This window comes from Sesamum indicum, linkage group LG1 (assembly GCF_026168435.1).
Source record: "Sesamum indicum cultivar Baizhima isolate 11 linkage group LG1, ASM2616843v1, whole genome shotgun sequence".
NCBI lineage: Eukaryota > Viridiplantae > Streptophyta > Magnoliopsida > Lamiales > Pedaliaceae > Sesamum > Sesamum indicum.
Genome location: NC_142657.1, coordinates 5,456,516 through 5,528,023, shown reverse-complemented (window position 1 = coordinate 5,528,023; position 71,508 = coordinate 5,456,516). Strand labels below are relative to the sequence as shown.

Sequence of the window (71,508 nt, the reverse complement as noted above, 5' to 3'; positions counted from 1 at the left end):
ACCTCGGCAGCTTATGAGTACTTCAGGCCGAAACTCGCGAGGCAGCCTTGGAAAGTGCTTATATGGAAGGCTTTTATCCCGCCGAAGTACTCATTTATCTTGTGGCTTGGCTTGCGCGGTAGACTAGCAACAAGGGACAGACTTGGGTTCCTCCAAGAGGAGGATTTGTGCTCATTATGCATCAACACCAAGGAATCGGCCAAGCACCTTTTCTTTGAGTGCCCATTCAGCAACTTCGTTTGGTCACGCATCCGACACTGGCTTGGCATTAACCGGACTATGTCAATCCTTCAAAGCGCGGTCAAGTGGCCCAAGAAAGAGAAAATAGGTTCCTCCGTGCAGAACAAAGCGTGACACCTCGCTTTGGCATGCACGGTCTACACACTTTGGAGGCACCGCAACGAAGTGATCTTTGAGGGCTCAACGGCCTGTCCCGAGCGGCTTATTAGTTTAGTCAAGGTTACATTGTATAGGGTCCTTTGGACGCTTTTCCCGCACGGTTTGATTGTTTCTTAATCTTTAGCGTGGGCTTTTGTATCTCTTCGGGTATGCCCGGAGTACATTGTAAATATTCTTGAGTGAATGAAACTTATATTTCACCCAAAAAGAAAAGACCACTTCATATACGCAATTTGTTACAAGAATCAAAACTACTAGCTTCATCATCATTTTTGTTACTTCTGCCCAGAAATCTATTTCTTCACACGGTGATGAAGTTGACAAGGGTGCAACTGTAATGGAAGACGAATGAGGATAGAAGACCATATATACCCCAAAGATCAATCCTAGTAACTCAACTTAATAAATCAAAGATTTCGCAAAAGGGTTGTTCAGAATATATTTTAAAAGATTGATGGTAAAAAAAAAAAACAAATTAGTATCTTAAGCAAAGCAGAATTCTTTTACCCTACCGAAATGAGTACTTGTGCCTTCGCACATTCTTCCCAGTTTAACCCAACTATTTCCCCGCTACGAAACAAAAGCATTTCAAAGGCTAAATATAAAATTCAACCCGTTGTCGACAAGTCAAAAAGAAGCAACTTACTCTCGAGACGTAAACCTTGGAAGTTATGATCAATCTTAACCAACCACCAATTCGCCAAACACACCTTGAATTTCCCAGAAGAAAGTTCAACAATGAAGGATATGAAACATATAAATTAATAGGTAAATATCAGTGCTACATTAAGCAAACTTACTGTTGGTTGAAAGTGCGATTTTGGTGCTTTGCCCTTGTCCTTCTAATGAACTGGATTTGAAGAAGATGCCATGGCTTAATTCCAATCGATTGAACTCTCTTGACCTTTCGAGGTTGTTCAGACGCCATCGGGGGGTGTGGGCTGTAATTTTTCGATTCTTAACGAAAATCAATCTTTAGTGCACCACTTATTTTTGTTGCATCAAGTATTATGATGAGTATCTCGATTAACTGAATTGAATTGAGAATTCCATTAATATATTAACTGAATTTAATTGAACTGAATCGAGATTTCAATTTATTGAAGTTTTGATACAAAGTGAATATTGAATTAAAATAGTCGGTTCAATTCAATAAAAATCAAATTCATTTTTATTTGATATAACTTTAAAAATATAAATATAAAATTGAAAAAATTCAGTAGTTTTTAAATTAAGCTAATTATATTTAAAAGTGAATAGAATTAAATTTATTATACTAATTATATTTATAGAATAATTTATACATATAAATAAAACTATAACTTTAATATATTTATGTATTTATTTTAAAAATAAATTTATTATATATTTTAAAATTTAAAAAATTATTTATTATATGTTCGCAAAAACTTTCACCCAGCTAATTTATTAAGTATGAGGGATTAGGTTAACTGACAAAATATATAATGATCCAATATATTAATTTTTATGTATAATGATAATTTGTTTTTAAGATTTTTATAAAAATATTTTATTCAGCTTCTGAAATTAATAAAGACCCTCAACGAAACTAAGCAAAATATAAGTACACCACCCAAAACAAAGAACGAATAGAGAGCCATTAATCAACAAAGACTCAACCCACTTTTTTTATGACTGATAGGACTAATTTATCATATAGTGGGGCAACTTAAAGGTCTTTTTTATGGGAGAAAGTAATATGGACAGACCGTAGCTTAGAGATGTGAGCTTATAAAGGATATATACATCATATAAATTACAAGTGGTGTAAAGGATCTCTTAGGTTAGAAGACTCTCTTGAAAATGGGTTAAGAACAAACAAGTGGTGTAAAAGATTCTCTATCTCAAAAGTAGTCAAGTAACAATAAAACTTGGACAAGCATAGTCGGAGGTAATATTCTATTTCCTACATTGTGGTATTAGAGCCATACTCTAGCCATTTTTGTCTAATAGTATTGTACTTAAAGTATACCTATATAACTATTCTAATAATTTTTGTTCAACAAGTTTTCTTAATGAACTTAGTTATTTAGCCATGATATTCATACATCATGCAGTATATGATAATTTTGTCAATGATTTGTTTGAGCCTTGAAGTAGAAGTATAGTATAATTTATTCTTCAAATTTGGTTCATGTGGAATTTACGAAACAAGAAGGGATATATGTTTAGAGGGTGCATATCAATTTATTTCTCTATGATATTGAAAATGAGCACATTAACCTCCTATGAAAAAAATATAACAATTTACCCCCTTATATTTTTAAAATGAAGCAATTACCTCCTTATACAGGGAGGTAAATTGCTTCATTTCAAAAAATATAGGGAAGTAAATTATTGTATTGTAAAAAATAGAGGGAGATAAATCACTATTTATTTTTTTATAAATGGGTAATTTTCTCATTCGCGATATCACAAGGGGATTGCTTACATTTTTCCTATGTTCAATATATAAAGAAAATACTATTTTTTCCATAACATTTGTTATCTCGATGTTATAGAAAATCTCTAAAAAATTATTTTGTTTATTATCATTACAATGAAGAATAACCATAGCATCTTGTTGTAATATTTTAGCATTTTAATTTTGAGAGACTCTATTCTAATATAACATATGTTGCAATTAAGCTATTGAAATAATCATCTATACCCAATGGAAAAATGATTTTTTCCACAATTTAATTGCCATAAGATGATGAACACTATAATATATGAAAGATTTCCTATATCCACATATAGAGAGTCTTTTATTATATTATAGGACTATCCGTTAGTCTTATGATAAAGATTAAGTTAATTATATGCATGATGCAACCCTTACCCATAGGGAGGACATGAATTTAGTTTTAATCTCCTCATGATAATAAAATGTATTTTTATTATTGTAGTTTTTTCAAGTACTTTTATGAATTTTGGTTCTCAAATCCCTATGCTAACTAGTGACAACTTTTTCGATTGGAAAGATCAAGTTCTTTGACTTTAGGGTGTATGGACTTTGATATGGCGTCCCGTGTGGATGAACAGCCAATTCCTACAAACTCAAGTACTCTTACTGAGAAAGCTTCTTATGAGCAGTGGGAACGGTCTAACGATTTATGTTTATATTTTAAGGTATATACACTGATCAACGTTGTTCTGTTTAAATCCAAATGAATAAACAATGTTATGGAACTTTTAATATACCACTAGCTAGAAGCCTATTTAAGTCCATAAATAGATTTCTTTGACTTGCAACTAAATCACAGTCATGTGAGAAATCCTCAACTTGGCTCATATATACTTTCTCTTCAAGATCCCCATTCAAGAAAGTTGTTTTCACATCCATTTGGTGTAACTCCAAATCAAAATGAGCCACCAATACAATCATAATTCGAAAAGAGTCTTTTGAAACTAGAGAGAAGGTTTCATGGTAATCAATACCCTCTTTCAGAGTATAACCATAAGCGACAAGTCGGGCCTTATACCTTTTAATTCTACTAGATGGATCTCTTTTGGTCTTATAGACCCATGTACAACCAACAATTTTTAGCTTCTTCGGGTAGTTTGGTTGGTTCCTGAACTTGATTTTTGTTCATAGATGCTATTTCCTCTTCCATAGCATCATGCTAAAGATTAAAATTTTCACTATTCATGGCTTGTGAAAACAATGTTGGATTATTCTCAGGTCTAATATCAAAACTGGATTCTTGAAGATAAACAACATAATCGCTAGAAATTGCAGATTTCTTAACTCTTGAAGATCTACGAACCTCTACATTCTCGTCTTGATTTGATCATTTGAAGTAGAAGATTTTCTATCTTTAGTGGGTGGTTGTTCTAGAACTTCTTGAGTTCTTTGGTTACACTATTCCCCCATTATAGATGGTGGATAACCTGAATAAACAGTCAATTCCTAAGGTGTCTTAGATAATACTTGATCTTCTTCAAACACTTCCTTACGAGTTACATTATTCCCACTAGTCTCAAGATCCTCAAGAAATTTTGCATTTCTAGCTTCAACAGTTCTGTGTATGAGAACGACAGAAAAATTTATATCCTTTAGAGTTTTCTACATAGCTAATGAAATATCCGTTGATTGTCCTTGGATCTAACATACACAAGAAATAAAATTACCTTTCTTCTCAATCCATTTCTTATACTTTGCGTAATCTTTCTTTTTGTGTCCCATTTTCGTAAAGAAGAAACAAATGATCATATTGCCAAAAGATTCATTTGACATATTACCTACTTTCTTCTCATAAGACCAAACTCGACCTTTTTTCCTTTATCCTTATTTTGGGTCACAATATTCATAACTTCTATATCCTCATTTTTCAATCTCTCTTCTTCTTGAACACACATGGTAAACAATTTATTGTGTGACCATTTTTCCTTCTGTCCATTATAAGTGATCTTAAAAAAATCATACTCTCTATAGGCAGAGAGTTGAGTATGAGATGCACAAGAAATGGCTCAGAAATGTCAACTTCTAAAGGCTTCTACTGTGCTGCAATGTCCCTCATCTACATGATATGTTCACGCACACTCCTAGAGTCTTGTTTTTCATATCAGACAGTCGTTTTGTTAGAGTGCTTGCGAAAGCCTGATTAGAACACACATATTGGTCTTCAATTGTCTTTAGGAAGTCCTTTACTTTAGTGTATTTTGGGATTGAACCTCGAATACCTTTTGCTGATATGCTTTTTAATGAGTAACAAAGAGTTTAATTATTTAGAAGAATAATTAATAAATTAATCACTAATACCAAATGGGGAATTAACCCATTGAGCAAAAAAGAATATATTCACCTAGAACGAATTGTTCACCATTATTAATTAGTTGGCCAATTTTACCACCAAATTCAAATCCTATTGGGTATTTATGATTCGTATAGGTACAATCCGTGCAGTAAAATTGATTTCAAAACTGAGGAGTCTGAAATTTGCACATGTATTTTGATACCCACAGAAGCTTTGCATGCATATTACAAATTACCGTACTTTTAAACATGTGGAACAAAATAAACGTCGAATCATCTTTATTCGAGATGATTTCTTTTGTTTAATGTCATCTCAAATATCGAATATTACAAGTCGATTTTCGTAAGATTTTGGCATATACAAGAATATTACGGGTTATAGTTGCCTTAACTTGTGAAGTATTTTTTGCATTATTCTGTGATACGATCCTTTCTAGCCAGCATCTACAGATGGAATTCATCGATTTTTTCTCGCTTGTCATCTTACATGTATATTTTTCCTTCATCAAATATTAGAAACTCGTATTTTTCATTATATTTTTACCCTTATAAACAAGAAAAACTGTAAATTAGTTATTGTAATTGTTGAATACAACCTTGGTTGTCACTTATTTCACAATCAACTTGTGAAGGGGCCCCCGACTCCAAAATCTTCCAAGGGCCCCCGCGCTTTGTGTGATTCAAGAGGTAAACGTCCTTCTTTCTCCTTATCTCATGATCTTGTATCTGGGAGTTCTTCAAAGAAACCTCTCACAGGCTCTATGGGGGGCCCTCCTTTCCGTATTTCCACAGTGGAATATTTGAGGAAATGGGTCTTATCTTCTGGGGACAAGCAGCTCTTGTCACCTCTTTCAAAGGAGGAGCTGGAAGGGATGGGAGCTCTCTACTGTTAGAATAGGTGACCTGAAAGCCAATTAGATTGGCATGTTTGTAAACTATTCTGACAATAACTCGATTTTGTGTAATATTATTCACTGAATAAAATGAGCATTCGCTATTGACATTCCATTTTTGTGCTCATTACATTTATGTTTGAGTTTCTGTCAAACATCAACATAAAATCCACAGACCACCTTGAACAACCGCGTAATGGTTAAACTGCGCATTGGATGGCGGTCATGAAAGCAACTGTATAGGGTTGGGTCTGAAATGTTCCAAGTCGAGGACCACGTGAATGGGCGTCGAAGTGTCCTATGGAGACTTGCACTAAGAGTTGCATTAATTTGATGAGTGTCATGTTTCATCGGTGACAGACGTGGGACGTCTATGAGATCTTAATGGGTCGATTGACTAGGTGTCGAATCGACTAGACTAACTCGCAGGGATCGTCATATGGAAGCTTTGGAGGCCTAGTCGATATGATTTGAGTCCCCAGCTCTGATAGTATATATAGGAGTAGTCCTCAGACTTGAAGAATCACGGCAGTCACGTGCATGCGATGACTGTATCTTAGATTTGTGCGAGAGGTGATCGTGTCTCAAACATGATCATCATAAGCTTTGTCTAGTGCATTCAAAGTATGTCGTGAGGACGGTGAGATCCAAGAAAAGGATCCGTCCCCTATCAGAATATGCCAGAGGTATCTCCTATGTACTTGGAGATGAATCTACACTCTACAAAGTTGTGGCCACCGTCATTGGTCGAATAGGAAGAAGAGGTTCCTATATTGAGCAATTTTGTCGCAACGCGATCTCAAGTATTAAGCATAGACGTTGAGTCCAAGATGAGAGCCAACCGCCAATTTCATGCCCTAGATTAAGGCTAAGAGACGGTAGACAGAAGGACTGACTCGTATAGACTCGGGAGCTTAAAACTTCACATGAATTTTCGCCTAGTCTCTAGTGCCAAGAACTGTTGCTAGACGGCCACCCATGATGACGGACTTTCTTGATCAAGGGTTGATCAAGAATTATTAATTAAATTGAATTTAATTAATAATAGCCCAAGTCTGGTTGAAAGATGAACCTAAAGAGTCACACACAAATCACCAAGAAGGGACGAGGAATTAATTGAGAATTAATTTCGTAAGTAATTGGATTACTTGTATATGAGAGGGATCCATTGGATGGATAAGCCTAATGATAAATTGATTGAATTAATTTATATTGGGTTTGCCCTTATTATTTAATAGGTTGGACTTATTATTTTATGAAGACTTATTGGGTTCACATATTTAATTGGATTAAATATATGATGGACTTAATTTAGTGGACTTTAATTAAAATGCTATGTTAGACATCCTTTATTTGGAATAACGGATTATTACCTTATGGATCGTTAAATGAACCTAGACATGTTATAATACATCCATTCAAGATATAAATATATATGTGTATTAGTTATTTGGAATAACTAATGAATGCATATAATAAAATAATTTCCTCTCCTCCCAATCATCCCACTCGGTCGAACCCCCCTCTTGGGCACACTTGGTGTATCTACTCCTCAATTATTTTCTAGCAAATTGAATTGAGGAATCCCAAGTTCCGGTGTGATGCCGATGTGACTTTAGAGGATCTTGACGTTGAGGCCTTGGGTGAACAAATAAACAAAGGAAGTTCGAAATAAATCAAGAAAAGGTTATTCTTGATTTCGATATTTATTCCTCTCATTTTTTCAATATACCAATAGCCTAGTTAATTTTTATTGTCTTTTAATTTTATTAACTACAATGAATGCCCGGGAACTCAAAGGTTACAACCCTTGGAATCATGGTTTCATTGCAATTTCATTTTATTTTATGCAATTTATTTTAATAGCTTCCGCTTGCGCGTTCTCCGGTCAATCCAGTCGAACCTCACGGTGCCTTTCAAGTGGTATCAGACTCTCGATTGATGTAGGGGCTATAGTATTGTGTGAATAAGCATGACAATATGTTCTTAATTGCTTTTGAAGCATGAAATATTTTTGCTTATTCTTGGTTTATATGAGAAAATTAATTTGTTTAATTTTTACAATTTTGGATGATTTAAGTATTTTATGAAAATTAAATTTTTTTATAAAATACTTGTTTTAATTAGATTTAACGTGTGGAAATTGAAAAAAAAAAGGAAAGAAAACTGGTATTGTAGCAGTGCACTGCTGAGTGCCTGTAGGCTAGAGCCTGCGCCCAGGCCCAGTCATTGCGCGCGCCCGCTGCCTGCAAGCAACGCAACCGAGCGTGCGTACATACTGGCAAGGGGCCAGTACGCACGCGTGGTCAGCTGTGAGACCGTTGCGCTACTGCTGCTGCCGACGGCCAACAGCTGGGCCGTTTTTAGCCATCTTTTCGAAAAATTAGATTTTCCAATTTTTGCACATTTTTTGGAAAATATTAATTATGGCTGATTTAATTTTAGAGAAAATTGGATTTTTTTCAAGAACTAAATTGCTTTAATTGCGTACATTGGATGCACGAGGTTTAATCATCCATCTGAGTTGCAAATTTTAAACTTATTGTTTTCTACATATAATTGTTTATCGTGATACTGGATATCGCGATACTTTTGGGATGTTCAATTTATTGTGCCGTATGATTAATTGTCATTATGTGCTAGAATGAATGTGAATGGATGATCATGGTGCCCTAGACCGCATGTCTTTTAATTTTTATTGGGTGGGCCCGTGTGCCCATGTGATTTTATTTTTTTCTCCCTCCTCGTTTTTAGACTTAGAATAATAACGCTTGCTATCTCCCTCCCCCGACTTATGATCGGGGTTTCTTATTCAATTGCAAATGAGAATAGTATAGGACTTTTTTGGTGAGATTTTTCATTTTGAGCAAGCCCATGGAGAAGAAGGCCCACGAAGGAGGATACCCATGGAGAAGGCGGCCTATGGAGATGTCACAATGCCATCTATATGTTAATGGGTAATATTAATTTGTAATAACAAGGGCTACCTTAGACAAACCTTGGACTCACTGCGGGCTCAGTGGGTTGCATAGATTTGGCTCCTGATCATCCAATAGAGGTATGCTAGGTTTCGTTGCATACAATGCGTTTATTTAAATGCTTTAAATATTTAATATTTATACATGCACTGTTTATATGTGATGAGGTCTCGGTCAAACAACTCATAATTAACTCTCATTTGGTTGGACCAAGTTGAAGTGTTAGGGGCCAAAAATCAATTTCGATCAAAATGGTTTGATCTGTCCAAGGTTTTCATCCACAATAATATGGTGTGGAAGCTGTCACTACCTAAGTGTGGTCTCACAAGTTATGGCACATTTGTACTAGAGGCAAGATGCAGAATTATTGTAAAGAAAGGAACACGCTCAATATTTTCCTGTCTCACGAGTCGTGGGGAGCAACAATTGAGGTGTGTTTTGATTGATGGGTTGAGCCCAACACTAAACAAATATTAAGCCCATAAATGGACTTGGATCGAAATGGCATTTCGATCTGTCCAAACTTTCCATAGCAATATCATGAGGAACATACCGCTATCCAATTGTGGTCTGACAAGTCATGGCACATTTGGAATAGTAGGCAAACTCCATTATTATTATGAATAAAGTAATACGCTCGTTGTTTTTCTGTCTCATGAGTGGTGGGGGCCGAAAATTGAGGTATGATTTGGTTGATGGTTGGGCTTAACACGGAGTAGCGTAATTTGCTTGAAGTCTTCGGGATCATATGAAGAGGTGAGGCAAAAGATCTTGAAAATCTCATGGGATGAGAATGATATTTGATACCTCCCATGAGGCTTTTGCTATGTGAATCGTAAAAGCGGAGCATTTCGGATCCCAATCCCACTAGGAAAGGTTATTTCCGAAAACCCATTTGAGAGTTTTCCCATATACATATAATAAATAATATTTTGTATATTAAAAAATTAGATTAAAATAACATTTTATTCGAATAGCTCGGTAGTGGTCTTAATAATTAAACTTTTTATTCATAAACACAAAAACATAATATCATCATTAATGTTAAATTCATGAATTGTTTACATGATTATATAAAAATAATTACTACTAAATTAACTGCTATAGAAAAAATACGGCCATAAAATTTCTTTTAAAAAGGAAAGTGTAAAAGTCAAATAAATTTATATTTAATTTTTAGATATAAAGATGAGATGGATAAATTAACTTGCTAATATTATATGTAAGTTAATATTTATTATTTTTAATTTGAAAGTTTATTACATTCAAGGTTATTTGTATTAGTCATATACAAATAATTATAATTCAAAATATTAATTTATTATTTATATTAAAATTAAAATTTCTACGACTTTTGTTTACAAATTACATGTATGATCAAAGTTTATTAACATATTAAAGAAAATTCATTGCAACACTTGTAGTGTCCAATTTTAGGAAGATATTGGATTGTGATACCTATTCAACTTTGATGTGGATCACCAGTTATTATTTTTCATTATAGAGAAGAATCAATAAATTCTCATAGTCTAAAAGTTACACCAAGCTCAAAACAATATGTCAAAACGGCAAAACACAAAACTATTTCTGGAGCAAAGTCTAACACTACCTCTGTGCACTTAGTTAGGATCTATAGAATTAGAACAATATCCAAAGTTTGTCTCCTCGCCGCTACTATGTGCATAGAGGTTTTCTACTTCAAAAATGAGCTCATTACGTTGGAACCGCATACCTCAACATGTGGTAAGGAACAAGGCGTCTTGTGCCCCCATTGCTTTTTGAGCCTCACACAACCAATTCGGTCCCCGTAGCCTACTGCGGAATAGTCGCCCCATGGAGGTAAGTGAGAGCTCACACCAGCTTTGCGAAAGTGTAGGTAAATGTGTATGTGAAGCATTCTCCTATTCTCTGAAATAGCAAACACAACTACTGTCTACTGTAATTCCTCTGTGACGTAAATTCACCACTGTTGGCAGTGCTCCTTGGGTGCATCTCCATGGGAAGATCCTCACTTTGGAAGGCACTCTACATTTCCATAGGATTGTCCAATCCTTCCTTCCCATCGACAAAGAAGCTACGACCGCTTGGCTAATAGCCAAGTCATATATTTTATAAACCGTGAACTGACCCTTTCTCTCAAAGTGCTAAACTATCTCATTGAGGGAATCTCGTTCAGGACTATTAAATAGGATGCACTATGCATCGTTTCAAACGATCATTTCTACTTGAATTAAACTTGATTTCAAAGAGAAAAACCAAGCTGGGACTATAGAGCTTCATTAACATTGTAGGTTTACATAATTATATTCTATCAATTTTATCCTAACATGATCACTAATATCTAAGTCTAGTCCTTTAACCACAATTTTAGCAGCTTTGCCATGGCTAAGTTTCAGGACTGTTTGTCTCAACCTTCTACTCCTTTTCACTATCTATAAACCATTTGTAGGTATGTGCTTTACAGCTGGTATCCAATGCCCAATAAGTATAGTAGTAACCATTTTAAGGCCCAATAACAAATTATACTTTGATTATAAAGGACTTTGGGACGCTCCCTCTTCTATTGCCCCTTTTCACGATAATTAATGCAAACATCTTTTGAAATCCAGGACTGCTGAACTGCCTTCCTTTTCCCTTTGCCCATGCCTAGCTGGGCAACAGGAGCGCTCTGACCCCCTGCAATAGTTGATTATGTCTTACCCTTCTTCCTCCTCTAGCGTTGGCCCATTTGACTTTTGTTTCTGAGGTCGAAACCTCCCCTACCAATACCGACAGTGCAAACTTTTTAATCGTTCCCTCGTACTAGACCAACATATTTATCAACCCATGAAGGTCTTTGTCAAGCCCATTCATGTTACATAAACGGGTCAAAGGAGGGAGGAAGACACAGAAGGATCACGTCAATATACATCTCTTTTTCAAGATCAGCCTTGAGGTCCTTGAGCTTCTCCACAAGGAATAACAACTTAACCCCATGCTCCTGTACATAATACCCTTCAATCATCTTGGCACCAAAAAATACTTTTGTCACGGTATATTTAATATGACGGTCGAAAAACGTATAAACCTGGCTCATGCAGATCATTATCGATTGGACATCATCATGCCTATCGTACTATTTCTGGATGTTATTGACGCTAGTACAATACTGCGAACCTTTCGGTTATCCTCATGCCATTTCTCGAACGTCAAATGCTCTTCGCATGTGGACCCTTCCGACAATGCCCAAGGAAGAGACCGATCCAGAGCATAGGTCTGGTTCTTAAAATCTATTAGATTATTTATTAGATTATTGTAATATTATATATCAAGTTCAAGACTTGGTCTTCAGTCATTAACACATCTCACTATTTCTTCAAAAAGCCCACCACTTTCAAGTATGATTTTCGAAAAATCATTTTCTAGTGGGTTTGGAATCCACAAACGCAATTCTCCATGCCTGCTTTTAGGATTCACACGGAAAAAGGCTTTGTGGAAGATAACCTCTACAATTCTCATCCAATGAGATCCCCAAGTTATTTTGCCTCACCTCTTCACGTGATCCCCAGGACTCCCGCTGACCTAACTATTACAAAATAGTAACCCATTATCATTTTAATGGGCCTTCCACTTTGTTCTTCTTCCGTCGTGAGTTCCGTCCAACGGGCCTAGGCCTTCCTCTCCTTAGAAGCTTACATTTATTCAAAATAAATGAACCTCATAATACTAATTACACTCATTACAACTGAAATTGAAAACCCCAATCAAAAGTTTAGGGGAGTACAAAAGGAAGGGAAAGCAAGCTTTATGATCATCCCCATTGTTTATCCCCAATTAAAACAAAGAGGCACGCATGTCTCACCCAACATAATATTGAACCATGCATTCGGCTAATGGGCTTTGTGATCAACCCCATTGTTTATCCAATAAACATTAATTAACACATTTATATCAAATATAAACATGTTATACAAATAAATACAATTCATGTATTTAATAATAGATATCCAATATCAAATACCAAAAATATAATTAAATGCAGAAAATAACATACTAATAATACAATTAAAAAATGGATCACCATACATCCAATGTACAATTTTTTTCTTTGTTTGATAACCATTTCCAAATTAATTTAAGGCACAATTCAATTTTAGAAAAATTCAATCTAACTAAAATTAAAATTAGCCAAAATCAATAATTTCACAAAAATTAAAGAAAATAGAAAAATTCAATTTTTTGGAAAAAAACGGCACAAAACGGCCAAGCTGTTTGAAATAGCAGCAGCCAGCCACACATGTGCGCGCGCTGGGCCTCTTGCCTGCGCGTTGGCATGCAAGTCAGGCAATGGCATGTGCGCGCCCTGCTGGCCAATGACCGACCGACAGGGCAGCAACGGCCGTATAGTTCTTTTTTTAAATTTTTCTTTTAATTTCTGCAATTAAAAACTGAAATAAAATCATGCATTTACAGAAAATTCAATTTTCAAAAAATACATAGATTTCCATAATTTAATAGAAAAATTAATACATATTTTATAAACACATAATCATGCTTCAAAGCCATTAAACATGCTCTCCAAAAGCAAATAAGACACGTTGTTCATGCTCAATATATAATAACATGTAAATCCTAAAACTACAACATGGAGCCATGCTCTGATACCACTGAAAGAATCGGTATAGCCGAAAATGCGGCGGAAGCACGATGTTTAAAATGGTTCAAAGGGGTGTTCCCTTTGAAATTCCTGGACTTTTGGTGTTTGTCAAAATTATAATAATAATAAATGTACAAACATGATAGATAAGTGGCTTGAGGATGAAACAAAAAAACATAGAAAGAAAATATGAAACTTTACCCTTTTCTTTCTATAGTTGAGCAGGAACGTGCATTGTTCCCTTAATGTTCGCCCATTCACTTTAGGATCCAAAATAGAACCCCTCTAATTTGTCCACACCACACTAAGGAAGATATATAGTTCTTTTTCTATTGCGAGATAGAACAAAGAACAAGAAGAAAAACTACTCCAAACTAACAATATTGTTTAGTGTTTTTGGAATATTTTATGTTGTAACTTGAATCAAATTCAATGTAGAACAAAAAGGAGAACATTTTCTGAGAGAAAAAGAGAGCAAATTTCGTGGCTTAGGTGCTAGTTATACATGATATGTTGTAGTTTTGTACATTACATAAAATTGAATTCAAAATTCAATAGTTACCAATTTTGCCTCCAAGGCAACCTATATACATACATGCATATAACCTCCATTCATGATGAAATAACCACTCTATTATGTTCATCATGGTGAGGAGTTTCAACTCCTTCTTAACTTGCTCCAATCTCCCTCAAATGGACTTGGACTTCAAGTATGGATCGGGCTTGATTTAATCAAATTAAATTAAGCCCAACCAAAGTCCATTGGACAATAATTAATTAAATTAATTATATCCCAACTAAGTTTAAAGATTTATTTAATCTAATTAAATAAATCTAAACTCAAACTCTAATTAACTGATCCAATCAATTAATTACGTTAAACCAAATAAATTAATTCAATCAATTTAAAGGTGTTGAGTCCAAAGTTAATTAATCCAATTAATTATTTCTTGAGCCATCCGTCAAAGGGATCGGGCGTATTGTATAGAATTGTGGCAAGATCAAGGAAGGAAGGTTCTTCTCCCACAAGGGGGTAGCCTTGAGCCTGAAACTGCCCTTTGCAGGCTGAGAAGCCATGCTCGAGTAGGGTCCTGTTATCTTGGCCACCCCCTGCTGATACTCTACAGACCTCTCATACTCCTTCAGGTGTCTTTCCCAATAGGCCTCCAAGTAATTCTTGCCCTCCTTAGAATGAGGAAAATCCATCACTGCTTTCTCCACATCCCTCTTTAGTGCGCTCTAGTGGATGGCTGCTTCCTTCTGCAACTTCCTCACCTCCCTCTCCCCTTGCTGGCAGCAGCTCGTCATCTCTTTCTTGGCCTCACTTAGTTTGGCATTTTCACTTCCTAGTCATTCCACCTTATCCTCCAATTTTTGCTTTTCGGTGTCGTTTGAGGGATAGGAGGAACCACTTGAGGCCTAGAAGAAAGTCCCTCATAAATAGAGGTCGCCTACAAAATCCAAAACTCGTCAGGAGAATTGACACAAGAAAGGAAGAAAAATATAAAAAGGAGGGTACCTTGAAGATGCAAATGAAAGGCACCGCGAGGTGCGAGTGGATCGGCCAGAAAACGCGCAAGCGGAAGCAATTAAAATAAATTGCGAAAAATAAAGTGAAATCGCAATGAAACCATGATTCCAAGGGGTGTTCCATTGGAGTTCCCAAGCATTCGATGTAGTTAATAAAATTAAACAACAATAAAAATAACAGGACTATTGGTATAATGAAAAACTGAGAGGAACAAAAATTGTAAATCAAGAATTATTTTTTCTTGATTTATTTCGGACTTCCTTTGGTTATTCGTTTACCCAAGGCCTCAACATAGAGACCCTCTAAAGTCGCGTGGACACCAACAGGAACCTAGGATTCCTCAACTAAATTTTCTAGAACAGGATTGGGGAGTAGAACACACCAAGTGTGCACAAGAGGGGCATTCAGCCGAGTGGGAAGATTGGGAGGAGAGAAAATTATTTTTGTGTATTTATTCATTAGTTATTCGAAATAACTAATACAAATACATATATACCTTGAATGGATGCATTAAAACATGTCTAGGTTCATTTAACCATCCATAAGGTAATAATCCTTTATTCCAAAGTAGATGGCAGCATCTAAGAATGTGTTTGGAAGGGTGATGAGATCTCAGTTCCTTTGCTTGTGCTATCACCCCGTTGTATGCGCAGAAGATAATTATGAGCTCAGTAATGTTAGGTACCACAACCCACTCTTGGATGTAAATTTTTCATCCAAATTGATTCCTTAGCAGTTTGTATTCAGCTTCCGTGGTAGAATCTGTTGTGGTATCCTACTTGGAACTTTTCCAAACAACCACATTACGGTTCAGCTTGAATACAAAACCCGATTGAGATTTGGCATCATTATCATTCGTTTGGAAGCTAGCGTCGTTGTTGCCTTTCAATATCAATTCTCCACTACCGTAAATCAAGAACATATCTTTAATCCTTTTCATGTACTTATATATTGTCTTGACTGCGCTCTAGTTCGCCTTCCCGGCACATGCCTGATATCTGCTCGTCATGCTCAAAGCGTACGCGATATCGGGCCTGGTGCATTGGATAGCGTACTGAATGCTTCCTACGGTTGAAGCATAAGCGATGTCCGACATCCTTTTAAGTTCCTCATCAGTCTTGGGAGACTGCTTCTTGGACATCTTAATCCCATGCCTCATGGGAAGGAATCCTCATTTTGAGTTCTCCATCTTGAATCTCTTCAAGGCTTTTTCAATATACGAGGACTGGATCAATTCTAACATCTTTTTAGTCTATCCCTATAGATCTTGATTGCAAGAATCTAAGAGGCCTCACGCATATCCTTCGTAGAAAATTGTGTTGACAACCATGCTTTAATGTCGCCCAACATCTTAACATAATTCCCAATCAGTAAGATGTCATATACATAAAGCACAAGGTACGCAACCGCGCTCTCATTAATCTTCTTGTACACACAAGGATCCAAGTCGTTTTTGATGAAGTCATAACCCCGTATGACTTCATTAAAACGTGTGTTCCAACTTCCGGAAACTTGTTTGAGGCCATAGATGGACCTTTAGAGACGACAGACCTTCTGTTCTTCTCCAAGGGAAGTGAAACCTTCCAGCTAATCCATGCAGATCTCTTCCACAACAAAATCATTGAGAAAAGTTGTTTTCACATCCATCTGGCATATTTCATAGTTATACCATGTTGCTATGGCAAGCAGAATCTTTATGGACTTGGCCATGGCTATGGGCGAATAGGTTTTTTCGAAATCGACCCTAGGTAGTTGAGTGTATCCTCTTGCCACGAGCCTAGCCTTGAAGGCAGTAACCTTCCCATCAGCTCCAAGCTTACGTTTGTAGACCCATTTGCACCCAACCAGTTTAACACCTTTAGGAGGGTCTACAAGAGTCCACACTTGATTTGAACCCATCGAGTCCATTTCAAATTTCATGGCCTCAAGCCACTGATCTGAATTGATGTCCGACATCGCTTCTCCGTATGTTCTTGGATCATTATCCAATTGACTGGTCATTCCCAGGAATCCGTACCTATCAAGTGGTCGTGATTTCCTAGTTGACCTACGAAGGATTGGAGCACCATCAGTGGGAGCTGTAGGCTCAAATGAGGCTCCTTTGTTCTGCTGAGGTGTCTCACTTGTCTCCTCAAGTAGCACCTCATCGCATCGGCTATTCGCAGAAAAACCTTTTTTCAAGAACAATGCGTTCATTGAGACAAAAACCTTTTGCTCAGATGGATTATAGAAGTGGTATCCTGTAGTTTGTTTCCGATATCTGACAAACTTACACAAACTAAACCTCGAGTCTAGTTTGTCTCCCACTAGCCTCTTAATGTATGCAAAGCTACCCCATACTCTCAAGTACATGTAGGACGCAGGCTTGCCATACCATATCTCATATGGCATCAGGAGCACCATCTTAGATGGCGCAATGTTAAGTAATTTGTTAGTCGTCTCATGAGCGTGACCCTAGAAGAAAGAGGTAATTTCGTAAAATTTATCATGAATTGAACCATGTCTAACAGGGTTCGATTCCTCCTTTCAGCCACGCCATTCAGTTGTGGCGTTCCAGGAGGAGTCAATTGAGAGAGAATTCCATTCTCCTTTAAATAAACAATGAATTCACCACTTAAATATTCTCTGCCTCAATCCAACTGAAGGGCTTTAATTTTACGACCAGTTTGATTCTCGACTTCAAGTCTGTACTCCTTGAACCTTCCAAAGGCCTTGGACTTGTACCTCATTAGGTAAATATAATCATACCGTAAATATCCTTGATAAAGGTTATGAAGTATGAGAATCCTTCTCTAGCTGAAGTATGTAATGGTGCACAGACGTTTGTATGGATCAAATTCAAAAGACCGTTGGCAAGCGCACTTTGTCCAATAAAAGGCTTCTTGATCATTTTTCTTTCAGACAGGATTCACAAGTCGATAGGCTATCCAAATCATCTACCTCTAGACTCTTTGAGTCTACCAATTTTCTCATCATATCTTTTGAGATATGGCCAAGCTTTGACTGCTATAACTGTGCGTTTTCATGATTATCTAATTTTTATTTGTGTTGGACAGTTATAATCTAATTAAACTATTGGATAATATAAAGACCATTTACCGATGTATCAATCAGATAATAGTTATTATCAATCATCAAATAAAAACTATTTTTACTAATCGTAAATATATAACCATCATTGTCTAAAATAGGAATGGAAAGAATATTTTTGATCATGCTCGCTACATAATATCAGTCTTTTAATTCTATCCGAATGTGATCACTAATTGTTAAGCCGAGAAATTCGACGGCTTCCGCAGCGACAGCTATCCCATCGCCTAGCCATAGAATCATCTCATCCTTACTTAGCTTTCTGCTTCTTTCCAACATCTGCAAGTTATTGCAGATGTGAGCTCCACAACCGGTATCCAATACCCAAGAATTAGAATTAGTTATCATATTCACTTCGATCACAAACATAACTGAGTTGGAGAGGAGTTGTGGGTACTCCCCCTTCTAATGCCCCTTTCCTTGGAAATGATTGCAGACATCATTTGTCTTCGACCGCTAAGAACCGCCAACCTTCCCTTTACTTTTGCCCATTGCTACGGGAGCAGTAGGGGAGCTCAAACCGCTAGCAGTGGCTGGGATGGCTTTTCCATTTCCCTTATTCCTCTTCTAGTGTCTGGCCCTCTTGCCTTTCGCTTTGGAGGTTGAAGCCTCTCCTACCAGTACCATCAACGTAGACTTGTGGGTCGTCGTCTCGTATTGGACCAGCATATTCATTAACTCATAAATAGACTTCTGAAGTCTGTTCATGTTGTAATTAATCATAAATAGGTCGTAGGATGGAGGACGTGACTGAAAAATCACGTCAATGTATGTGTCATTATCAAGCCCAGCTTTAAGGTCTTCGAGATTCTCCACTAGGAATAGCATCTTAACCCCGTGACTTTGTACAAACGATTCTTCGGCCATCTTAGTCCTGAAGAATGCTTTTGTGGCGGCATATCTAATATTCTTACCATGAACCGCATAAAGTTCCTTCATGCGAAGCATTATCGAGGGAACATCATCCAGCCTATCATATTTTGTGCCATTAAATTTATTAGTCTCCATTATCATGGTTAAAGGATTCTTAGACATTTTCAAGACAATAGAAAATTAAACAAAAATCAGCAAATAATTGTAATATTAAAATTAAGCTTGAAGACTTGGTCTTTAGTCTTTAACTCTCCCACCATTTATGGGAAAGCCCATCACTCTCAAATGTATTTTCTGGAATAGCCTTTCCTAGTGGGCTTGGGATCCACAATGCCCCGGTTTTACAATTCACATAGCAAAAGCCTCATGGGAGGTATCAAATACCATTCTCATGCCATGAGATTTTCAGGATCTTTTGCCTCACCTCTTCATATGATCCCGAAGACTCCAAGCAAATTACGCTAAACGGTGTTAAGCCCAATCCATCAACCAAATCATACCTCAATTGTCGGGCCCCCACGACTCATGAGACAGGAGCACACAATAAGCGTATTCCTTTGTTCATAAAAATAATGCAGTTTGCTTACTATCCAAATGTGCCATGACTTGTCAGACCATACTTGGATATTGCTATGGAAGGCTTGGACAGATCGAAATGCCATTTTGATCCAAGTCCATTTATTAGCTTAATATACATTTAGTGTTGGGCTCAACCCATTAATCAAATCACAACTCAATTGTTGCCCCCCACGACTCGTGAGATAGGGAAACATTGAGCGTGCTCCTTTGTTCATAATAATTGTGCAGCTTGCCTCTAGTACAAATGTGCCATGACTCGTGAGACCACACTTAAGTAATGATTGCTTCCTCACCACATTATTGTGGATGAAAACCTTAGACAGATCAAACTATTTTGATCCAAATACATTTTGGGCCCCTAACACTTCAACTTGGTCCAACAAAGTGAGAGTTTATTCTGAGTTGTTTGATCGAGACCTCATCACATGTAAACAGTGCATGTATAAATATCAAATACTTAAAGCATTTAAATAAACGCATCGTATGCTACGAAACCTAGCATACCCCTATTGGATGATCATGAGTCAAACCTATGCGACCCACTGATCCCGCAGTGACTCTGAGGTCTGTCTATGGTGGCCCTTGTTATTACAAAGTAATATCACCCATTAACATAGAGATTGGCCTTGTGACATCTCCATAGGCCGCCTTCTCCATGGGTATCCTCCTTCGTGGGCCTTCTTCTCCATGGGCTTGCTGAAAATGAAAAATCTCACCAAAAAAGTCCTATACTATTCTCATTTGCAATTGAATAAGAAACCCCAATCATATGTTCGGGAGAGGGAGATAGCAAGCGTTATTATTCCAAGGCTAAAAACGAGAAGGGAGGAGAAAATAAAATCACATGGGCACACGGGCCCACCCAACAAAAAGTTAAAGACATATATGTGGTCTAGGGCACTGTGATCATCCATTCACATTCATTCTAGCACGTAATGACAATTAATCATACGGCACAAGAAAATGAACATCCCAAAACTATCGCAATATCCAATATCACGATAAACAATTATATGTAGAAAATAATAAGTTTAAAATTTGCAACTCATATGGATGATTAAACGTCGTTCATCCAATGCACATAATTAAATCAAATTAATTAAAGCAATTTAGTTTTAGAAAAAATCCAATTTTCTCCAAAATCAAATCAGCAATAATTAATATTTTTCAAAAAATGTGCAAAAATTGAAAAATCTAATTTTTTTAAAAGATGGCGAAAAACGGCACTGCTGTTGGCCGTCGGCTGTAGCAGTAGCGCAGCGGTCTCACAGCCGGCCGCGCGTGCATGCTGGCCCCCTGCTAGCATGCACGCACGCTCGGTTGCGTTGCTTGCGGGCAGCGGGGGCGTGCACATACTAGCTACGCGCTCGCTGACTAGGCTTGGGCGTAGGCTCTAGCCCGCAGGCACTCAGCAGTGCACTGCTACATTACCAGTTTTCTTTCCTTTTTTTTTGGTGATTTCCACACATTAAATTGAAATTAAAACAAGTATTTTATCAAAAAATTCAATTTTCATAAAATACTTAAATCATCCAAAATTGTAAAAATTAAACAAATTAATTTTCTCATATAAACCAAGAATAAGCAAAAATATTTCATGCTTCAAAAGCAATTAAGAACATATTGTCATGCTTATTCACATAATACTATAGCCCCTACATCGATCCGGAGTCTGATACCACTTGAAAGGCACCGCGAGGTTCGACTAGATCGGTCTGGGAACGCGCAAGCGGAAGCTATTAAAATAAATTGCGTAAAATAAAACGAAATCTCAATGAAATCATGATTTCAAGGGGTGTAACCTTGGAGATCCCGGGCATTCGTTGTAATTAGTAAAATTAAACGACAATAAAAATTAACAGGGCTATTGGTATAATGAAAAAATACGAGGAACAAAAATCGTAAATCAAGAATAACCTTTTCTTGATTTATTTAGAACTTCCTTTGTTTATTCGTTCACCCAAAGCCTCAACGTAGAGACCCTCTAAAGTCATGTTGACACCACACCGAAACTTGAGATTCCTCAATTCAATTTGCTAGAAGATAATTGAGGAGTAGAATACACCAAGTGTGCACAAGAGGGGGGCTTCGACCGAGTGGGATGATTGGGAGGAGAGGAAATTATTTTATTATATGCATTCATTAGCTATTCCAAATAACTAATGCACATATATATTTATACCTTCAATCTATGTATTAAAACATGTCTAGGTTCATTTAATGATTCATAAGGTAATAATTCTTTATTCCAAATAAAGGATGTCTAACATAGCATTTTTCAAAAATGACTTTGTTGGTCAATAATTTCCTTTTTCAATCATTTCCAGCAACATAATTATGGGCTTGGGTCGATTTTAATTAATTAAAATATCAATCCCGATTAATTAAATTTAATTTAATTAAAAATCAATTAATTAAGTCCATCGTATATTTAATCCAATTAAATATATGAAACCAATAAGTCTTCATAAAATAATAAGTCCAACTTATTAAATAATAAGGGCAAGCCCAATATAAATTAATCCAATCAATTTATCATTAGTCTTATCCATCCAATGGATCCCTCTCATATATAAGTAATCCAATTACTTGCGGAATTAATTCTCAATTAATTCCTCGTCCCTCGATGATTTGTGTGTGACTCTTTAGGTTCATCTTTCAACTAAACTTAGGTTAGCGTCCAACACTATTATTAATTAAATATAATGTAATTAATAATTCTTGATCAACCCCTGATCAAGAAAACCCGTCACCATGGGTGGCCGTCTAGCAACAGTTCTTGGCACTAGAAATTAGGTGAAAATCCATGTGAAGTTTTAAGCTCCCGAGTCCATACGGGTACAGTCCTTTCATTTACCATGTCATGGCCTTAGTCTAGGACATGAAATTGGCGGTTGGTTCCCATCTTGAACTAGGCGTCTATGCTTAATACTTGAGATCGCGTTGCGCCAAATTGCTCGATATAGGAACCTTCTCTTCCTATTCGACCAATGACGGTGGCCACAACTTTATAGAGCGTAGATTCATCTCCAAGTGCATAGGAGATACCCCTGTCACGTTTTGACAGGGGACGGATTCTCTTCTTGAAACTGACCGTCCTCGCTACATACTTTGAATGCACTAGACAAAGCTTATGATGATCATGTTTGAGACATGAACTGTCCAAGGAACTTCCTCCAGGCCTAAGTCGTGTTATGCGACCTTGATCCTCGATCTGAACTTACTCTGGGACAATTCCTGAGAACACAGAAAGAGGGTTAAGCCAGTCGGGAGATTTCCCGACGAAGGCTCTCCGACGATCAAGTCAGTATGTTTGCTGGAGAGTGGTATATGGCATAAAAGTAGTTCTGGAGTGATTTTTACGTTACCCGGTCAGGAGCCCTCCCAGTGATATTTATAGCTCCGTCTCAAGTTAAAACTGGTAAGTGCGGATATATGGTGATTTTGCCCAAGTCGTGCAACCTAAATTGTAGCTAATTTAATATCCCATGACTATAGCGTCCATAAATTCCTCCTGGGGAGCAGTTAATGGGATTTCGCTCCCTTTACTGGAGATAATTTCGAATTATGGTCGATCAAAATTTGTGATGTATCCCCAATTTGGTATAAGGATAATTTACCCTGATCATTAGCCCCCGCAGTTCTGTACGCAATGCCAAATAGCGTGCAGAAATCGAATAGTTTCCAGTGCATTAATTACCTCGGTAAGGGTGACCCACGTGTCATAACGGTAGAGCCTTTTCAAGTACCTGACGCCACGCGTCGTTCAAAGTGTGGCTAATTTTGAAATTGAAATTCGCCCCTCCATATATATCGAGATTGTCTTCAAACAAAGTTTTTACCGGCATCTTCTTCTTCAAGTCATCGCCTCTGTCAAACCTCGGTTGTTCAGACATCGACCTTCTGTATTTCCAGGTACAATGTCTTCTTCTAGTTCTGATTATGGTTCTCATTCTTCTCCCGCTACCATTTCCTATAGGATTGAGCCCTGTATACCCGATGAAGGTCCGTCTAGGGCTAAGTTAGGCCATAAGTCGCATCACGCCCTTCATGCTGAATCGGGTTCTGATGGTGCTCCCATTATTGCTCCTGAGTCTAGACCTTGAGAGAATATAGTTAGTACGGTTAGACAGCAGGTTCACCTGATAAGGGAGAAGTATCATATTCCTCCTAGCTTCGAGGTCGTTATCCCTAATTCAGCCGATCGTATGCATCGCCCTCCTCGAGGTTTCTGTTCTTTATCTCTAAACCATTTTGATGCGGGTTTGAGGTTGCCCCTTGCCCCCTATGCAACTTTCGCCGAATTCGATCCACCACATAATCATTTTTATCATCATAATGAGGGTTCACCGTTATGAGCCTAGTTTTCACAATTTCTGGTCCCTATGCTCCTTCACCACATCGGCAAGATCAGCAGATAGTGGTTTTTTCTATTTGTCCGCTAGCAAAGAATGTAGGTTTTTGGCCCCCCTTACCTCCAATGTGGGTCCTTGGAAAAAGAGGTATATTTTTGTTCGACCTCCTCCTGGTCGAGGGTGGCCCTTTTGTTGCGAATGGGTGTTAGAGAAACCCAGACCCGTAGTCGAAGGGGGTGGGTTAGAAGGCGATCAGATTAGAAGTCTCTCCTCTTATCGATACGACCCGAAGAAAATCTTGGTGGAGGAAGTCCTCCGACTCGCGCATCTTTCTCCTGTTCCTATTCCGGTTGAGGGCTCTTTAGGTGAAAGATTTCTCTTTTGTTTCATCATTTAAAGGTCGAAGACTTTACTAACCATATGCCTTTTTGAACTGTAGACGACATGGTTGGCCAGGCTTGCCTCACCCAACGGATTCGAGCTGCCCGAGCCCGATCGAATGCAGAGGTGGCTGCTCCAGCTGTGCCTTCATCCGCGACCTCTCCTCATCCTGTCGAGGGTTCTATGATTCCGGAGGGTTCGAGACCTAGGAGCCCTCCGATCGAGATAGGAAGTGAGGACACTCGATCGCGCACTCGTCCCCGAGATATCCAATCGGGATCAGGATCACCCAACCGCTCTCGCACAGATGAATCCGACCCGGGGGGTCTGATAACTCGCCGCCGGCGAAGGGGCAAGAGCCCCATGGAGCCCAACACAAGGGCTCGAACTCAATTGTTGGCCGTGGGGTCGTTAGTATCTGCCACTCTGGGGATCGCAGAGGTTTGGAGATGTTAAGCGACATCTCGGAATGCTGCGTAAGGCTCACGAGGACCTTAGAGCTCCTAACCATCTCGCGGCCGTGCGGGTTGGAGAGAAGTTTGTCCCAGATTGGAATGTGTCCCCTAATAGTTCGGTGTTGGGGTCCCAGTCTGGCCAGGAATCATGGGAACTATACAACGCGATCTGCCTTCCTTACGATCAAGCAGCTTTAATCCAGAGCCCCTTTACTCGTTTGGAAGAGCATGCTACTCATTCACTCATTCAGGTATCGTTTTGTGTTGCGTGTCTTCCTACTGATCTCTTTCTGATCTGTATTTATCTTTTTCAGACTGCCAATTTTGTTCGTAGCCTTTCTTTGAAGTGTGCTGGGTTCAGGAGAAACCAGCTCGTGTCTGAACGCATAAACAACGATATGCGGATCAAGGTCGGGGAGGTCACAGCTCGAGCGGAGAGTTTGGAGACTCAACGTGCGGTTCTGGAGTCTCGAGTTAAGGAGCTGGAGGAGAAGATGGCCTCTGAAGTTTCGAAGGCCATTGAGTTGGGCAGGGAGGCAGGTTTCACAACTGGTCGTTCGACAGGGAAAGTAGAGGGTCGCGAGGAATTTTTAAACTCGGACGATTTCACGAATCGCCTTCACGAAGCTCGCATTCAAGGCGCTCGCGATTTCCTCAAAGCTCCTGCCTTCGATACTGCTTTGGAGATCAGAGGTGCAGACTATCTCGTGCAAGGTTTTGAGCGGTGTAAGGCTCAAGTATCTACTCTGCAAGGATATGTTCCTGATATTGATTTGTCCAAGCTCGACCCGGGCATAGACGGAAATATGCAACCATTTCCTGAGGAAGATAGTCCTCCTGGCGGGGAGGACGAATTTGCTGTTCTGTTAGATGAAATTGAGAACATGTAATTTTCTGCATTTATATTTTCATTTTGAATACTCGAGACTTTCTTTCGAATGATGGAATCTATGGCCTTTTTCAGGCTTTATTACTTAGATATCTGACTTATTTTGCAAATAGGCAATCGTTTACGTAAACATGATCGTTTGTCTATGATCGGCGATTTTATTCAACCTTTTTCCAGGTATCTGATACGATCGTCCTATCCGATTACATTATTTAGCCTTTTTCAGGCATTCATAATTTATTCGGTCGCATCCTTGCTTGGCCTTTTTCAGGCATAAAATTTCCTCAAGTTTCTAATATTCCATGGTCGTGGGAGATTTCGACCTTTGGTATCTTGTAGTATATATGACCCCTTTCTTCTGATTTCGACCACCTTGAAAGGGCCTTCCCATTCGGGATCCAATTTCCCTACATGTTTTGAGACTTCGACTTTTTTAAGGACCAAATCTCCTACTTGGAGTTCCCTTGGTCGTAATCTTTTGTTGTACTATCTCATCATCAAGGTCTTGTGGTGGAGTATCTTGGCGTATGCAGCATCTCTCTTTTCTTCTATTATGGTCAGGTCGAAAGCCCTCGCCTGGTTGTTCTCCTCCGGATCATATTGTGCGATCCTTTGGGTTTCCTCGCCGATTTCTGCAGGAATAACAGCTTCAGAACCGTAAACCAAACAAAAGGGACTCTCACCTGTAGACGACCTCGGGGTCGTTCTATATGCCCACAAGACACCTGGAAGTTCGTCGTCCCACGATCCCTTTGACTTGATCCTGGTCTTTAAATACTGCATGACAGTTCTGTTGGTCACCTCCGTTTGCCCATTCGATTGGGGATGACCGACCGATGTGAAGTTCTGCTGAATCTTTAATTCTTTTAACCAACTCGTGATCTTCTTTCCCTGAAATTGGGTGCGTTATCCGAAATCCGTACCTTGGTAATCCCAAACCGACAGATAATATTTTTCCAAATGAAATTAATCATCTCTTTCTCTGATATCCTAGCGACTGCTTCGGCTTCGACCCATTTGGAGAAATACTCGACTGCAAGTATGATGAATTTTTTCTGAGCCTTGGCAGGAGGTAGGAGCCCTAATATGTCGATCCCCCATTGATCGAATGGACATGCGATCTGTACTGGTTCTAAAGGCGTAGCGGGAATATGTATACGAGAAGAAAACTTTTGGCAACTCTCACATCTCTGCACCAGTATCTTTGCGTCCTTCATCAAGATAGGCCAGAAGTACCCTTGCCTAGCGACCTTCTGTGCCAGCGACCTTGCCCCTGAATGATTCCCGCAACTACCTTCGTGTATTTCCTTCAAGATGTACTCTGTCTGCTCATGGTTTAAACATTTGAGAAGAGGTCCCTCGGGTGTTCTCTTGTACAATTCCGACTCGATCATAGTGAACCTTGTTGCTTTCAGCCTTATATTTCTCGCACGTGCGGGATCCTCTGGCAAGATCCCTTTGCTGAGAAAGAGTGTTAATTCATCCTTCCACGTACAGGGTTGTTCTATGGCTTTTATCTCTACCGTCTCGATGATCGCTGGTCGCTCCTTTACCATTACTATAATACTGCGACTTTTTACACCGGATAATAATGCTCCAAATTTGGATAAGGAGTCCGCTCTGTCGTTTTCTTCTCTTGGTATCTGCTGGACAGTGCATTTGTCGAATCGCTCGATCCACGATTTTGCTTTCTTAAGGTACAAGGACATGGCTCGTTCTTTTGCTTCATAATGCCCTTCGATCTGCATTGCTACCAACTGAGAATCCGTATATACTTCTAAGGCTCTCGCTCCTGCCTCATGGGCTAGTTCTAATCCCAGGATCAACGCTTCGTACTCTACCTCATTATTAGTCGCTTGGAACGACAATCTTGCTGCTACCTCTATCTCTACCCCTTTGGGCCCTTGTATTAGAATTCCGGCACCACCATTACTAGCATTTGACGATCGATCCACGTGCAGCATCCATAATGCGTTCTCTTGGGTATTCTCGTTTGATAGTTCCATCACGAAATCTGCCAGGATTTGGCCTTTCTCAGAAGTCCTAGTCTGGTAGTCAATGTCGTGTTCCCCCAACTCTATTGCCCATTTCACCAATCTACCCGAAGCCTCGGGGCGAGATAGAATGTTCTTGAGTGGTTGGTTCGTCAGTACTATAATTTTGTGCGACTGAAAATATGGCCGCAATCTTCGTGCTGTAACTACCAAAGCGAGTACCAATTTCTCGATCACGTTGTATCTTAATTCAGCCCCCTGCAGAATTTTGCTGACGTAGTAAACTGGGTTCTGGATACTGTTCTCCTCCCTTAACAGGGTTGAACTTACCGCGTGTTCAGATACAGCCAGATATAAGAACAAAGTGTCTCCAGGTCGAGGATTTACCAACAATGGTGGTTTTCTCAAGTACTCCTTGAGTTGGTTGAACGCTTGCTCACATTCGTCAGTCCATTCAAAGTTTTTCGGTTTTCTTAATACTTTAAAAAAAGGTAAATTCCTATCCGCAGATTTAGAAATAAATCTACTGAGGGATGCGATCTTACCAGTTAACTTTTGGACGTCCTTTAACGAGCTTGGCGACTTCAACTCGAGGATTGTTGCGATCTTTTCAGGATTTGCTTCAATTCCTCGACTACTCACCATATAGCCTAAGAACTTTCCTCCTCTGACTCCAAAGGTGCATTTCATCGGGTTGAGCTTCATTCCATATGCCCTCATTATAGCAAAGGTAGCTTCGAGGTCGCGCAGGTGCCTCTCGGATTGCTGGCTTTTGACCAGCATGTCGTCGACGTATACCTCCATTGTAGATCCTATCTGTTTTTCAAACATCCTATTCACGAGCCTCTGGTACGTAGCACCTGCATTCTTTAGACCAAACGGCATCACGTTATAACAAAATATACCTTGCTCAGTCACGAAAGATGTTTTGATGCGATCCTCTTCTGCCATATAGATTTGGTGGTAGCCCTGATACGCGTCCATCATCGAGAACAATTCAAATCCTGCTGTTGCATCGACCAATTGGTCTATCCTCGGTAACGGGTACGGATCTTTCGGGCACGCTTTGTTCAAGTCCGTGTAGTCGGTGCACATCCTCCATTTTTCAGACGCCTTCGGCACTACTACTACGTTCGACAACCATTCCGTATAATGGACTTCAGATATGTATCCAACCTTCAACAATTTACTTACCTCTTCTTGGATGATACGGTTCTTTTCGATCCCAAATGCTCTCTTCTTCTGCTGAACCGGTCGAGCACTTGGGTCTATGTTTAACCGATGTACGATAATCTACGGATTGATTCCCTTAAAATCCGAGGGGCTCCATGCAAACATGTCAAGGTTGTGGCGCAGAAAGGTGATCATCATTGTTTCGAGTCCTTTATCCAGTCTTGAACCTATTTTCGTTGTCTCCGATGCGTCCCCTGGAACTAACTCGATCTCTTTGTGCTCGTCAATAGGCGCTATCCTTTCTTCGTTCCTGTTCACTGAAGATTCCCCAAACTTTCTTTTCCTATCCACCGTCTCTTTTCTCACAGAGAGGTTGTAGCACCATCTAGCTTCTATCTGATCGCAGGCGACCTCTCCTATCCCAGCATGGGTGGGAAACTTCATCCTCAGGTGATAGGTAGATACGATGGCCCTGAAACTGTTTAACCCAGGTCTACCCAAAATAACATTATAAGCGAAAGGAGTTTTAACCACGAGAAATTTTATCATTAGCGTTTTCCTTCTAGGCTCGTCTCCAATGGAAACGGGCAGCTCGATTGTTCCCAACGAACCCACCTCGCTTCCTCCAAAGCCGACCAACGGCGACCTCACAGGGCCCAGCCTGGCGTCGCCTAGCCCCATTTTGATCAACACTTCTCGATGGATAATATCCGCCGAGCTGACATTGTCCACCAGGACATTATGGACCGTGAAGTTGGCAATGTCCATTTTGATTACCATTGGGTCATTGTCATCCCCAATCTTCTCTTTCAAGTCCTGGGCCCCAAAGGTGATATCGAGTTCTGGTGATATGTTCCTGATTTGTCTATTGGCGATTGTACCCATTCTCCGTTCGATCTTTTTCCTAACTCTCCTTGAGTACCCTTCATCGGGTCCTCCAGCTATCGTGTGTATAACACCCTTTACAGGAGCGTTTTCACGAACATTATGCCCTGCAGTTATACCATTTTCTGCTCGGCTTTCTTGACTTCGCGATCTACTTTTACGACCTTCGTTCTGATAATTTCTTGCTATTAGATCCTTGAAGTATCCCTGGCGAATGAGACGTTCGATCTCGTCTTTAATACTGGAATCTGCAATACTTGCTTGAATATTTCTTGGCTGGGGTTACCCTTGTGGGTTTTGGCCATCTGAGCACGTCTTTTCTCTCAACCATGAGCAATGCCTTCGCTCTCGTTGTGTTAAGGGGTGTGTATTTGTGATATTTTCGCTGGTACGGTTCTCTGTTCCGTTCATGCCTTGGTCGTCGCTCTTCCTTTTCATAATGCCCTCGATCTCTTCCCACATCGAATCTCCACTCGCCATCTTTCAAGGCGTTCATCTCCTCTTCATCTATGTATTTCTGCGCCATGCTCATGAGTTGCTCGACATCCGACGGGGGGTCGCGCGCTAATGCAGATGCAAATGCTCCCTTTTTTAATCCATGGATCAGGATTCTCACTATCATGTTGATTCTTAGATCCGGCACTTCCAGCGTCTCATTGTTGAAACGCCCCATGAAACTTTTTAATGCTTCATTGTCTTGCTGTCTTATGGTGAATAGGTGGGTCGCAGACCTTTTTTGTTTTCGTTTGCTGGCGAAATGGAATGAAAATTTTTGCGTGAGTTGCTCGTGTGACTCGATGCTTTCGGGTGGTAGAGTGATGAACCATTCTTGGGCTTTACCTGTCAGAGTGGTAACAAACAATTTTAGCATTAATTGGGCCCAATTGTCCGTAAAGGTTCATTACCATATCAAATGCCGCTAGATGTTCCAAGGGATCTTTTGTCCCATCATATTTGGGGAGATCGGGCATCCTAAAGTGCGGGGGTACGATCTCCGTTAGAATCTGATTGCAGAATGGCGAGTTTCTGTGTTGTGAAACGATCTCCCCCCTCTTCTTTAATTCGTCAATTTGCTTTCCCAACTTGACGATCTGCCTCGATACGCTATCGACCTCGGCACACGAGATAGCAGGCCCCCTAGTCTGGCTCTTGTCTCGGCTGCTCGAACCCACCTCCGAAGGTAGGCGTTTGTTCTGGTCCTTTCCACCTGTTCCCGATGTTTTTTCTGGCTCTCTTTATTCGAATAACTTCCTCCGGGGATCTTCTCTTTCGACGGGCGTGGTTGTCCTACGTTCGTATGCCACGATAGCTTTTCGTCCTGCTTCTTCCATCAGTTGTTGTAGCTCAGTTTCGTCAATTGAATGATGGGTTCTGTAGTTCCCATCGTTGTGTCCAATCCAAGGATATTTCTACTTGACTCCCCTTCCATGTTCTCGAAAACTCGTTCCCACAGACGGCGCCAAATGAACTGTCCAAGGAATTTCCTCCAGGCCTAAGTCGTGTTATGCGACCTTGATCCTCGATCTGAACTTACTCCGGGACAATTCCTGAGAAAACAGAAAGAGGGTTAAGCCAGTCGGGAGATTTCCCGACGAAGGCTCTCCGACGATCAAGTCAATATTTTTGCTGGAGAGTGGTATATGGAATAAAAGTAGTTCTGGAGTGATTTTTACGTTACCCGGTCAGGAGCCCTCCCAGTGATATTTATAGCTCCGTCTCAAGTTAAAACTGGTAAGTGCGGATATATGGTGATTTTGCCCAAGTCATGCAACCCAAATTGTAGCTAATTTAATATCCCATGACTATAGCGTCCATAAATTCCTCCTGGGGAGCAGTTAATGGGATTTCGCTCCCTTTACTGGAGATAATTTCGAATTATGGTCGATCACAATTTGTGATGTATCCCCAATTTGGTATAAGGATAATTTACCCTGATCATCAGTTCTGTACGCAAAGCCAAATAGCGTGCAGAAATTGAATAGTTTCCAGTGCATTAATTACCCCGGTAAGGGTGACCCACGTGTCATAGCGGTAGAGCCTTTTCAAGTACCTGACGCCATGCGTCGTTCAAAGTGTGGCTAATTTTGAAATTGAAATTCGCCCCTCCATATATATCGAGATTGTCTTCAAACAAAGTTTTTACCGGCATCTTCTTCTTCAAGTCATCGCCTCTGTCAAACCTCGATTGTTCAGACATCGACCTTCTGTATTTCCAGGTACAATGTCTTCTTCTAGTTCTGATTATGGTTCTCATTCTTCTCCCGCTACCATTTCCTATAGGATTGAGCCATGTATACCCGATGAAGGTCCGTCTAGGGCTAAGTTAGGGCATAAGTCGCATCACGCCCTTCATGCTGAATCGGGTTCTGATGGTGCTCCCATTATTGCTCCTGAGTCTAGACCTTGAGAGAATATAGTTAGTACGGTTAGACAGCAGGTTCACCTGATAAGGGAGAAGTATCATATTCCTCCTAGCTTCGAGGTCGTTATCCCTAATTCAGCCGATCGTATGCATCGCCCTCCTCGGGGTTTCTGTTCTTTATCTCTAAACCATTTTGATGCGGGTTTGAGGTTGCCCCTTGCCCCCTATGTTTCCCAAATTCTCAAGCGTCTAGAATTGTGCCCTATGCAACTTTCGCCGAATTCGATCCACCACATAATCATTTTTATCATCATAATGAGGGTTCACCGTTATGAGCCTAGTTTTGACAATTTCTGGTCCCTATGCTCCTTCACCACATCGGCGAGATCAGCAGATAGTGGTTTTTTCTATTTGTCCGCTCGCAAAGAATGTAGGTTTTTGGCCCCCCTTACCTCCAATGTGAGTCCTTGGAAAAAGAGGTATATTTTTGTGCGACCTCCTCCTGGTCGAGGGTGGCCCTTTTGTTGCGAATGGGTGTTAGAGAAACCCAGACCCGTAGTCGAAGGGGGTGGGTTAGAAGGCGATCAGATTAGAAGTCTCTCCTCTTATCGATACCACCCGAAGAAAATCTTGGTGGAGGAAGTCCTCCGACTCGCGCATCTTTCTCCTGCTCCTATTCCGGTTGAGGGCTCTTTAGGTGAAAGATTTCTCTTTTGCTTCATCATTTAAAGGTCGAAGACTTTACTAACCATATGCCTTTTTGAACTGTAGACGACATGGTTGGCCAGGCTTGCCTCAACCAACGGATTCGAGCTGCCCGAGCCCGATCGAATGCAGAGGTGGCTGCTCCAGCTGTGCCTTCATCCGCGACCTCTCCTCATCCTGTCGAGGGTTCTATGATTCTGGAGGGTTCGAGACCTAAGAGCCCTCCGATCGAGATAGGAAGTGAGGACACTCGATCGCGCACTCGTCCCAGAGATATCCAACCGGGATCAGGATCACCCAACCGCTCTCGCACAGATGAATCCGACCGCCATAGGACACTTCGACGCTCATTCTCATGGTCCTCGACTTGAAATATTTCAGACCCAACCCTATACAGTATGACCGCCATCCAATGCGCAGTCTAACCGTTGCATGGTTGTTCAAGATGGTCTGTGGGTTTTATTGTGATGTTTGACAGAAACGCAAACATAAATGTAATGAGTATAAATAATGAAATGCCAATAGCAAATACTCGTTTTATTCATTGAATAATATTACACAAAATCGAGTTATTGTCAGAATAGTTTACAAACATGCCAATCCAATTGGCTTTCAGGTCACCTATTCTAACAGTAGAGTGCTCCCATCCCTTCCAGCTCCTCCTTTGAAAGAGGAGTCAATCCATTGTCTGTCACCCTGGATGCGAATGTCAAGGTCAATAGCATTTGTCAAAAGTTGGGGATGAGTAATGCTATGGAACCGCACCCTGACCAACACATCACTTGCGTTGTTGTTAACCCAGAGCAAGGTTTTTGGATGTCAATAAAAATGTTTATAAGCACAGGCATGGTAGGAACGATAGAAATAGTGCTCAACAAGTATATAGGATGTATTGTTAGAATGTCGAGATCCATGAGCAACAGGCATGTAAGAGCAATTAACATGTCAAACAAAATTTAAATTGCAACTTATAAATTTCATTATCTTGAGCAAACAGTTAAGTGTCATCAATGATGGCAAAAGAATATCATATAAAAGTAAAAGTAGGTAACTACGATCAAATAATGAATGGATGTACAACAATTCAAAGACAACAACAAAGTAGTAGATTAAACAAAATACGAGTAATAATTCAAAGATGATCCCTCTTTTTTCTTTCCTCGAGGACTAAAATTTTTATTCCATGAAATGAACTAAATCTAATTTGAAAATTTCCTTATCTTCTTCAACCAAAATCTAGTTTGCACGTGCATTTCATATCCATGCCTCTTTTACACAAGCTTATGATCTTAATAGTGTTGTATCATATAGAATTCCGTCCACATAACATAACAAGTACCATTCTTTCATCCCATTGACGCTTATGATCTTCATAGTTGTCCAAGTGCCAAAGCTCCATCCTCAATTTGCAATCTCCGTAGTAGGAACGACACCCCAAAAGGAAATTTAATCGAAAGGGAAACCTAGCAAAGCAAGAGAAAAATTATGAGATTGGTTAGAAAGGTGCAAGTAATCTATGTATTTATTTTGAGTGGAAGACATCATTAAACTTTTGAGCGCTTGCAAAATGGGATAACATTACCCACGATTTTCTGAGAAAAGGATACAACCTCATTATTTTCTTAAAAAAATCAAATAACACCATACTCAATGTTTATAACCTTAGTGGCACCCCCCAACCTACCCAATTACAAGACATTCAAACACTCTCCCTCTAAATATACATACACATGTTTTAGAAAAAGAAAAGCTAAACACAAAAAAATGAGCAAAATATACCTTGCAAATGTACTAAAAGCTGTTTTCTTCACTTCTCTTGGAATGAGCAAATATTGCTCTTCAGCTGAATGAGTGCATATTGCCCTTTTTTTTTTTTGGCAGATCTTGCTTTTTTGCTTTTTTTTTCTATAGCTTTTCTTTCTTTTTTCACATTGATTTTTTTTTTGCGTATCATGCTTTGCATTATGCATTTTTTGCCCTTGCTTTTCTTTCTTTTTCCTTTTTTTTTCTTGTAGATCTCGCTTTTTTAATTGCTTCCTAATCACTTAAGCTTGACTCGGAACGCATTTTCAAAAATCCATTCTTGTCATTTGAAGAAATAGCAAAAAAGTTAGTTGTTTAACACAACCTTACATTTAAAATTGGTTCTTGTAGCAAAACGTATGCAGCAAACAGAATTAGGTTGCATATTTTAAGGTTGATCATGCTAATGCAGAAAGAGAAGGAACATTAGGACAAGATCAAAGATAGAGCAAAGAAGAAGTCACAAACACATAATAGTAGATGTTTTCGAACCAACCTTAAGATAGCGAGTGAGACGAACTACCCGTGGAATGAGCTTAGCACGATCAGTTTCTTCTCGGATAGTATAGGAACTAGAGTTGGCTTCTCCTTCGAATACATATTGTTTATGAGATTTAAGGCTCTTTGTTGAAACCTCAACCTTTCATATAAAAAAGGAATTAGCTTACATTCCAACATAAAAAAGGGGTGGGGGTGTAAGCTTTAGCTTCAAAGGGGGAATTAGTTATGAGAAATCCCGTACATACCCGCTTCAAAACAAGGAAACCTGAATAGAATCCCACTCCAAACTAACCAATTAAGTCGCAGTAAGCGTCATTGCTTCCCTGTTAAACAACAAAATAAGAATGTGATTTATAGTTATTTCTGTCAAACAATAAACTTTTAGTATCTCTGAAGGGATTACTTACCTTCAATGCTTTTAAAAAACTTCTTTGTTCCACTCTAGTACCAAGACAATCAACAAGCTTGTGCCGAGTCATGCCAATCCCACTCTCTCTGTGGGGAAAAAATGGTTCTACATTAGGAAGGAAATTAGTAAATATGAAACCAGAGCTTAAAGCTCATACAACTTACGCAATTCTAATAGTTCCATTGTCTTTGTTACCTTGGATGCGGATGTCAAGGTCAATGGCATTTGTCAAAAGTTGGGGATGAGTAATGCTACGGAACCGCACCCTGACCAACACATCACTTGCGTTGCTGTTAACCAAGACCAAGGTTTTTGGAGGTTAATAAAAATGTTAACAAAGTACAGGCATTGTAGGAACGATAAAAATAGTGCTCAACATGTACAAGGGATGTATTTTTAGAATGTCGAGATCTATGAGCAACAGGTATGTAAGAGCAATTAACATGTCAAACAAATTTAAATTGCAACTTATAAAATTCATTACCTTGACCAAATAGTTATGTGTTATCATTGATGGCAAACGAATATCATATTAAAGTAAAAGTAGGTAACTACAATCAAATAATGAATGGATGTACAACAATTCAAAGACAACAACAAAGTAGTAAATTAAAAAAAATTCGAGTAATAATTAAAAGAAGATCACTCTTTTTCTTTCCTCGAGGACTAAATTCTTATTCCATGAAAATGAACTAAATCTAATTTGGAATTTTTCTTATCTTCCTCAACCAAAATCTGTTTGCACGTGCATTTCATATCCATGCCTCCTTTACACAAGCTTATGATCTTAATAGTGTTGCATCATATAGAATTTTGTCCACATAACATAACAAGTACCTTTCTTTCATCCCATTGACGCTTATGATCTTCATAGTTGTCCAAGTGCCGAAGCATTGCCATCCTCAATTTGCAATTTTCTTAGTAAGAACGACACCCCAAAAAGAAATTTTATCAAAAGTGAAACCTAGCAAAGCAAGAGAAAGATTATGAGATGAGTTAGAAACGTGCAAGTAATCTATGTATTTATTTTGAGTGGAAGACATCATAAAACTTTTGAGCGCTTGCAAAATGGGATAACATTACCCCCGGTTTTTGAGAAAAGGATACAAACTCATTATTTTTCTTAAAAAAAATAAAATAACACCCTACTCAATGTTTACAACCTTAGTGTCACCCCCCAACCCACCAAATTACAGGCCATTCAAACACTCTCCCTCTAAATATGCATACACATGTTTTAGAAAATAAAAAAGCTAAACACAAAAATGAGCAAAATGTACCTTGCAAATGTACTAAAAGCTATTTTCTTCACTTCTCTTGCAATGAGCAAATATTGCTCTTCAGCTGAATGAGTGCATATTGCCTATTTTCTTTTTTTTTTTTGGCGGATCTTGCTTTTTCGCTTTTTTTGTGCCGTGGATTTTCTTTCTTTTTTCACATTGCTTTTTTTTTTTTTTTGCATATCTTGCTTTGCATTATGCATTTTATGCTCTTGCTTTTCTTTCTTTTTTCTTTTTTTTTTTTCTTGTGGATCTCGCTTTTTTAATTGCTTCCTAATCACTTAAGCTTGTCTCCAAAAGCATTTTCAACAATCCATTCTTTTCATTTTGAAAAATAGCAAAAAAGTTAGCTGTTTAACACAACCTTACATTTAAAATTGGTTGTTGTAGCAAAACGTATGCAGCAAACGGAATTAGGTTGCATATTTTATGGTTGATCATGCTAATGCAGAAACAGAAGGAACATTAGGATAAGATCAAAATAGAGCAAAGAAGAAGTCACAAACACATAATATTAGAAGTTTACGAACCAACCTTAAGATAGAGAGTGAGACGAACTACCCGTGGAATGAGCTTAGCACGATCAGTTTCTTCTCGGATGATATAGGAACTAGAGTTGGTTTCTCCTTCGCATACATATTGTTTATGAGATTTAGGGCTCTTTGTTGAAACCTCAACCTTTCATGCAAAAAAGGAATAAGCTTACATTCCAACACAAAAAACCAAACAATTTCTTTGAGAGAAGGGGTGGGGGTGGGGGTGTAAGCTTCAACTTCAAAGGAGGAATTAGTTAGGAGAAAACCCGTACATACCCGCTCCGAAACAAGGAAACCTCAATAGAATCTCAATCCAAACTGACCAATTAAGTCGCAGTTAGCTGCGGCATCATTGCTTCCCTATCAAACAAATAAATAAGAAGGTGATTTATAGTTATTTCTGTCAAACAATAAACTTTTAGTATCTCCGAAGGGATTACTTACCTTCAATACTTTTAAAAAACTTCGTTGTTCCACTCTAGTACCAAGACAATCAACAAGCTTGTGCCGAGTCATGCCAATCCCACTCTCTTTGTGGGAAAAAAAATGGTTCGACATTAGGAAGGAAATTAATAAATATGAAACCAGAGCTTAAAGCTCGTACAACTTACGTGATTCTAATAGTTCCATTGTCTTTGTCATCGTGGATGCAGATGTCAAGGTCAATGGTCATTTGTCAAAAGTTGGGGATGAGTAATGCTACGGAACCGCACCCTGACCAACGCATCACTTGCGTTGCTGTTAACCAAGACCAAGGTTTTTGGAGGTTAATAAAAATGTTAACAAAGCATAGGCGTGGTAGGAACCATAGAAATAATGCTCAACAAGTACATGGGATGCATTCTTAGAATGTCGAGATCCATGAGCAACAGGCATGTAAGAGCAATTAACATTCAAACAAAATTTTAAATTGCAACTTATAAATTTCATTACCTTGAGCAAACAGTTAAGTGTCATCAATGATGGCAAAAGAATATCATACAAAACTAAAATTAGGTAACTACGATCAAATAATGAATGGATGTACAACAAGTCAAAGACAACAACAAAGTAGTAAACTAAACAAAATTCGAGTAATAATTAAAAGATGATCACTCTTTTTTCTTTCCTTGAGGATTAAAATTCTTATTCCATAAAAATGAACTAAATCTTATTTGGAATTTTTCTTATCTTCCTCAACCAAAATCTAGTTTGCACGTGCTTTTCATATCCATGCCACTTTTACACAAGCTTATGATCTTAATAGTGTTGTATCATATAGAATTCCGTCCACATAACATAACAAGTACCTTTCTTTCATCCTATTGACGCTTATGATCTTCATAGTTGTCCAAGTGCGAAAGCATTTCCATCCTCAATTTGCAATTTTCTTAGTAAGAACGACAGCCCAAAAGGAAATTTTATCGAAAGTGAAGCCTAGCAAAGCAAGAGAAAATTATGAGATTACTTAGAAAGGTGCAAGTAATCTATGTATTTATTTTGAGTGGAAGACATCATGAAACTTTTGAGCGCTTGCAAAATGGAATAACATTACCCCCAGTTTTCGAGAAAAGGATACAACGTCATTATTTTCTTAAAAAAACCAAATAACACCCTACTCAATGTTTATAACCTTAGTGTCACCCCCAACCCGCCAAATTACACGCCATTCGAACACTCTCCCTCTAAATATGCATACACATATTTTAGAAAATGAAAAGGCTAAACACAAAAATAAGCAAAATGTACCTTGCAAATGTACTAAAAGTTGTTTTCTTCACTTCTCTTGCAATGATAGCAACGCTACACTTTAGACCTCTAAACCTTGTCCTAGTTCTTCGTCTGCGTAGTTATGATATTCTTCTAAATCTATCTCTTTAAATGGATCTCAAAGCAATTTTCACTCATATCAACAGTAGAAAACATGTAAGTGTGAGTGGGGGTAGGGGTTTGACGGAGGAAAGAGAACGATGGTTTTTACAAGTGGGGGTTCCTCTTTCTTGGATTTCTCTGTGTTGTGCCCACCTGCTACCTGCGCCGCTGCTTCCGGGTGCTGCCTTCCGCAGGGGACCTCAGGTCCGATCACGTTAACATTCACCTTCTTCATATCACCGTCTCTCTCTGGTTTTGAGGGTTTTTACTAAACCCTTCTTTTTCCCCATTTTCTGTCCTCTGTTCTCTTGGGGTAAGAAGCGTAAATAAGGTGAGAGACCGAAAACTTGCGACAGCAGGTGGGTGAACGTGGTTTGCATAAAATGGTGGGAAGAGGAGGTGACTTTTGAGGGTTTTTACCTGTGTAACTGGTAGAAAGAGGAGGTAATTTGACGGTTTTTACCCGTGGAACTGGTAGAAAGAGGAGCTGATTTTCAAGGTCTTACTTGTGGAAATGGTGGGAGGAGGAAATAATTTTGAGAGTTTTTACCGGTGGAAATAGTGGGAAGAAATTGATTTTGACGGTTTTTACCTGAACAATAAAGAAACTAAAGATAGATTTTGAGAGGTTTTACGGGTGGAAATAGTGGGAAGAGGAATTAATTTCGAGTGTTTTTATCTGAATAATAAAGAAAGTAAAAAAATACTAATTGAGCAGAAAATTCAAGTACTCTTGAACGATCTTCTTTGCATCTTTGAGTATAACAATTGCAAGAGTTGATTTCTAGGTTTTTTTTGCAGGAATGGAGGATTTATGTTTAATAGCTCACAAACTCAACTCTATTGTCATTTTAATGTTGTTTTTCTTGATGGGTTTTGTTTTCTTTTGTGGTTTTGAATGGATATGAGTACTTTTTTAATTACTTAAATAATATTTTGTCTTTCAAAATACAAATATATACAATAATATATAGATATATAGATTTAATTCACCTACAAACTAAAATAAACAACTCATGTATATCATTAATGACACGACACACACTACAAGAGAGCAGGCTATCAGAAACGGAAATCAAAGATGGAAACATATCCGTCAAAAAATTTAACCTTTCAAAGACAGATTTAACGATGGAAAACGTTTCCGTCATAAAATTATAAAATAAATCTTTATATTGATTGAATTTTTGACGTATAGGAATTTTTGGGAAAAATATAAAAAATATTCCATCTTTGATTCCGTCTTTGACTTGATAATAAAATAAAAAATTTAAGACGGAATATTTCCGTCTTAGACTAAAAATCTAAGACGGAATTAAAGATGGATTCAAAAAATATATATTTTTTTATTTCTGTCTTTGATTCTGTCATTATTTTCATCTTTATTTCATATTTTTTATAAATAAATTTTGTTTTCTTTTTTCTTTTTTTTTATAGATATTATTTTTTAAAAATTATTATTGTTAGTAAAAATAAAATTAAACCTCAAAATCCCCAACTGCAATTGCAAGTTACCCCCAAATTGTAGTCACGTAGAAGCTGTTCTTCCTTTCTCGCTGTGCCGCCGTCAACAACTCGCCGATGTATTGCGCAGCTATTTGTGGGTGGCCGGTGGAGGAAAGAGCCATTCGAACAAAAAGGTTAGTTTTTCTTTTGCTTAGTTATGGCTTTCAATCTCCTCTTTATTTTTTATTTTCTCTTATTTTTTACCTTCTTGATTAGCTTAATGTTGAAATAGATTTTAATCATATAAGTTGATGATTGAGTGGCAACTTGAAATTAGAGAAAACATTTGAGTGCTTGCTACTTGTTTGATAAATTGCTTGAAAGAAATTGTTGTATGTTTTCTTCAAGTACTGAATACTTGCCTGCCTTAATTTGTTTGGCTCATGATGGAGTTGCTTTTCTGCTATTTACCACTTTTTCATGGATGATTTCTATCCGATGGTGAAGCTGAAGTTGGCGGCTAGAAAGGCGGAGAAGCAGATCCCAGCGGAGCCGCACTGGGCATTTTGTTACTCTATGCTTCATAAAGTTTCTAGAAGCTTCGCTCTCGTCATTCAGTAGCTAGATACCGATCTTCGTGACGCTGTGAGTAATTTTCCTTTGTCTAATTTTATTTGTTACTCTGTTTCTAATTACTTTCGTGCTCTCGTATTGCAGATTTTATGTTTCAAGGTTAGGTTATTTTTTTCTAGCAATTGCATGATGCAGTTGAATAGTTCTAGCATGTGATAAAACTGACATAATTTTTTGGTATTAAGGATTGAAGTCTATAGTGTCAGAATTAGAATTAGAACACTTGATTGAAAATTGGAAATGATTTTTAAACAATTTTAATTAATGAGTCAAATTCTATGGATCCATAGAATATCAGTAAACCTGAGATTATTAAGTATAAGATCAGCAAATTCTAGTTCATGTTCTGACTATTAATTTGCCAGTAAGTCGTGGTATGTATTTTGCGGTGCCAAAATGACTTTTGGGTAAATCTTCTCGTATTTCGCAGGTGTGCATTTTCTGTTTGGTTCTTCGAGAACTAGACACTGTTGGTAAGCTCCTCTGTTCATAAGTGCTTTTGTTTATGGTAATATTTGTTCAATCAATTGTGAAGAACTGATGCCGGACACCAGAGAAAAAGGTTATTGGAGACCTTTCAAAGGCCTATTGCTTAAGGCCTTGTACGTATAATTGCTGATGAGGGCTTAAACTTTTGATAGACCTTTCTAATACAGTACCTTACCTGCATTAATGTTGCTCTACTATGACTAGCATAGTAGTATAAAACAGGTCAATTCACCTCCTAGAATAAATAAATAAGTGAAACTGACCCAATCAAGATGATGTTGTTGCTGAATTTACTCGTTATTTTCAGCATTTGTTAGGTGGTGAACGGCGGAATAGGATGGTGAACATTGCACACTTGAGGCCGTGGGCGAGGCATGTGCTGACAATTGAGGAGGGTGATGGACTCACAGCACACGTTACTCGAGATGAAGTGAAGGAATCCATCTTTGACATTGAGGAGGACAAAGCACCAGTCCCGAATGGATATTCTGCAGGTTTCTATAAATCTGCATGGCCTATTGTAGGACAGAAAATAACGAATGCTGTCTTGGAATTCTTTCAACATGGGCAACTACTAAGACAAGTTAACACGACGACCATTTCCTTAATTTCGAAGGTACACAATCCCTTGACTGTTTGTGATTTTCGTCCAATATCCTGTTGTAATGTGCTGTATAAATCACTTACTAAGATTCTAATGAAACTCATTAGAGTGGTGCTTAACAAATTGATTAGCCCTATGCAAAATGCATTTATATCGGGCCGCTCCATTGGGGACAATAATTTACTTGCTTAGGAACTATTCTCAGGGTATAACCAACAACGCGCTCCATCCTCGTGTGCGTTGAAGGTGGATCTGAGGAAGGTCTATGATATGGTGAAGTGGGATTTCCTATTTGTGACACTGCGACTTTTTAATTTCTCGGAGAAATTCATTGGCTGGATCCAGGAGTGTGTCACCAGCCCTTCTTTCTCGATTGCTCTCAATGGGGGTATTTATGGTTTCTTTGCAGGGGCTAGAGGGTTGAGACAAGGTGATCCCATGTCTCCTTACCTCTTTGTTTTGGTTATGGAGGTGCTAGGACTTATATATCAGCAAAGAATAGAGCAAGATGGTGGATTCCTTTACCATTAGAGATTTGGTGAGATTAGGTTGTTCCAACTCTCCTTTGCTGATGATTTGCTCCTATTTTGCCGAGCGGATGAGAGATCCGTCCGGTTGTTCAAGGAGGGATTGTAGATGTTCGCTTCATTGTCCGGGCTTCATATTAATGCTGCCAAGAGTTATATTATCTTTTCACATTCTGCATATCCAATACGAAATATCCTCCTTGGCATCCTTGGTTTTCAGGAGGGAACACTTTCCGTCACTTATTTAGGTTTGCCACTCACTTCGTCTAGGTTTACAATCATTGATTGTAAACCATTGTTGCTGAAGATAGATAAGCGGCTACGAGGTTGGGACGCCCTTCAGTTGTCCTTTGCAGCAAGGATTCAACTAATAAAATTGGTACTCATGGCTCTTCAGATCTATTGGGCGATGGCATTTATTTTGCCAAAAGGGATTATCAAGGAAATTGAGAAGCGGCTCCGCAACATTCTATGAAAAGAAAAATCGACCACTAGTTACCCTATGGTTGCTTGGACACAAGTGTGTCGACCAATTGAGGAGGGTGGCCGAGGACTTAAGGATCTTACTGGACTTAACTTGGCCCTTATGACTCTACATATATAGAAGGTGGTCAATTCGAACCCTGACTCTATTTGGGTTTCGTGGATTAACTTGGTGCGACTGCATAGTAAATCTATATAGACGGTTGACGCTACATCGGGAGCTTGGGGTTGGAGGAAGCTCCTTCGATTACGTAGTACGTTGCAATCACATATACATTATAGTTGGAGATGGTGAGAGGATATCGCTATGGCACGATCCATGGCATCCCCTAGGGCAGCTTATTCAGCATGTCCCTCGCGGCCCCTCACTTACTCGAACGCGCGGGGATGATTTACTTTGGGTGGTCATCTAGGATGGGGAGTGACACCGGCCTAGGATGAGGAATGCTTCCATGCTCGATGTCACTCGGCTTTTACCTTCAATTAGAGGCGGTCGAAATTCTATTTCCCTTGATGGCGGTTCTTATTCCAATAAAAGCGTCTACGATATTTTTCGGCATTCGGGCCCGAAGGTAGGTTGGTCTTAACTGCTTATAGGCCCTTTCAAGATCCCCCGGAACACTTTTATACTATGGTTAGCATTGCATGAACGGCTCTCCACCATTGATCGGTCGTGGCTTCAGCATCTCCATGGTGAGTGTGTATTATGTTCCAGTGACACCATTGAGAGTAGGCCTGGCAATGAGTCAAGCTCGAGTTCGAACTCGAGCTTGACAACTCGAGAATACAGTGTTTTGAATTATGATTTTGACTTTTTGTATTATTATTATTATTATTATTATTATTACTACTACTACTACTACTACTACTACTATTCTTATTATTATTATTATTACTACTACTACTACTGCTGCTGCTGCTGCTGCTGCTGCTGCTGCTGCTCCTACTACTACTACTATTATTATTATTATTATTATTCGAGAAGGAAATTTTTCTTGGATCACTCTGTGAGGTGCCTGATTCAATTGAACCTTGGTACTCTTGGATGATAATGCTAAAAAATGGAAATTTTGACAAGAATACTACACTTGTCCTGAGAATGGCAAGAAAGTTCCGAAAATAGTGACCGACAGAAGCTTTCCGTGTTTTGGTGAAGGGTGTATGAACCAACCCCTTGTGTACCATAATCAATCCAAAATGGTCGTCTTTAGTGATAACAATGTGTCTCTGGTTGGAGGATATTATGGGACATATGACCTTGATGCCAATCTGAGTGCTGGTTTAGCAGATAAGTCCTTTTTCTCGGTTACATGGCAGAAGAATTTCAGCACAAGCAGTTGGATTGTATCACATAAACTGACAACATCATCCAAGTATCCTTGGCTTATGTTGTATCTAAGGGCTGATGCAGCTAATGGGTTCAATGGAGGTTACCACTACAATGGACGCGGCATTATGACAATGGTCCGTCAAGTAATTACTTCCTTTTTGCTGATAAGGTTGTCAACATATAAGTTTGTGTGGTTCTGTCAGATAGTTCAGCTTCCCTCCTTTTAAATGGAATTCTTTTGGCAGAATATCAAACATATTCTCAAGTTTTAACAATACTTGACCATTCAGTAAACTCTAAATCCTGCAGTTTTTCCTTTGTTTTTCTTTTTGACCTTTGATAGTCTGTAACAAGAAAAGAAAATAACAAGATAATGAGAGAATAGTGCTAGTGATAATAATAGAGTTTATACAATTTATGCAGTTGCCAGAGTCTCCAAACTTCAAGGTCAGATTGGCTCTAGATGTTAAACAAGGTGGAGGTCCCAACAGCCAGTTTTATCTCCTTGATATTGGAAGTTGTTGGAAAAATAACGGAGATCCCTGTGACGGAGATGTTCTAACAGATGTAACCAGATACAGTGAGATGATTATTAACCCAGCAACAACAAGTTGGTGTCGTCCTGATAAACTCTTGTCATGCCCACCCTATCACATAAGTTCCACAGGAGAGATGATACATAGAAATGACATGTCTCGGTTTCCATATTCTGCCTATCATCTCTATTGTGCTCCTGGAAATGCCAAATATCTGGAGAAACCATACGACATTTGTGATCCGTACAGCAATCCACAGGCACAAGAACTGGTGCAAATTCTCCCTCATCCAGAGTGGGCCGTGCATGGCTATCCTGAAAGAAAAGGAGATGGATGGATTGGTGATCCAAGAAGTTGGGAACTAGATACTGGAGCCCTCTCTAGTCGGCTGTACTTCTACCAGGTACTTTCATTGGTCCAAGACAGTTTCATTTATCTAGGATAAGAATCTTATTCTCCAACTATGAGATAAGTAATTGTTTTCATCACCAATGTGCAGGATCCGGGGACAAAACCAGCAAAACGGGTATGGTCTTCAATCAATATTGGTACAGAAATATATGTTAGTCCGAACGGGGCTATTGCTGAATGGACTGTTCAGTGATTTTGATGTCTTAGTTCCTAAAGATACCAAAGAAGATGGTCGGGATACATGTAATACATCTGTACATACCAACTTTACTGTAGAAAAATAATGATTTATAGTGTTCTGATTCCTTTCTGTGGTAACCCGAACTATAATAGTTGGATTTAGTGGTTCTTCCTCCATTTGTTCTCTCTCTGGCCTAACACAGAATAGCAATCATCTGAAGTTACAGTCGTTCTTGTCAAAGCCAATACGCTGGCCCAAAGTTCACTTGATAGATCGACGACAGAGAAATTACAGTGGTGTAAGCAAACAAATAAAAAGATCCATATATAAGTTCTTCTGGACATCTCATTATTTAATAAATCAGGATAAGAAAGTACAGGGTCTAAAAATAGGAATTTCTTGTTTACATTTGCAGTTCATCTGTTACTCTATCTCCCCTGAAACCATGCAGTTTCTTCAAGAAACGGATAATCAGTATAGCCTACAACAGGATCAGGTATGTAAAAGGTCTCCCTGTTATATTTGTTAAGGGGAGCATTCAGCTCGAATCTCTTTGGTAAATCTGGATTAGCCAAGAAATGACGGCCGTATGCAACAAGATCAGCACGGTTTTCAGCTATAGCTTTGTTACCGTCTTCCCTGTCGTAACCACCAGCAGCAATGAAAGTACCTTTAAATGCCTTTCTCATAGGCAGAAGACTATGAGGGCATTCTGATTTTTCCATAACAGTTCTCATCCTCGGTTCAACCATGTGGCAGTAAAGAAGCCCATATTTGTTTAAAGCCTCGGCCATGTAAAGGCCGAGGGCTTTAGGGTTCGAGTCAGCGCATTCCATAAAATTTGCAAAAGGAGAGAGCCTCATTCCGACTCTGTAAGCTCCTACCTCATTAGTCACAGCTTCAGCTATTTCAAGAGCAAATCGACATCGGTTCTCCAGGGACCCTCCATATTGATCTGTTCGGTCATTGACTTGATCCTTGAAAAACTGATCTATCAGATAACCATGTGCACCGTGGATCTCAACCCCATCAAAACCTGAAATGAAAGAGCATATCGGTCAACTAAATGCGGAGCAAGCTTGACAATCAACATCTTGAACCATTCATTTTTTATTTCAACCAACAAGGAGGTCTAACAAAATATCCCACCAGCTTCTATAGCATTTCTTGCAGCAAGTCTGAAATCATTGACAATTTGTGGAATTTCATCTGTTGTCAGTCGTCGTGGAGGAGAAAATTGTGCAACATCCACACCATTAGCTCGAACTTGAGGAGCTAGTCCTTTATCTGTACATGATACTGGAGCCTGCTCATTTGGCTGGAAAACTGAAAAATGCAGTTCAATCAGTAGTCATTGATCCAAATAGTGAATGAACAAAGTTCGTTATGTGGTCTAATAATCAACAGGATAAAGCTAGAGACTGGATTCATGTCGTTGCAATAGTTTCAGCACTGATAATATTATGGTTAAGATCACCAAATATTGGATAGTGAAAACAGAGAATTCTTGATATAAAGGTAAAATAGATCAAAACTGCTGTTCAATAACCATGATCAAGCAAGAACCCAAATCTTCCTAATAGTAACAAATCAAGGAACTACCTGTGCTTGAAACCCTGCCCACATGCCAAATCTGGCAAAAGAAGATTGCCCCTTTGGCATGAACTGCATCTACAATGGGTTTCCATGCCTCGACCTGTTCCTTTGTCCAGATTCCTGGAGTATATGGGTACCTTCAATAGCAGATGAAATGTTATTTGAGCAAAGAACTATGAGAAAACAGGATATGCCTCTTATACAATTCCTGGAGATTTACATTATTCAGACTTGAACTAGCAACTCCATCAACTTACCCTTGTGCAGTATCAGAAACTCCAGTGGCTTCGGTCAAGATAAAACCCCCTCGAGTTGCTCTTTGGGAGTAATACAATATAGCATGTGGCTGAGGAATGTTGCCATAAGATCTCTGCCTAGTCAATGGTGCCAGAACAATTCTGCGAAAAACAGATGAAGTATTCAGAAAATTATCAGTACAATGGAGGGCAACATTGACTTTGAACAACTGAACAAGATACATATGCATTATTAGATAAATCGACAATAATTTTATGATAAAGGTACCATATTCTGCATGACTACTTTATAATGAGAAAACGAGCATAGTCAGAGAACAAAGAGGAGCTATTACTTTATAAAACCTCCATTTTGGAGTCAACAACACTCTTAAGTGGAAATCCCCATCAAATTTGTAGGATTTATTTTCAGTAATCAATGCCCAAACTATCCAAAACTCAAGTAAATAACCACACTAACTAAAGAATCATAGATAAAACTCAACACAGTCAAATAAAGTTGAAATCATTATGCAATATACATAACCTATTCTAACATACATATGATATGATACAGCAAATTACCTTTCAATCAAGTAGGCCAAGTGGGATTTCTCACAATATCTTTATCTACAATTTCTAATCCTCAAGAAGATAATATAAAAAGAGGGGTTCTGGTGATAATTCATGAATAATGCGTACCTATGAGAAAGCTGAAACTCTCCCATTTTGTAAGGCGTGAGAAGTGGGACCTGCTGCTTCTCTTGCCCCTCCTCATGAGCTCTGTTTCCCATCTTTAGCAAGTAAACAATTGTGGCTTCACTTGCTGTTCAGCCGAAGAGAATGGATATGATACGTCCAGCACACTGAAACTTTGCTTGTATTTATAGAGAGGAGATCTTCTGCAGTACAGCTGAAGTGGCAGAAGGCAATAATAACGGTGGGATGGCCGTGTAGGTAGTGGGTTCAGCAGGCGGCAGATGGATGCCTTAATAGCAAAAGATATGTATGCTAATTTTGACCCAAGGATATGGAAAGTGCATAATTAATTCATTATAATATGTCTTTTCTTGAAAAATGAGAAAGGTGGCTGTCCTGATTACGTCACACATGACAAATTATGTTTGGCTGGTGATACTCTTGTTTTGCTGTCTGTCCTTTTATTTTGAACTCTAAAACAATCGAAACAAATGTTGTCAATGGAGATGTTTTAAGGGATACAAGTGCTTTTAATGGTTACAAACACTTGACAAAAGAAACTCCTTTCAGTTGGTGCGTGTACTTGATAGAATGTGGGGGAGTGCATTAAGCTCAAATCTGTTTGATCTTCAGCCTCACTATTGTTGCGTAACAGGGCTAACTTCACTTTTTCTTTTTAAATGATGAAATATCTTCATACAGTTTTCTTTGTCTGTTATTGCTTGAATGACAAACAGTAGCAAATACAAGCTCCAAGAAGTGAATCTTTAAACTATAAAATCAAGAACTTGAAAAAAAAAAAAAAAAAGACACGGCAATGACAACCAGCAACTCTGAATTTGTGAAAGAATCAGTTCATATCATGCTCCTTCAGAATCAAATAGTTCTTCCAGACATCCAAAGACGAGGAGAGCGAACAAAATTGGGGCATACATATGTTCCAAAAGGATTCATCAAAACCAGCAATTTCAAAAAGCATCTGATCATAAGCAGATTATACCAAAGTACCTTTGATAGCAACCTCACGGAAGTTGGTCTTGGTGTTAGAGTAAAGCCTCTTCCATTCATCTAGAATCATCTTACTTAAGGCAAAAGATCCAACGGATTCTTTGCCTTTGGTTTAGGTGCTTCTTCCTCCCTCTACTACTTCTTTGGGCTTAACTTCTTCTTTCTTAACATCCTTCTTCGGTTTTGCAGATTCATTTGGCTGTTCTGGTTTCATGGACGCAACAGGTGGAATAGATTCTACTTGTGTAACATCACCCCATATCTTCTTGAAATTTGGCTGATTAATTAAGGTCCAAACATACCTCTCCACATGTGGAAATTCTGAGGTGAAGCTCTTGGTCATGATTGTCTTAAATCCATAAGCCAGGTTGCAAACCATAACAATGTCAGCAAGCGTAACACCATGTCCAACCAAGTAGGTGTTAGAGGCAAGATGGGTGTTCAAAGCTCCCAGAGCTCTCTTAAGTGAAGCAATTGCAGCCTCCTCAGCCTGTACACAAGGGAGAATAGAATTTCTTTTTTAAGTAATACTCGCGAACATTTCAGAAAGCAACCAAATTAGGATAAGCATATGGATTCAGAATGACTGCAACAAGTTTAACATACCGGCAGCAGATATACACGATAACCAAGTCGTGGATATAACCAGTTTCCAAGACTCACATCGATCTCGGTAGCAGAAAAATCAATCCATTGCTCGATGTGGCCCTGTAATATCCGACAACCAAATAAGAGGTGGGCTAAATGAGAATACTCAATAAAACTTGTGGATCATGAAACAAAGATCAGTAAAACACAAGTAATTCCAACAGTAAAAGCCAAACAATGTTGCTTACATATTCAATCAAGGAAGAGCCATGCAAAGTGCCATCAGGATTCAATCCAGCCACTGCATAAAACAAGCAAGAGACACATCAGATCAAGTTATATTACAGCAACAACACAAACTTATCTGGAAGTTGTTTTACCATAGCGTGCAATCGCATTGCTTTGGAATATCGGGCCTGTTGAGAGTTTAAATACAGCTAATGAAATTGTCACTTGAGGATGTTAATTACAGTTTTAGGGCAGTTTTTTAGTTTCTTAACAGTTTTTCCTTCTTATCCATTTGTTAGTTTTATTACAAGTAGTTATAATATTTGTACTATAAATACTTGTTTATGACATACATTAAAGGCAATTCTGCAACATATTACAGTTAGAGTTTTTTTTTGCTGCGACCTGCGACATACTTGTTTATTTGTACTATACTGCGACCTGCGAACCACTATCTTAATGCATCCAGTTCTTATTCTGCTGCCAGTAATGTTTTTTTTTGGCATCATAGACTAGGTCATGTACCTTTAACAGTATTAAATAAAATTCCTGAGCTCAATTTGAATGATGTTTCTTTTTCTCTATCTTGTGATACTTGTCATAAAGCTAAGCAAACACGAACTCCTTTTCCTTGCAGTAACACACGATCTGCTGCACCTTTTGACCTCATTCATGTCGACCTTTGGGGACCTTACAGAATTCCCACTCTTTCCAATTGTAGCTACTTTCTGACTATCATGGATGATTGTAGTCGCAGTCTCTGGACCTACCTCATACATCATAAGAGTCAGGTCGCTTTCACTCTTAAGACTTTTTTTACTCTCATACACACTCAGTTCAACCGATCTATAAAGACCATGCGATCTGACAATGGATTTGAGTTCTTAAATCGCAGTTGTCGCGACCTATGTCATACACTGGGGATAATTCACCAAACTTCTTGTGCCTATACTCCTCAACAGAACGGTAGAGTTGAACGCAAGCATCGCCATCTACTCGATGTTGCACGAGCTCTACTGTTTCAAGCCTCTCTACCTACAAAGTTCTGGGGGGAATCTATCTTGACTGCGACCTACCTCATAAACCGAACTCCTTCTAAACTACTTTAGTGGAAAACTCCTTTTGAACTTCTCTATGGTACTGTACCCTCCTACACTCATCTTCGCTCTTTTGGTTGTCTATGTTATGCCACAAATACTAGCCCTCACAAACATAAGTTCGAGTCTCGAGCTCGCAAATGTGTGATGATCGGATATGCCTCTACCCAAAAGGCTTATAAATTGTACGATCTCGAGAACTCTTCATCTTTTACATCCAGGGATGTTCAATTCTATGAAGATCAGTTTCCTTACTCCAGCTCGCAAACGACCTCAACTTCCTATCCACTTCCCGTAGTTTCTCCCTATGCTGATATCCTTCCTAGTAATTCCCAATCGTCATCTACTCCAGCTTTCTCCCCTACCAGGTCGCCTGACATACCTCACCTCAGTTCTCCACGTCGCTCTGCTCGCAATAGGCAGCGACCTACCTGGCTCAATGACTTCGTCTGTAATGCCAAATCCACTAACTCCGCTATCTCCCTATCTCAGACTACCTCTGCATATATGTCTTTTGTGGCTTCATTGTCTGTTTTGCAGGAACCTAGGTCCTTCACAGAGGCAGTTGTGCATCCGGAATGGAAAGATGCGATGCGGTCTGAATTAGATGCCTTGGAGAAAAATCATACTTGGGAACTAACCACCTTACCCGAGGGGAAGAGGACAATTGGATGTAAATGGGTCTACAAAACCAAACTGCGAGCTGATGGGACAGTAGATCGTTATAAAGCTTGTCTGGTCGCTAAAGGTTTTACCCAAGTTGAAGGAGTAGACTATGGGGATGTTTTTTCTCCGGTTGCCAAAACTGTGACTGTACGACTCTTTCTTGCCATTGCTGCAGCTCGTGAATGGCCCATACAGCAGTTGGACATCAATAATGCATTTCTACATGGATACTTGGATGAAGACATTTATATGACTCCCCCTGAAGGATATGAGGTCGCACCTCATTTGGTTTGTAAGCTAACCAGGTCGCTATATGGACTAAAGCAAGCATCTCGTCAATGGAATGTGGAGTTCACCTCTCGACTTACATCTTATGGATTTCGTCAATCAGTGCATGACCACTGCCTTTTTATTAAGGATACTCCTTCAGGACCAATGGTGTTATTGGTCTATGTGGATGATATACTGCTCACTGGTCCTTCTATTTCTACTATTCAAGATGTTAAGACCTATCTTCACAATTTATTCACAATCAAAGACATTGGGGATGCTCGGTATTTTCTTGGGTTGGAGATTGCTAGGTGCAGTGATGGTCTTTATATCTCGCAGACTAAATATGTCATGGACATTATTCGTGATACAGGCTTATGTCAATCGCGACCTGCTTCTACACCGTTTCCACAAGGTTTGCGACTTCAATCTACTTCGGATGATCCGCTTCCCAAGCCAGATTCATATCGACGCCTTGTGGGTCGTTTATTATATCTTGGTTTCACTCGTCCAGATATTTCACACTCGGTTCAGCAACTTAGTCAGTTTCTCACACATCCGTGCGAGTCGCACTGGCAAGCGGCTCTGCATGTAGTTCGCTATCTTAAGAGTTGTCCATCAAAGGGTCTCCTCTTTCCCTCACAGAGCTCACTAACACTGACAGCTTATTGCGACGCCGATTGGGCGACCTGCCCAGACTCCAGACGATCACTTACAGGTTTTTGTATATTTCTTGGACCAGCCTTAATTTCCTGGAAAACTAAGAAGCAGTATACGGTATCTCGATCGACAGCTGAGGCTGAGTATCGTAGTCTAGCTGCTACTGTCTGCGAATTACGTTGGATTTCTTATATTATGACTGATCTCGGTATGTCTACCTCTCTTCCTATTGATCTATTTTGTGATAACAAAGCGGCATTACACATTCTGGCCAATCCTGTCTTTCACGAACGCACCAAACATATAGAAATGGACTGTCACTTAGTTCGTGATGCTTATAAAGAAGGTTTCATTGCCCCCTCTTTTGTTCGGAGCTCGCTACAGCTCGCTGATCTCTTTACTAAGGTGTTGCCCATATCTGCCTTCACGAGTTTGTTGAGCAAGTTGGGCTTGTTTGCTATCGAACCAGGTCCAACTTGTGGGGGGGATGTTGAGAGTTTAAATACAGCTAATGAAATTGTCACTTGAGGATGTTAATTATAGTTTTAGGGCAGTTTTTTAGTTTCTTAACAGTTTTTCCATCTTATCCATTTGTTAGTTTTATTACAAGTAGTTATAATATTTGTACTATAAATACTTGTTTATGACATACATTAAAGGCAATTCTGCAACATATTACATTTAGAGTTTTTTTTTCTTTTTATCATTTTCGTATTTCTCATTTCCTGCTCTTTTGAGTTATTTTCAAGTTTCTACAGGGCCATCAGGTGTTTCAAGCACAGGAATCTGCATGGTGAAATACAGACTCAGGAATGCAGCAAAGATTTTGCATAATTAGGACAAAAACTTCTCTAAAATTATTACTTCATACCTTTCCAATAGGATTCATCTTGATGAACTCCGGGGTCTTATTTGATACACCCATCTCAAAATTGGGAAATAGTCAAATCTGGTTAGCTATTAATCTTGATTAACAAACAGGTAGGCAAAGTGTAAGCTAGCTCCATTTTCAGATATTAAAATAACAATCAATATATTATGTATCAAAGTAGAACTGAACATGTAAAGTAGCTGAATCTCAGGTCATATCTAGGGGCTAGTAATAGCAGTTGCCGTGTAAGTCAAGAGGCTACCAGGGACAGCTTATGAACAGAATGACTCTACCGAGCTTCTTCAGAGCATGCATAAAATGACATGCACAAGGCATTATCTGCAAAGAAAATGGAAAGAGGCAAAAAAAACACAAAAATGAGACCAGCTAAAGAGTAGATAAACCAAAATCAAAGTCACTTTCCTTCTAGCAACTTTATCTTCTTGACAATTAAGAGTTAGTCTGAATTTTATCATAATTTTTGCTTTTTATTTATATTATTGTGAGGAAATAAAAATTAGGAAAGAAGAGAAATAAATCATAAGGCAAGAAACCCTCCCAAAAGAAAATGATTAACAGAAGGCCTGCCATTTTGTAGTCATAAATATCAGTCTAAAAGGAAAAGTGATGCTAAGGTGTCCAAATCAAATCTTATTATAGGTCGTATTACGGACAATCTTGTTTCGTTACCTTCCTGGATCGTCAAGACCTTTTACGTGACCATGGATGCTAGGTTGTTACATCAAGGGAACATCACATATAGGAGAAGAATAATCTGCTTGGTTTATAAGGCCTGAATAAGTTGATATTTGTCAGCAGCTTAAGAATTTTAAATTAGTTGTTAGGCCCGATTCAGCTCATACTTTTTCAACAGCTTAAATATGTTTCGTTATTTGGCTAGCACCGATCTAACACTGATAGGAATAGGAGTCTAGTGTTAGTTCTTGCAGGAGTTTTATTTTGGTGTGCTTTCAGTAGCCAATCTTCACCCTTACAGTTTTTCTTGATTTTCTTTAAACCCACATAACCATGTTTACTTGATTTTCTTCCCTCCATTTTATTGGTGAGAAGTGAAGAGGAACGGGAAACAAAGGTGAGACTGGAGGTGGGGATTGAAGGCTGGAACAGGGAGAATGGAGGAAAGAAGACGTTGATTTTGAGGGGGGTTTGGTGGTGATTTTGAGGGTTTTTTGTGGTGATTTGAGGGTTTTCTGTTTCTTCCAGCTTGTTTTTTGGTTTTTTTTGCTAGTTTTTTGATTTTTTTAAATCAAATAAAAGGAGAAAATCTATTATCTAAATAAGTTAAAATACACACTGAAAAAGGCCTAGAAAGAAAGCCCAAAAAGTTCTATTTCAACCCATCAAAGGATATTCAAGAAACGCATATATGATATTTACCCCAATGATTAATTAAACAACCAATATTCTACCATTTTCTTTTTTCTTTTACTTTTTATTTTTCTTCTTTTTTTTAGTTTCTTCTTCCTCTTCACTTTTTTCTCCACTGACCGTCGTAGTATGTTCTTCTTGCTTATATATCATAAATAATTTTTTATGTTTTAAAATACATTATAGATAAGAATAAAATATGTAAACCAAAAAATTACATTAAAAAAGAAACTAAAACAAACAAAACAACTTAAGGAATTATGGATATACACAAAAAAATATAGAATTGATGTTTTGGTGTTAAATGGAATATAGTCACTTCTGTACCAAAAAAAAAATCATAGTTAATTTTTTAAATAATGTAATTAGGAGTACAATTTTTATATTTGTGCAACGGTATCACTAATCGTCATTTATGAGTGTAGAGAGCCTTTTTTTATATTAATATAGATATATATAAATAAAGCAAATATAAATTCAAGTAATTGACTTTTTGAACACATAAAAGCTGTTACACAAGTATCTCAATGGATCTAGTGAGGCCATGGTTGAAAATCACAACAAGAGGGTCGATGTATCAAATACTATTAAAAAAATATACCTTTTGCTACAAAATCTTGTACTACAAGAAAAAACTCAAATTAAATATGGTTTTTTTCCCATACATTTTAAATTGTAGCAAAAAACCTCAAACTATTTTACTATATACTACATGTAGATATTTTGTAGCTTGCTACTATTATCTTGTGTAGTATAAAAGAAGATACAATTACTGTATTTTTATTTCTATAACTTTTGACTTAATGTACTTATTTAATTATAATTTTTAATTTTCATAATTATTGCAGGTGATTAATTTGCGTACTGAAATAACACGTGATGGTTTCTTTTTAAACTCAATCCAATTGTTGATTAAATCAAAACCATCAATTTCTATGAGTTTAGAATATGAAATTGTAGTAGTTTTGTAGTGTATATTCCAAATTCATGGTGATAGTCAAACCCCCTTTAATTGTGATACATATCCTTATTTTTCGCTAATTTAATGAGTTACACTGAATACAATTTTCTCACCTCTAATTACGGTAGTTAAAACTTATTTTATGCCGCATATTTGTACCGATCATATAATCAGTTATAATTTTTTTGATGGTCTTTCGTCAATTATGCCAATTATTATTAATTAATTATTACTATGGTAATCAAAAGGGTGCATGTAATTAGATCAAGCACTAAGATCAGTTCTATAACTTGAATGGGGTGTTGAGGGGATTGTTGGAAACATAAAATCAAACATTCAAACCAATTTCATGTTATATATACATCAATAATCCAATGCAATTCAATCAAATAAGTACAAGATTTCAAGAGATGGTAAGCATCATCAGATGGTCATCACAAACATAATGTTCAATTCTCTCACATATTAATGAATACCATGTTCTAAAATGAAGTATTATTGAATTTTTCTGCATATTTTCTGTCCCTGAGCCTATTGCTTAGTCTGTTTGATATTTGTGCTTTTTATTTAATAGATAATGATTTTGAATTTGTTGTCTTTTGCTCATAAAAGAAGCGTTTCTATATCGTAGGTTTAATCCAAACCTTCAGTACGATTACATGCATTTTGAAGAAAAGTTTCTATATCGTAGGTTTAATCCAAACCTTCAGTACGATTACATGCATTTTGAAGAAAAGTATAGCATCCAGAAAATATCTTATGCATGACTCAAAACACAGTCTCCTTTGCTCAATGCTGAATATTACAAGTGTATTTCACAATAATTTATTATTAAGCCCTGCCATCATCTCGCATATTAAAATTGTTTCTTTTCTTAGTTGATGCATTTCCAGAAAAAGGGAAAAATGCAACCAAGCCCCTTGTGATATTACAAATGAGCAAATTACCCCTTATGAAAAAATAAATAGCAATTTATCTCTCTGTATTTTTTAAAATACAATAATTTACCTTCCTATGTTTTTTAAAAGTTGCTTCATTTTAAAAGGTATAGGAGGGTAAATTGCTATACATAGGGGAATAATATGCTCATTTTGACTTTTACATGGGGGTAAATTGCTATTCACCCCCAGAAGAATTACCTCATGGAATTCTGGTCAGATGTTGTGTTTGTGTGACAAACAGAGAACTAATAGTCAATTATTCAAGCAACCATTCTCTCAGTATACTCATATTTGAATCCTTCTTTTACACCATCGTAGTAAGAAACATGTCAAAAGCAAGACCCTTCCTTTGACAAGTATCGGCAAACAACATCACAACTTTGAAGGAGGCAGAATCGTGGAGAAGCATGAAAACACATGACATATAATAATTCACAATCCACAACAAATTTTTAAGGAATTCTCAACAGAAAGAAAAATCATGTAATTCTAGAGGTATAAGTAAAAGGATCTTCTCGAAATGAGAGGCTTAATCAAGTTTCTCTTGAAATAGTAACTAAAGCATCTTTTTGCTAGTAGAGTCCGACTTCAAAGGCCTCTCGGACATTCTTTTAGTAAAATATTTGAAATTTGGTGATAGACTAACTTGTGATTTTAACAAGAATGTCCAAATCTAAACTATGTTTTACATTTACTTATTGAAAAGGCGTTTTGATTTCCACAAAATCATATAATTGGGGGGACTTGTTAAACTATGCGAAGTCATGTTCAGGCCTTTAATAGGAATCTATAGAGTTTCCTCAGATTGATTTAGCAGAGAACCAATGGCAAGAAAAAAAAGAATCACCAAGGATCAAACAATTGGAAAAGGGGAAGTCAAAAATTTATGCAGGCGAAAACTCACTTGTTTAGAAGATTTTCCTAAAACATTCTAAGTGTAAGGGTAATTTAGGCAAGTAAAAAAAAAGAAAGAAACATATATAGTTATTTTATCTTATTTTTCCTTCTTGTGCAGTCTCCCCCCCCCCCCCCCCCCCCCACCTTTCTTTTGTCTTTCTTCTGTTGAGATCTCTTCATATTTTTCATAAATTTTGATTTATGTCTTGCCTTTCTTACTAAGAAGTTCTCTTTTGGCCCATCATCCCGTATCGTTTTAGTTTATGTCTTCCTTTTATTTTTTCCTTAATTTCCTCATAGGTGTTGGTTCTTCTGAATTCCCTCTACTATGATGTCCAGTCTGACATTGATCACTTTAGTCCTTTTGTTAATTGTAATGAGAAATCAAATTTTGTAAAAGCACGGTAATATTTTGACTGGTGATAACTAAAATATTCATTTAATAATTTATTATAATTTAATTGTCAATAAAATATAATACAATTAATATCTCAATATATTAATATTAATTAATTCAAATAAATTTAGATAAACAATATTAAATATCACATAACTTTAAATCATAAAATAGACGCCTCTACAGACTAATAACTAGTTTATACTTAAAATAGAATTTAATGAATTATAAAATAAAAAATGATAACTAAAATATCATTTTTACGTGGATTGTCATCAGAATTTAATTTGAAAAAATAAGTAATAGTTATAAATAAAATCACATTTTCACTAGAAGTGAGATTTGATCTATTTAATCACAGAACCAATACCAAATCAAACCAAACGAGCACTTAAAATAAATTTTTTTAATGAATTTATAATCAGAATTGCAATATTTGACTACATCTACGTCTGAACATAAACCTAAAATTTTTATGAAAAGAAAAAAAAATTAAAGAAAATGCAGAAATAATTTTACCGGTAAAAACCCCCTCTCAACCGGTAAAAACCCCCTACTCCCACTCCAACGGTAAAGACGAAGAAATACAGATGTCCACCCCTGAAAACCTTCAAAATCACCTCTCTTCTTCTTCCTCTTCCTCTCACCTTCGTTTCGCTTCTCTTCACGCCCAAAAATTACAGAGAAAACCCTAAAAACCATCCCAGATCTGCGAAGAGGGAGTGAAGGAGAAGGGGACCAGTCTGAAGGGTTTTTGTAGCCTCGATGAAGCAGAGACGGTGGAGCACCCACAGGATGGCCGCGAACGTAAGGAGGAGCAGCGACGGAGGTAGCAGGAATAAGAGAAGGTGATAAGTCTTCACACTCAGCAAATTCTTCGTTTCTGTTCAACCTCATCTTTTGCTTGAGGAGATTAGTTGGTAGATATATCATTTAATTAGGTCTTTTTGAATGTCTCATTATCAAGTAATTATAGGAACTCCATGAAATGACAAAAAGGCCGTGTAGATCATCATCTCTATGTAAATGACACTTGTTGTGCTGTTTCTCGGATGGGATGCCTTTATAGGTAGCATGTCTATTTGGGATGTCTATATGTAAATGTCACCATTGTGTCAGTTTCACGACCGGATGCGAGTGACATCACTCCGTTGCTTTTTCCGTACACCATTGAGCTCCAGTACAAATAGGTTTCGTCAATTAATTGTCATCTCTGCTTTCCATGTGATTACCATGGGCTTTGGTGTGAGTCAATAAGTATCATTTTCTGCTTTCGCATGTGCGCCCCTGCATTATACATATGTATGTAATTTTTTATGTGGATGGATGTGCGTTATGAATTTGGAAGTGACTCAATCCCAAATTTAATATTTTTGAACTTATTGTATTTCTGTACTGTGGTAATTTGGATCTTATAAAATATTTAAATATATAATTGTTTGAATTTTCCATTTGCTTCACTTTTTGTATTATATGGTGAAGGTGGACTGTTTGACTGGTTGATTAGATGTGGGAAAAAGCATGGCCATTAATACAATATAGGAATCTTCAGCCTTAAGTTTGATTATTTTAAAATTGATATTGGGGGTCAGGTGTAGTTACGTTTTCAAGGCTTAAAGTTAGATATTTTTGCAATTTAGTAACTTGATGGAGGTGAAATGGGCTTGTGAAGAAGCATTATCTAATTTGGTTCTATATATCTTTTATGATTCTTAAAGGTAGCCCTTAGTACAGTTCTCTACAGGCGTGCCTGTGCCAACAAGCTTTGTTTAATTGGGTAAATTAATAGTTAAGTATATTATAGGTGGCTATTATTCTTACTTTAGCCTGTAACGTGATGTGATTAATTTCAACTGGTTTGATTTACTTAATTAACTATCATCCTTTAACTTGTAATTTGCTGCTGGTGCAGTGGTTCCGTTAATGTTTGCATGTTTATCTGGAACATGTAATCAGTACCTCTATAAAAGTTGGCATATAATGTGATGTCTTGATTTTTGCATCCGCTATAGGCAAAGTTTCCCTTGAAACAATATCAATGAAGGAGATGTTGGGATTATTAGCTCTGTTATGCAATTTTTGTTAATTACTTGGTGTGGAAAGGCTATAGATTATTTCAAAAGCTCCGATTAGCTCTTTTTATGGGAAGAAATTTGATGGATGTCCGACATGTAAGATTAAAATGTTGCTCTAGCTAGGTCAGGTGGACTTGTAATATTGACAAGTTACAGTATTAGGCAGATGGTTGTTGCCCTACGTTTTCATCTGGTATCTAATAAAGGAAACAAAATAAGCAGAATGGGTGAAAATTAAATTTGATTGCCTTTTTTCTGGGAAGAGTATGTATATTAGCTCTCTTGTAACTGGTAACTAATTTCATGCCCTAAATTTTGGTCGGGAGGTTATACGGCAGAAGCACCGTATCACATGGTACGCATAGCCGATAGGTTCATGAAAATTTGACCTATTCTCTAGTGCTTTAAACCATTGCTAAATGGTTACCCACGGTAATGGGTACCCCTCCAATTAAGGGGTAACTGAGGGTGGTTAATTCATGGTGATTAATTAATTTAGTGCAAATGAGTTGCCAAATAAATTGTATTTTGGATTGAAACCCAAGTCTAGCTAAAACTAAACCTAAAGGGTCACACACAAATCCTTAATGGAATTGGAGAAATCTAACGACAGTATAAAAACTGCAAACAAAGCCTTTTTTTGGTACCATTTCAAGTTATTTCAAAAAACATAATACCAATATTGCAAAGTATCCTAAATTATAATACCAAAAATGCAATTTTCTTTGGTAATAAGTGTAGAGATGGTTTTAACGTAATAGTTAAATATTCTCTCAAAATATTGAAAAAGAAAAAAAGAAAAGAAAACCTACAAAGACATCCCCTCAAATATATAAATATAACAAATCCATCCCCTCAATTAAATTCCTACAGAGTTCTAGCCTTCTAGGTAGCATGTTTATTTGGGAGTACCTTTTGCTGGTGCGAATACGTCATTCTAATAGACCTTGCTTCTCTTTTATTCAGGAGCCATTGTATATGAAGAACATATATATAGCAAGCATATATATTTTCACTTCTGTCCAAGAGCCATTTTGTCTTCAATGAAGCCAGAGTCTTGTTTTCTAAACATAAAGCATATCATGCTAATTCGGTAATTTGTAGGATAACCATTTTCTTGGAAAGTATGGTTAAATTGATTAATAACTGGATAAATTATCAAAAGATGGTTAAGAGATGGAGAATCAATGGAAGGAAATACCTCTTGAAAAATTTAACTAAATCTAGTGATGCATTTCATTTGACCTACGATGTTTACGGAGGAGGCATTTTCTTGAGCACCAGCAAACTAAATTTTGGATTTTATATGATCTATTCAGGTCCAGGTGAAGAAAAGTTTGTGAGGCAAAGTGTTGAAAAGTTGTATGTGCACTCATTGTGTTCTCTTTCTTTCTTCATATTACCCTTCTACAATGAATAAAGACTGTTAAGGAGTAGATATTGCCTTCTACATTTTGTGCATACTCGCTTTTATGGTTTGCTGATAGCAACATATCATCTAGGCACGTTTGTGTGTGGTCCCTTGACAGCTGCAATTGGTGTTCTCCGCTATTCATTTCTAGTTGCTTTTTCAGGCAAACAATATCAATATCTCTGGATCTTTCTCCAGTTGCATTTGTAGGAGTTCATTTCCAAAATGCTATTATTTATATCTTTTGTAATTCATTTGTTTTTGCAACTTGCTCAGGGTTTCTGACCCTGATATATCAACTTCCTTCTTTGATTGTCGTTTTTGTTTCTTTATCTTCACCTTTTTCTATGAAGAGGCACAAGTTTTCTCTCTCACTCACTTATTCCCAATGGCTTAATATTCATAGTATTGGAAGCATATATCTATTATATTTATCTAATTCCAGCAATCTGTTGTAATTACCCTATTCCATTGACTCGACCTAGTTATTGAGCTGCGATAGAACGTATCCATGATTACAACTTTCATGTATTATTTTTTGTATAGGTACTGGTTGCCATGATTCAGTTTGTGTCATGTGTCCAGTTGATCTTTGTCACCTGTATTGGCTAAAGATGCTTTGTTGTTCTTTTTATGAAATTGTGTTCAGTTGTGGATTTATTTCTCTGGTGATTCTATCAGGATATTGGAGGATACGACATTCAAAAGCAAGAAATCCATGAAACTGTAGAGTTACCTTTGACACATCATAAGTTGTGTCAACAGATTGGCATAGATCCTCCTTATGGGGTGTTGCTCTGTGGTCCGCTTGGCACTTGGAAAACCATGCTTGCCAAGGTTGTTGCTAACCACATTATTGCATCCTTCATCACAGTTGTTGGCTTAGAATTTGTTCAGAAGTACTTGGGAGAGGTATGTTTAAAAGTCAGTTGAGTTATTATTCCTGCATTTTTACTCATTATTTTTGGGCAAATTGCTACTTTTATTCCTTCTCTGTCTGGAGAAATTTGTTGCCCAGAGACGTAGTTGTCGACCTAATTAATCATACACCTTCTGACTTTTCACTCTCCTTGAAGTGAACAACAATTACGTGCTACTATAATTCTCTTGCCATGTAATTTACTCTAGCCGAACCTGGTCCTCACAAGAACTCCCAAGTTATTTTCGTAATTGTGTGGAAGTTGGTACTGAAATTTCAGCTACTTGGAATGATTCATCATTCTTCCCTTTACCAATTCCTCTTCATCTTAGTTGGTCATAGGTTGTTAATTTCTTTGTAGAAAATGATGGGTTGGAATAGGTAAAAGAAATTTTTCGTGGTACTTGTACTTGTTCTTAGGATTATCTTTACATACTTTTGTCATTTCTTGCGGTGTTACTTTGTTTGCTTTTAGGAAGATATGGCAGTTGAAGGTTTTATTTTTGATATCCATATAACAAACGGGACTATTGGTCTAAAATGCCTCCAGGGTCCTCGAATGGTTCGTGATGTTTTTCGGCTTGCAAAAGAAAATGCACCTGCAAATATTTTCATTCATGAGGTATATACAATTGCTACCGCTAGATTTGATGCTCAAACTGGAGCTGATCAAGAGGTTCAACAAATTCTCATGGAACTTTTGAACCAGGTATGTTCAGATATAGATGAAGTTGAACAATAATAACAATGTATGAGATAAAATTTTCTTTTCCATCAACTTCCAATTTACTTTATCAAATTGATTGAATGGTAGCAAACATTTCTCTCGAGTTAAGACTTTGTGCTATAAAAAGAATGCAGTTGTATCTTTAATGTGGATAACCAATCCAATATTAAGAAATGGATCTCTTCTTAATTGTATTCTTAATCCACATTTGGTAAGCCTTGCTTACATAGGGCCACTCTGATATTTTGAGTTGTTATGATTCGGAACTTCAAATTTGCCTTCAAAATTTAGGCTTCGCTTTCAACAGCATAAGGTTTGACCTTGTAGTGGTGGTGACTTCATGATTTAATTACTTGAGTAAGGTTTGACCTGACCTATTCTGTTATAACAAAGCATAAGAAAACTCAAAGGTCTTGTTTAAAAGTCTCTCACTTTTCTTTTGTTTGTCTGTTGTGTGGGGTGTGTGTGTGTGAGTGTGTGTGTGTGTGTGTATTTCATATTCTAACTTATCTTTATTAAGCATTGCATTGGTGGTTTGTCTTTTACATGCATACGTGTTGCCATATCTATGCATTTGACAGTTGGTTTGTATTTGAATGTCTTTCGACTAAATAGGTGAGCAAGCTTGTGGACTCGTATAAGGGAAGTTCGGAGGAATGGTCGCAGAAGGCGATAGAGCTTGAGGGAATCATCAAGGCTTTAGAAGTAAACCCTATTTGTGATGTATTTATTAAAAATTCCCCAATGACTGAATGACACACAATACAATAGTTCCTCTTATGAACATGCAGTAGTTTAGGTTGAGGAATTGCAAACTTCTCTATTTGTCTTCATGCATGGTAGCTACCAAGGGAATGTGCATGAGGTGGCAATGAGGCGGAATACTATCGCTCTCTTGGAGGCTGGGGCTTTAAAAACAATGACACTGATGATGATTAAAGGAAGTAAAAAGTCATTGCAAAGTGATAATGGTGGTAAAAAGTTTTCTTGGCTTCCACTTTTCATTTCATTCGTTAGACATGTTTCCTTTTATGTGCGTGTATCGTTATCTTGATATTCATCATTTGCACTATAGTGCAAAGGTACTTTTCTTTAGATCTAGCAAGTTTGTTGTTTTGAAAAATATTCTTGGATGTTTTTCAGTGGTTTTCCAAATGATTTACTATTGTGGTTGTTTCTTATCCTTTTTTGTTTATATGTACTTCAGTGTAATCTCATTCAAGTAAACAATATGTCTTGCTCTTTATGGTATATCAAGTTTTGTGAGACATATTTGATTGTCGGAATGTCAATATATTTGTTTAGCATTTTGGGGTTAGACTCTTGGTTCAATTAAAATAACATGGAAGTACTCATCCAATTTTCATTTGAAGGACCCAACAAACTATTTCAAATGTAAAGAATTCCACGTTTTTAAGTTTTCATTTGTCATATGTTATATTATCAAACTACTACTTTTTTTTTGAGTTTATCGAGAATGATAGTTGGTAATTTGACGAATAAATGTGACTTAGGAAGCATAAGATTGAGACATGAATGTGCACTTACGTTATGTGATTGTTGCTCTCAGTAAATGTGGAGTAGTTGAGGCCTACTTTCAAGCGTTTTGAATTGCTTTGAAATAAAGTTGGAATGTCTTTGCTTCCACTCAATCATAGGAGTTCTTGTGAAATTATATTTGTTTGTCAAAATACCGCCCAATTGATCCTTATAAACTTAACATGGGACATGCATCACTTTGAAAAATTCAAAGGCCCTTCCCTTAGAAATCTCTTTTACCATGAAAAAAAAAAGGAAGAAAGAATAGCAAGAAAAAGGAAGACTACATCTACTCCGCTGGTTTAGGTCACTTAGTAACTGGGTAACTTCATCATAAATGTTATTATTCACGTAAAATGGTGACTAGAGCCTCATATGCAAAGCACTTTAGGTAAAATATTTTTTGGTCGAGTAACCGGGTGCCTTCACCACAAGTGTTGTCATTAGCGTCAAAAGACCGAAATATGACTTTTTTGGTTGAGTAACCGGGTTCCTTCACCACAAGTGTTGTCATTCGCGCCAAAAGACCGAAATACGGCCTAAAGAACGTATCCTTCACCACAAGTGTTGTCATTCGCGCCAAAAGACCGAAATACGGCCTAAAGAACGTAAGTCACGGGCGAAAACAAAGAAAAAAGAAAGAAAATAAAAGCCATGACGACAAAAGGGGAAGATGGCTAAAGAAAAGAAAGAACAACAAAAGTCCTCCCAACGTAGGCAGAAATAAGGAGATAAAGGGTATTGTGTCGAATCGACGAGTAAGGTGACATTTAGAAACCTATGATTTTGTGGAAGCTTGATTGTTCTACTCTCTGCTTGGTGAGACAAAGTGTTGTGATGTGATTGGCCTCTTACCCTCATTATGATAAGTTAGCGTTTGCATAATGTATTGTGGCATTTGTGTTTTGAGATTATTTGCACATAGGTTATAGGGTTACATTTGTTGTAACGGAATATTAGCACAATGTTCAGAACATGTTCTTTGCAATGTCAGACTTTTGCTTGAGGACAATAATTGTTTAAGTTTGGGGAGTTTGATAGCAGCTTTACATATTTATAATAGCAGATAATAGTTATTTCGTCGGGTGGGAGGCAATAACTTCAAAAAAATTGCAATAGTCATTTCCTTCTATTTTTGGTTTATATCTAAAAATTTTTGCATTTTTTGATGGCTATCTTAAAATCCGGTGTAAAAGCCTTTATTTAGACTTTATCTGACTACTATTTCTGGTTGGGAGGTGAAAGATTCTGACGGTGATATTATTTTTTCAATATAAATGACAATAATTATTCTAAAATGTTTAAAAACTATATTATTATAGTTGTCTTTTATTTTATGGATTATTCCTCTTAGATGACCATATTAGCACAGGGTAAAGAGAACCTCCCAAAGCTACATAAAATATACAATTTGGCTAAGAGATGTTTAGTGGTGGCATTCCTAAGAAGGATTGGAAAAATTGATTAAGACTCTTTCGCCAGGCAAGGCAAGCATTTTTTATTGTATCAGGACAACTGCAGGTTGAAACATATTCCTGTGCACTCAGTCGTGTGTATACCTTCAAGCCAACATGTCGAGTATTGCCTGTGTGTATGAAAGAGTGGTTATTCAAATATCCATGTTGAGTCCTATACCGTTAACATTCTGAGTTATAATGTCCTTTGTCTTTATAGATGGATGGATTTGACCAGACAGTTAATATGAAGGTTATCATGGAAACTAACCGAGCTGAAACTTTGGACCTTGCCCTCCTACGTCTGGGACGACTTGATCGTAATATTAAGTTCCCTTTGCCAGATAGATGTCAGAAGAGGCTCGTATTTCAGGTGAATCTCAAAGATCGTTTACTATTTGAAGTTTGCTGGTTCTTAAAGTAAACAACATTTATATTAAACTATCCTCACATCTCACTTACGAAGAGAATTCTCAACCCAATCAACCTTTAAAATAGGAGAAACTGCGACAAAAGAGGCTAAGAAGAAAGAGACAATCCTCCTTGGTGAAAGAGAAAAGAGTTCATGCAACCATGGAAAAAAAGTTATTCTACATCAAGATTGACATAGATGCCTGAATTTCTCTATCACCGTAAACTGTAGTTTCATTGTGTTCTTATAGTTGATAGAAAATGGGACTTGTTTGCAGGTTTGCACTGCTAAAAATGAATTTAAGTGATGAGTTAGATTTGGAGGACTATGTGTCTCGACCATATAAAATCCGTGCAGTTGAGGTTAGTGATTCTGCTCACTTTTTCCACATTTATAGAGTGAGAAATCTAGTTACTTATTTACAATTTTATATGCTAGAGACCTCTTCCTCTGATATCTGCCACGATCCCCCATATTTGAAGCGATCTTATTGTTCATTGTTAGTGATCAACGATACATCTGTTAGTCTAATTGACCATAATTACAGTGTTTACTGGTGCAGATCGCAGCTATTTGCCAAGAAGCAGGTATGCTTGCAGTAAGAAAGAATTGCTATATTATACTCCCAAAAGATTTTGAGAAGGGTTACAGGTCCAATGTGAAGAAACCTGACACTGATTTCGAGTTCTATACAAGTGATGATTGTGTTGAACCAGTAAAGGAGAAAGAGAAGAATTTTTGCATTCTGTTAGACAACCAAATTTTCAGTTAAGTTTTTGTCCATAGACTGTAACTTCTTATCTTACATATATTACTTGGAATATAAGATAAAATACTGAAATGCCTTGCCAATTAGGTATTTTTTTTGGTACTATGATTGTTTGATTGTTCTATGATAATGTGATATTCGACGTACTATTGGTGTGATCTTATAGTCGCATTAATATAAAAATTTGCCGCATTTACATATTTTTAGGTATTTTCTCCTTGTTTAACTCAGAAAATGGTCTATTGAAAAATCATTTTATAGGCATTCCCTTTCTCGTAAAATATTGGTTACTTTTCCTAAACTAATAATTTTCTATGTGATTCTGTAGACTTTGGGAGCATGGATGACATTTCTAAAGTCACTAGTGGACGCGATGCAAATGATTCTGAGTAAGAACTTCTGGTTTGCAGTCCATCCGAAATTGAGGTTAGTAAATCTAACATAAAAGTGCTGAATATACAATGAAATTGATGAGCAATCCAGAAGAAGTGTGGTTGTTAGGAGTAATGGAGAGTGAATATTCAAATTTAAGCATTAAAGAGAATTTAAATGCTTTTGTTGCGTTGATTGATCTACTCAGAGGTGGTTCCAGTATCAAAATGGAGGTAATCCTTTTATTTTATTTTTGATAGCTCCTTTATGCATTCTGTTCTAAGGGTCTGGTATGTTTCTTCTTCTTTCTACACAAATCACTTGTTTGCTGTTTCTAATTTGCGATTTTGCTTTTCGAGTGTTAATTGAATATCTGTATAAGTATGTGAATTTATGGACTTCATTGCCTTTGATGATTCTACTTACTGGAGTTGGTAAGATAATATTTTTCACATATACAAATTATAACAAAATAATTGAGAAAGAGTACTCATGTTAAGTTATCCCAAATTCCTAGAACATGGATAGGTGAGAGTTTTTGACACATCACAATTAGAAGTTATAAGAGTCAATTCAGCAATTTGTGTTATTGTGCTGGGTGGATTTTAAAGGTCCACTTGGCGTTTGTTTGATGTTTTGTGTATGGTACAGAGATAGCATGTCTTATAATTAATGTTGTATGCCTCTTTATTTGTGTTTCTAATAATTATTTCACTAATGGAATATCAAATATTACTTTTCTTTTTGTTAATCTGGGAGTCAGCTTACTAGCATAATTTTCATCACAAACACTGAGGGTTAAGCTTTAACTGCTCAACATCTCTGCAGAAAGAGATATTGTATGAGATTACAGCAAAATAATGAAACTATTAATATTCCTCTTTGTCAGCAGAACTGGGATTAATATGCTTGGATGATTGTATAGATGTTAAAACTTGTCTAGTATTGATTGTGTTGTTTCTTAGAGTGTATGCCAGAATCTTTCAATTGACAGTTCGGAGAGTTTCTTTCCATGGGCTCTGCCATTTGGTCAGAGTCTTAGTTGACTGCTTCCAGCCTGGAGAGTTCAAGGGATGATGAAGGTGGATTCCTCGTGGAAATCTCTCCCAAACAGTGATAAGTCAATATCAGGAGTGAAGGTTAGAGTCTAAAGACATCTTGAAAAAGTGCCTTGTCTTGTGTAACTCATTCTGATAGATGCCTTATCAATTAAAATTCATGTAAATTGAGAATTAATTTATTCTTGTGGTATACACTATGCTCGTGGGCTTGTACTCAGGTTGAAGTTCCTCGATTTTACCACCTCCTGACGACAGCCTTATAGCCACATAATAAGACTTGATAGGGAATGAGAACAGTTGTTGAACTGAGAGTAACCTTCCAGTGCCGGTCAACACGGATTCACTTTACACGGTGAGAACATCCTATTATAGCTTTGTTTTCGTTCATACTCAACCTTAAGAAAGAAACAGGATTAATAAATAAATTGATATTTTCATTTATTTGTGTTTTTTTCTAACCGTTCGTTTCGTTATGCGTACAGCCTATTGACAAGAAGCCAACGAAGTTCAATCTATTGGTCACAATACTGACTTGTTTAAAATTTATGAGATGCGTGATTTATAATGTTTATTCTTTAATATTTTTTTTAATTTGTTGAAGGTTTAACTTCTGAACATTGTTTCGGTACAATTTATATTGGAAAATGTTTCTCATAGTTACACATTAGCAAACACCATTATCATAGTTACACATTAGCAAACACCATTATCTAATCCTTAATGTATCAAATAGGTCCTCTTCTTTGAGCGCAGGATTCTGATTGTGGTGGATGAATTGACAAGAGCAATTGTCTTCCTCTGGTAGGTTTGCAATTTGCATGGGGTTTTAATTATATCATTGCATTTTCTCTGTTGTTATTCTTTTATTTTTTTTTATTTATAAATACTTTGAAATTATATGCTCTTTTCTTTAAAAAAATATACATAAATTGAACAAACCCTTACTATCAAAGTATTTATATCTTGTATTTTATGGCCTAAAAGTTATGTTGATTATATTTCAATAGCAACTATTATATATAAATATTAAATTTAGATATTTATTGTAATATTTTCTAAACTGTGTTTCAACTTCTAACTTATATTTACATCTTATTATATTTTATTAGTGAAAACATTAAATGAAACATATGTTTTAATTCGTTACTTATACAATCAAAAATAGGATTCAGCAGTCTTGTTTTGTCATGTTCTTTCTTAGTGATTTAGATTAGAATAGGTATGTTCCATCTTATGAGTGGATTTAGTTTTATTTTTAAGAAACGTATATTTCTTTTTTATTTATTAATTATATTAAATTATTATTTAATATATTAATAAAATTAGTTATAAATTTATATTAAAAAATTATTACACTTATATAAATTATTAAATTTTTAAAATTAATCTTTTAATTTTTATAAAAATGAACAATCATTTTTTTTCATTTCTTGATGATTGAAATATTAAATTATTTAAATGAAATATTAATAAAAATGATAAATTTAAGTTAAAAATTACCAAGTATTAAATTTTTATAAACAAAATGTAAGGAGGTGTTAATTTATTGGAATGAATAGTATGATTTCGGTATAAATAGTTATAATTTATAAAAATTCAAATTTTTATTTTATTACTTGTTTATTGAATCTGTACACCTTTTAATAATTGGATATTAAATTATTTGATTGTTGTTACCTAAAGGGAGAGGGCATCAAAGCAATATTTAATGAAATATGGCCCTGTATATGTTTTTTAATATTAAATAATTAAATTAGTAGATTAATAATTAAGTTATAAATTTAAATTAAAAAAATATGAGACTTGTTCTAATTATTTTAATTTTTAAAATTATTTTTGTATTTATTTACAACTAAATGTTATTATCAAAGCAAATATGAAGATGATTAATTTGATCTTGTATATTTAATTTTTTATTTAAATATAAATTAAAAAATTTACCTATAAATTATTTTAAATTTTTAAAACTAAAAGATTATTTTTTTTATTTATATATAATATAATAATACATACTATATATTAATTGATTAACATAAAAGAAATAAAATATATTTAAATAAATTTTTAAAAATTTTTAAATTAAATTTCAATCAATTAAATAATACTAATAAAAATAAATTTAATAATTAACTAATATATACTAAGTCATAAATATATAAACTAATATCAGCCTACCCCCTTTCTTTCTTCAGCTCCTCCCTCCACCCTCCGCCGGCCCTTTCCTTCTTCTTCCCCCCACCTCCACCTCTCTTTTCATCTTTCCGACCTACTCTTTCCTTCTTCTGTTCCCCACCCTCCACCTCCCTTT

At 37.4% G+C, this 71,508-nt stretch overlaps 4 protein-coding genes, 1 long non-coding RNA gene and 3 pseudogenes across 11 annotated transcripts; 3 read left to right on the top strand and 5 right to left on the bottom strand.

Moving 5' to 3' along the window:
- Positions 1-18,853: 18,853 nt before the first annotated feature.
- Positions 18,854-19,294, bottom strand: LOC148789375 (uncharacterized). Its single transcript, XM_088882710.1, has one exon. It carries the CDS (start codon positions 19,292-19,294, stop codon positions 18,854-18,856), a length of 441 nt encoding a protein of 146 aa, XP_088738836.1.
- A 9,811-nt stretch (positions 19,295-29,105) lies between these two features.
- LOC148789374 (uncharacterized) lies at positions 29,106-30,543 on the bottom strand. Its single transcript, XM_088882704.1, has 2 exons — positions 30,157-30,543; positions 29,106-30,077 (listed from the first exon to the last, which is right to left on the bottom strand). The coding sequence occupies exons 1-2, from the start codon at positions 30,541-30,543 to the stop codon at positions 29,106-29,108; spliced, it is 1,359 nt and encodes a 452-aa protein (XP_088738830.1).
- A 3,014-nt stretch (positions 30,544-33,557) lies between these two features.
- LOC148789373 (heat shock protein 90-6, mitochondrial-like) lies at positions 33,558-39,793 on the bottom strand. Of its 4 annotated transcripts, XM_088884895.1 has the most exons (13): positions 39,195-39,792; positions 38,756-38,882; positions 38,078-38,204; positions 37,911-37,996; positions 37,743-37,826; positions 37,465-37,608; positions 36,488-36,614; positions 35,846-35,940; positions 35,649-35,755; positions 35,487-35,564; positions 35,237-35,380; positions 34,277-34,400; positions 33,558-33,703 (listed from the first exon to the last, which is right to left on the bottom strand). In XM_088884895.1, the coding sequence occupies exons 7-10, from the start codon at positions 36,520-36,522 to the stop codon at positions 35,529-35,531; spliced, it is 273 nt and encodes a 90-aa protein (XP_088741021.1). In that variant the 5' UTR covers positions 36,523-36,614; positions 37,465-37,608; positions 37,743-37,826; positions 37,911-37,996; positions 38,078-38,204; positions 38,756-38,882; positions 39,195-39,792; the 3' UTR covers positions 33,558-33,703; positions 34,277-34,400; positions 35,237-35,380; positions 35,487-35,528. The 4 variants fall into 4 exon arrangements, 3 of the variants coding, with proteins under 3 accessions (XP_088741021.1, XP_088741019.1, XP_088741026.1); XR_016067344.1 differs by lacking the exon at positions 33,558-33,703 and having other exon boundaries at positions 33,724-34,400; positions 35,649-35,736; positions 39,195-39,793; XM_088884893.1 differs by lacking the exon at positions 33,558-33,703 and having other exon boundaries at positions 33,724-34,400.
- Positions 39,794-40,736: 943 nt separating this feature from the next.
- Positions 40,737-41,872, top strand: LOC110011337 (uncharacterized). Its single transcript, XR_016064610.1, has 3 exons — positions 40,737-40,957; positions 41,271-41,408; positions 41,827-41,872. It is a non-coding gene; the product is annotated as an uncharacterized LOC110011337 (long non-coding RNA).
- A 2,471-nt stretch (positions 41,873-44,343) lies between these two features.
- On the top strand, positions 44,344-46,133 carry LOC105179317 (uncharacterized; annotated as a pseudogene). The gene is made up of 3 exons (XR_016066417.1): positions 44,344-44,963; positions 45,253-45,768; positions 45,865-46,133. The product of XR_016066417.1 is annotated as an uncharacterized LOC105179317 (transcript).
- Positions 46,134-46,256: 123 nt separating this feature from the next.
- LOC105179306 (putative 12-oxophytodienoate reductase 11) lies at positions 46,257-48,839 on the bottom strand. The gene is made up of 5 exons (XM_011102912.3): positions 48,492-48,839; positions 47,811-47,951; positions 47,560-47,690; positions 47,107-47,283; positions 46,257-46,993 (listed from the first exon to the last, which is right to left on the bottom strand). Exons 1-5 carry the CDS (start codon positions 48,581-48,583, stop codon positions 46,386-46,388), a joined length of 1,149 nt encoding a protein of 382 aa, XP_011101214.2. The 5' UTR covers positions 48,584-48,839; the 3' UTR covers positions 46,257-46,385.
- A 628-nt stretch (positions 48,840-49,467) lies between these two features.
- Positions 49,468-51,304, bottom strand: LOC148789372 (elongation factor 1-gamma 3-like; annotated as a pseudogene). The gene is made up of 5 exons (XR_016066414.1): positions 51,229-51,304; positions 50,929-51,078; positions 50,333-50,385; positions 50,103-50,204; positions 49,468-49,986 (listed from the first exon to the last, which is right to left on the bottom strand). The product of XR_016066414.1 is annotated as an elongation factor 1-gamma 3-like (transcript).
- A 7,720-nt stretch (positions 51,305-59,024) lies between these two features.
- On the top strand, positions 59,025-69,676 carry LOC105157234 (26S proteasome regulatory subunit 6B homolog; annotated as a pseudogene). The gene is made up of 8 exons (XR_016064608.1): positions 59,025-59,309; positions 62,629-62,859; positions 63,417-63,575; positions 64,209-64,567; positions 66,807-66,959; positions 67,276-67,360; positions 67,561-67,765; positions 68,096-69,676. The product of XR_016064608.1 is annotated as a 26S proteasome regulatory subunit 6B homolog (transcript).
- Positions 69,677-71,508: the final 1,832 nt, after the last annotated feature.

What these genes read in the sequence shown, in the direction of transcription:
- LOC148789375 (XM_088882710.1), bottom strand. Translation starts at nt 19,294, where the DNA reads ATGGAGACTAATAAATTTAATGGCACAAAATATGATAGGCTGGATGAT.
- LOC148789374 (XM_088882704.1), bottom strand. Translation starts at nt 30,543, where the DNA reads ATGGGGCGTTTCAACAATGAGACGCTGGAAGTGCCGGATCTAAGAATC. An exon ending in GATGGCCAAAACCCACAAGG is followed by an intron (nt 30,078 to 30,156) that starts GTAACCCCAGCC and finishes CTCATTCGCCAG; the next exon opens with GGATACTTCAAGGATCTAAT.
- LOC148789373 (XM_088884895.1), bottom strand. Translation starts at nt 36,522, where the DNA reads ATGAAGATCATAAGCGTCAATGGGATGAAAGAAAG. An exon ending in GTCAATGGGATGAAAGAAAG is followed by an intron (nt 35,941 to 36,487) that starts GTACTTGTTATG and finishes CTTGGTTAACAG; the next exon opens with CAACGCAAGTGATGTGTTGG. An exon ending in GTTTTTTAAAAGCATTGAAG is followed by an intron (nt 35,565 to 35,648) that starts GTAAGTAATCCC and finishes GTTGTTTAACAG; the next exon opens with GGAAGCAATGACGCTTACTG.
- LOC105179306 (XM_011102912.3), bottom strand. Translation starts at nt 48,583, where the DNA reads ATGGGAAACAGAGCTCATGAGGAGGGGCAAGAGAAGCAGCAGGTCCCA. An exon ending in GTTTCTGATACTGCACAAGG is followed by an intron (nt 47,691 to 47,810) that starts GTAAGTTGATGG and finishes CTGCTATTGAAG; the next exon opens with GTACCCATATACTCCAGGAA. An exon ending in GGGCAGGGTTTCAAGCACAG is followed by an intron (nt 47,284 to 47,559) that starts GTAGTTCCTTGA and finishes TGCATTTTTCAG; the next exon opens with TTTTCCAGCCAAATGAGCAG.